The sequence below is a fragment of the Garra rufa genome, chromosome 2 (genome assembly GCF_049309525.1).
Source record: "Garra rufa chromosome 2, GarRuf1.0, whole genome shotgun sequence".
Taxonomy (NCBI): domain Eukaryota; kingdom Metazoa; phylum Chordata; class Actinopteri; order Cypriniformes; family Cyprinidae; genus Garra; species Garra rufa.
Genome location: NC_133362.1, coordinates 22375063 through 22445625, shown reverse-complemented (window position 1 = coordinate 22445625; position 70563 = coordinate 22375063). Strand labels below are relative to the sequence as shown.

Below are 70563 nucleotides of genomic sequence, written 5' to 3'. Positions count from 1 at the left end.
CATTTCATATACAGTTGTAATCAAACATACACCTTGCATGTTTTTAAAAATGTTAATTATTTTACCAAACTAAGAGGAATCATACAAAGTGCATGTTATTTTTATTTGGTACTGACCTAAATAATATGTTTACATAAAAGACATTTACACATAGTCCACAAGAGAAAATAATTGTTGAGTTTATAAAAATGACCTTGTCCAAAAGTTTACATACACTTAATTCTTAATACTGTGTTGTTATCTAAATGATCCACAGCTGTGTTTTTTTTTTTTTAGTGATAGTTGTTCATGAGTTCCTAGTTTGTCCTGAATAGTTAAACTGGCTGCTGTTCTTCAGAAAAATCTTTCAGGTTCCACAAATTCTTTGTTTTTTTTTTTAGCATTTTGTGTGTATTTGAACCCTTTCCAACAACGACTCTGATTTTAAGATCCATCTTTTCACACTGAGGACAACTGAGGGACTCATATGCAACTATTACAGAAGGTTCAAACGCTCACTGGTGCTTTAGAAAGAAAAACCCTGTATTAGGAGCCAGGGGTGTACATTTTTCTTATTTTGCCTAAAAATCATATTTATTTCATTTAATACTGCCTTTCTGAAGCTACAGAAGATACTTACATGTTGCCCAGAAGACAAAATAAGTTAAATTTACCCTGATCGTCAAATTCAAAAAGTTTTCACCCCCGGCTCTTAATGCATTGTGTTTCCTTCTGAAGCATCAGTTAGTGTTTGAATCTTCTGTAATAGTTTCATATGCATTACTCAGGGCAGGACAAACAAGGGACACATGAACAACTATCACTAAAAAAAAAAAACACAGACAGCTGTGGATCATTCAAGTGACAACACAGTATTAAAAATCAAGTGTATGTAAACTTTTGAACAGGGTCATTTTTATAATGACTATTATTAACAACTATTATTTTCTCTTGTTAACTATATGTAAACGTCTTTTATTTGAAGTATCTTATTCACGTAAGTACTAAATAAAAAACATGCTTTTTGTATAATATTTGGTTAAATAATTAATAATTTATTTTGGTCTCATACTTCACATTTTGCAGATTCTGCAAGGTGTATGTTCTGCAAGGTAAATCTTTTGACTTAAAGGTTGTATCAGCGATTTCTAGCCTAAAACATAAAGTGTCAATTTCAGCTGACCTTTCTTCACGATCCGCTCGCTGCCTGCCCCATAAATTGTCTGTGAAAAAACCGCGTCTCTCTGGTCAGCCTAGGGTCCGAGATATGCCAAAAAAAAACAATCGGCACTACCAACCTTTCCACACATAAACAAACAGTGTTCCAACCAATCAGCGTCAGGGGTTTGGTGTTGTGGACTTTCGCTCCGCCTCCCTCACATCCCAGCACCAGTAGGAAAGTCCACAACACCAAACCCCTGACGCTGATTGGTTGGAACACTGTTTGTTTATCTGTGGAATAGTTGATAGCGCCAATTGTTTTTTTGGCATATCTCGGACCCTAGGCTGACCAGAGAGACGCGGTTTTTTCACAGACAATTTATGGGGCAGGCAGCGAGCGGATCGTGAAGAAAGGTCAGCTGAAATTGACACTTTATGTTTTAGGCTAGAAATCGCTGATACAACCTTTAAATTGTATTAGTGATCCAGTGCAGCAAACAACTCGGTACCAACCTAAAATATTTAGAATTAGAACCAGGATTAAGCAGGATTTTTGTGTAATCTTAAATAATCAAGAAATTATAATTATAAAAAATAAGAAATGTTAAGTTTCACAAATTTCGAAGACTGATCAAAGCTTGCTCTGAATGTTTTGTAGTCTCCATATCTTCTTGACATCGTCCTCTGCACCGTCTAAGACCTTAAACACAGCAGCATCTCCAGTTTGAGTAAAACGTCTCAGCAGAGGCTCTAGAACAGTCACTGGGATGCTGAAGTTCAGGTGGGGATACGTCACTTTTGCTGCAAAGTCTCTTGTGTTACTGGACACAATGCCTAAAATTAGAACATATAAGATAAAAAAAAAAAAGTCATATTAGAAAGAATCTGCCTATGAAAACCTGATTTAGTCAAGACATGCTTTGATGCTAAATTGTAATAGAGAAAAATATGTTTAATTGGTCGCATGGTGCCCCCTTCTGGTTAGAGAAGGTATTGTACATTTCAATCTCCAGTGAATACTGGATTTTTACTTAACTGGTCGTTGTACTGATAAACAAAACAACAGTTTTTTTCTATTAATTCCTAACTATTTAAAATTAAATGTATGAATGATATTACCTAACAATTCCCCAGTGGCCGAACGAACCACTGCGCCACCACTGGCTCCAGACTGCACTGCACATGTAGTCTGCAGCATCACAGGCCGTGACTGATGGGTAATAACTCTGGATAAGATTCCTGAGGTCAACGAGGGGCCACAGCTGCTCCCTAAAGCTCCATAACCCACAACAAGCACATCCTCACCTAAACAAACACACAACATGAAAATAACAGGTGCTGTACAGCAAAACATTACAGAGTAATGCTTTTTAAAATCTGAAATGGATTTTATTTATAATACATTTAAATGCATTATACTTACAGAATGACGACTATATATATATCCTGTATATCTTGCCATAATTTTGACTTGCTTTGGTAAAAAGTTGAAATTATGATAGTCATAGGACTTAAAGTTGAAATTTTAACATAATAACTACTTAATAATAAGTAAGTAATAATATTAAGTTGAAATGACTTAAGTCATAATTTGACAATTCTGACTTATTGACGTAATTGGTGTCGTAATTTTTACTTTTTTCTGTATATGTTGTCATTTATATCATAATTATGACTTGCCGTAATCTTGATTTACATGCTTTGGCAAATCATAATTATGGCAAAAGTTGAAATTGATAGTAAGTTATAGGACATACATTGAAATTATGAAATACTAAGTCATAATTCTAAGTTGAAATGACTTAAGTCATAATTTGACAATACATTACTTATTGTTGTTGTTATTGTTGTCATAATTTTTACTTTTTAATGTATATTTTGTCACATATCATAATTATGACTTGCCATAATTTTGAATTGCATGCTTTGGTAAATCATAATTATGACAAAAACTTGAAATTATGATAGTCATAGGACATAAAGTTGAAATTGTGAAATACTAAGTCACAATTTTACGATGAAATGACGAGTCATAATTTGACAATTGTGACTTATTGTCGTAATTGTTGTCATATTTTTTTACTTTTTATGTATATTTTGACATGCTTCTGTAAATCATAATTATGACAAAAACTTATCCCATACTTTCAACTTTATAAACTATGACTATCATAAGTCATATTTGATCATTCTGAAATATTGTCATAACTGTCATCATCATTTTTACTTTTTATGTATATTTTGTCACTTACGCTTAATAATTATAACTTCCAATAATTTTGACTTACATGTCATAATATTTATGACTTCTTAGAATTTTGACTTTTCATACCATAATTATGATCTTTTTTATCTCACAATTTCAACTTTTTGTTCATTTTAATGTTTTATCTCAGAATTATGACATGTTTACCAAAACAAGATTTGTCTTATGTGGCAGAAATAAGCGTTCATAGTTATATTTTGTATGTAAAAGACTGGGGTTCAATATAAAATATAGTGTCAAATATCACATTTGTTGTTTATTATTGTTGTTGTATGTAAAAGACTGGGGTTCAATATAAAAATATAAATGTAGTGTCAAATATCACATTGATACAAAACCACCTGATATTTGGATATGACGTTATCACATATAAACTGGTACACACTGGAAAGAACAAGCATTTTTCTTATGTTGATGGACATCCACAAAATAATCAAACTGAAATCTCAAAAGAAAAGTGGCTGAATATGAATTTCAATAAAACAGGTTTGCATTACCTGGGTGAAAGTAGGTGGTAAACTTTGTTTTTACTGAGTCTGCAAGGGGTTCCTGAAGCTCCACCACAGCGATATCATAGGGAGATGATGGTGCTGATGAATACAGCACCTTACCACTTACTGCATCAGATCTGAAATGGAAAGTTTAGATATTATTATTAATCCAATGGTGATTAAAAAATATAACAATAACATATAACAAAACTCAATAAACAAATCTTATAATAATGAATATGAATAAATTCAATACCTTCCTCCAAAGTTGACTCTGACTGTAAGCACAGAATTTTCATTAACCACATGCCTGCAAGTCAGAACTAGATTCTGGTTTAGCAGCACACCTGAACCCCACAGCTGGCCAGTCTCAATCAGCACAACTCCAGGGTAAAATTCAGAGCCTGGCTTTCGGTTTGCAGTTAATGGAGCTTGAAGAGAGCTGGTGATTAACTGTGATGACTTTTCTATCAGCGACTCCTGGATGGCACCAGCCTGTAGCATGTTTTTCAGAATCAGGTGAACCGAGCACACAAGTGTCAGCCCAATCCATTCATCTGACTTCCGGCAAAGTGGTGAAACGATCAAACCCACAAGGTAAGATCTGCCTCCTTTGCTAACAAACACACCGCCTCCTTCAGTGCCAGGCAAGCAGCGGGCATCAGTCAGGATCAGGGCATTCTCATCTCCTGCCAGATTACTAATTATACCTTTACTAATTGTGTTCATGAAGAGGTCTGGACAGAGACCACCGAAGGGAGACCCGCATGCAATGACATGACATCCTTTTTTGAGACTGCCACTCTTCACCCATGGAATAGTTTCCTTACAGGTGCATGTGGATGAAGTGGGCACTTTTAAAAGTGCAAACCAACTTAAAAACTTGGAGACTTCCAGAACTTCAGTATCCAAAGTGCCACTATCAAAGCCCCAGTTATCAGCCCCCTTGAAGATTTTGTGAAAAGCATCTTGAAACTCCACACAATTGATCATCATTAATAGTTCAGCCTCTTGACGGCTCGTATTGTGTCTGTCCGTTACACACGACTGGTTGACGCAAACGTGAATGTAATCTACATTCACTTTTATCTTTTTAGTGAAACTTTCAGAATGCAGTATTTTCGTGTCTTTCTTCATGGACTGTCTATCACTGATAAAGCCTGAGAACAAAATGCCACTACAGATTACTATCCCAGACTGGTAATTCAGAAACACTCCACTACAGCTCATTTCTTTATTCTGAGATCCAGATGTGGGACTGAGTGGCTTCTCGGATACTGTGACAACACAGCATGTTTCTTCCACATTCTTCATTTTCAAACGTTAGATATCTAACAGTATTACGTAAATGGACGCAGGTTTTTACGCTAATAGTAGGCGAGTTCTTGCATTTTGCAATGAGTTCAAGATACAAATGTCAAACGCACCGCTGGAGGTCAAATTATAAATAATAACAAATGCTAACAGTTTGTCACTAACAACTAGTTAGGCTTGCAACGAATACGTCTAATCGGCTAGATAAAAATAATGTCTATATTAACCGACTTGATATTGTTGCAATGCATTCGTTCTCCACCTGCAGTGCTTCCTGGTGTAATTTCATTGGCGTAAAAGCAATCACGTGGTCGGTGAAGCGTTCTCCTATTGGTTAATCCAAAACTGTTGACATGTTGGAGGTTCCGACTCTCTCGAACAATTCACTTCATAGAACCGGTTCATTGATTCTTTTACGTAGTCGTTGATATAGGCATATAAATATGTCCGAAAATGACGTTTTTCGCGTCAAGCCATTTGTGAACCAGTCATTCTGTCAGATTATACATTTATTATAAGACATTACCCGGTTTTTACAGACTCATTGAACAGAACCAACTCCACAGAAAGTTTTGGACGTCGTGCAATGTGCTTGTTCATTCTAATGGTCACTAAGCCTACGTCACAAAGGTAAGCATTTGGTATTGTCAAACAATCTTTTTTTTTTATTCAGTAGGGTGTCACAATTATTTTCTTGCATTAAATGTTTATTCAAATGGCTTTCTACGATTTATATACACTACCAGTCAGACGTTTCTGAACAGTAAGATTGTTTCTGCTCACCAAGCCTGCATTTATTTGATCCAGTACAGCAAAACAGTAAAACCTTACCAAGATATTTTTTGCTATTAAAAAATAACTTTTCTATTTGAATATATTTTAAATGTGATTACTCCAGTCACATCCTTCAGAAATCATTTATTATTATGTATTTTTATTTATTTTAACATTCTAACATTATTAATGTCTTTATTATCACTTTTGATTAATTTAAAAGTCGAGAACGTTTCTCATAATAACGAGAAACCTTCTCGTAATAAAGAAAAATTTATTGTAATAACCAGAAACTTAAGTCGAGACCCTGCTGGTGATTAGATTAAAAAAAATAACTAATAGTTATCACCTTACTTGCCCAGTTGATTGATTACATTGATAATTGCAAACATTTTTTTGTATTACAAGTTTTCGAAAATGTTAGGTTTAAATAGGCAAATGAGGTATTACTTAATTAAATATGCACTAATTTGCATACATTTCTAGTACAAAAATCTAAACACTGGATGAAGTCAGTTTCAAAATTCTTGTTTAATTTTTGAACATAATAGAGTCAAACGTTTTTACAGAGAGGATTTTGGGTATCTCATTTTGTCACTTAGAAATTATATATGTACAGATCCCTCTGTAAAAACCTTCAAGATATAGACAGGAATAAAAAGGTAAAGTTTGGTGTGTGTAAGGGCTACTGAAGTGGAGATTTATGGCTCAGTGTAGGAGAAAAAACTCATTATGAAAAAACGGCCTTTAAAAATATGTATTGTAATTGCAATCTATTGACACAAATAAATAAAGTGCTATAAAAGAAACACTTAACAGTGTCTTAGATATTTTCTTTGCACTAGTCTAAAAAAAAACTATGAAAAACCAAAAAGCCCTAAATCTAAATGAAAAAAACAGCATTTTTGCCTGCAGTGTCTCCCCTTAAGCATAATATTAAGAAGTTTTCTCGAAATAATGACTTACTTTCTCGTAATGAGAAACTTTGTCGTAATAATGAGAAACTTTCTTATAATAACTAGAGACTTTTTCGTAATAAAGAGAAACTTTCTCGTGATAATGAGAAACTTTCTCAAAATAATGACTTAGTTTCTCGTAATAATGAGAAACTTTATTGGTTACTACAACACTTTACTATAATAAAACCATGAATCATTTTCGTAAGGGGTATGGTGTATAATGTTACAAAAGCTTTTTATTTAAGATAAATGGTGATCTTTTGATCTTTCTATTCAACAAAGAATCCTGATCAAATGTACTCAACTGTTTTAAATGTTGATGATAATAATAAAAAATACATTTCTTGAAAAACAAAACAGCATATTAGAATTATTTCTGAAAGATGTTATACTAAAGACTGGAGTAATGATGCAGAAAATGTAGCTTTAATAACAGGACTAAATTACATTTTATAATATATTCAAATAGAAAGCAGTTATTTTAAATAGTAAAATATTTCACACTATTACTGCTTTTGCTGTATTTTGGATCAAATAAATGCAGACTTGGTAATACTTAAAAAAATCTTTCTGTTCAAAAACCTTTGACTGGTAGTACTAATATCTGTATGATTTATTTGAAATCAAAGTACACAGACAATTCAAAATATTTTTTATTTTTGTTGCTTCAATGCATGAATGCAAAGTGCTACAAGTGGCATGTACATAATTAGCCATTTCTAAAGATAAGCAAACATAAGCCTATTTACAAGTAAGTAAAAGTGACCTTGTAATATGACACATTTTTCTATTGCACAGGCATATTTTCTATGAATTTTAAAGCCTATGTACTTTCATGCCATATCTGCAAATAAGTCACAGATGACAGTCAAAAAGTACTCATTGCACAGCCAGGTAGTTTAGTGTTGAAACAGGCTAATGTAGACACATCACTGGCACTGAGTGCTACATAAGCACAGTCTTAAATGTATCAAAATACTACATACAAATCAAACATTTGTACTTCTAGAAATATTTCATTTTAAATCTCAGGTCATTTTGATAAGCAAGCATGTATACATTGGCAATCCACACCAAATCACTTAAGAAGTTTTTCTTTGAACAGGTGGGAAATACAGAACCATGAAAACCCACCAACATTAAGGCACTGAGGCAATGTAACATAAAAACAAAAACACTGATTCTGTACCATCTGATGATTTCACATCAGAATTTCACAGCACAAGTGATGCTCACCTGATTAAAGTCCTTGATTCAAATGTTCAGTGGTATGTTTACCTTCCATGCGGTATAATATTGACACTGGATTGAAAAAAGTCTTTTGTAACTTGATGCCATCTCTTAAAATAACCCAGCTTAGTCAACTGTTAAAGCAAACTATCTTTCTATCCCTGCTTTTAGAAAAGAAAACATAAAGGTAAACATGACTTGCATAAGTAATTGCTACTGTAGCATGAATGAATGAACCACATTGGATTTTTTAGGCTCAGATAATATATATAACACCCATTATTACTAGTTTCATTTTAAGATAAATAATCAATTAATAAATAAGGATAAACAGGTTTTGGATGAATAAACACACTAAATATGTTAATCAATATATTGAGAAAGCCATCGAAAACCTTCACCATATCCTTGTCTCTTCAACACACTGCACATAAAGACTTCCATTGGCCTGAGGTTGAGTTCTTTCAGTGATACATTACCCTGTGTGAGACAAAAGACACTGTATTACATATATACTGTATAACACAAAATGATTCCTTGTAAAATGTTTCCTCAGTAACCTACCTTTCCTGTGGTGTGTCCATAAAGGCCAAACATTCCTCTCAGCGCGTCTTCACTAATTGCTTCTGGACGGTCGATTTTATTCCCCAAAATAAGGATTGGCACATTGGAGATGGTTTCATCAGTTAAGAGGGCCTATGATTACAAAGCAAGGTGCCCTCATTATTATTCAAATCCCACAGTTTTTTTTTTTGTTTGTTTGTTTTGATTGGTGGGAATGGGAAGAATTTAAATTAGTGCACTAAAGTCAGTGTGGTGATATTCCTCTGCACTCTCAAACAAAGGTACAAAACATTCATTGAGCGGTACCCTTTTAAAAGATACTAATATGTACACTTTAAATACTGATATGTATTTTTTAAAGTACTAATATGTAACATTTTGAGTTAAATAAGGTACAAGGATGTACTTTTTTTTTAGCTTTTGTACCTCTTAAGGCACCTCCCCAGTGAAAACTGTGTCCCTTTTTTCTGAGAGTTTGGGTGTGTTCATAGTTAAACATTCATTGATAAATATCTTGTAATAAACAAAACCCTTGATTATACAGTTAAGTCAAAAGTTTACATACACCTTGCAGAATCATACAAAATGCATGTTGTTTAGTACTGACCTGAATAAGACATTTCACATAAAATACGTTTATGTATTCCACAAGAGAAAATCAATTTATAAATTTATAAAAAATTACCCTGTTCAAAAGTTTACATACACTTGATTTTTAATACTCTGTTGTTACCTGAATGATCCACAGCTGTGTTTTTTTGTTTAGTCATAGTTGTTCATGAGTGCCTTGTTTGTCCTAAACAGTTAAACTGCCTGCTGTTCTTCAGAGAAGTCCTTTATGTCCCACAAACTCTTTGTTTTTTCAGGATTTTTGTGTATTTGAACCCTTTCCAAAAATGACTGTATGATTTTGAGATCCATCTTTTCACACTGAGAACAACTGAGAGACTACAGTTAGTTACTACAGAAGGTTCAAATGCTCACTGATGCTTCAGAAGAAAACATAATGCATTAAGAGCCAGGGGGTAAAAACTTTTGAATGGAATGAGGATGTGTAAATTTTTCTTATTTTGCCTAAATATTATATTTTTTCATTTAATACTGGCCTTCAGAAGCTACAGAAGATACTTACATGTTTCCCAGAAGACAAAATAAGTTAAATTTACCTTGATTTTCAAATTCAAAAAGTTTATTTACTTAATGCGTCCCTCAACTGTCCTTAGTGTGAAAAGATGCATCTCAAAATCATATAGTCATTGTTAGAAAGGGTTCAAATACACAAAAATGCTGAAAAACCAATCAATTTGTGGGACCTGAAGACCTTTTATGAAGAACAGCAGGCAGTTTAACTGTTCTGCAAATATCTTATAGGTAGGTCAGTACTAAATAAAAAACCTCATGCATTATGTATGATCCTTCTTATTTTGGTAAAATAGTTGTAACAGGCTTCCCACACATTGGTTAGCTTCAATTTCAAGGACCTTTCAAGGACTTTCCAGGTCCAATACCCTCCAATTCAAGGACTTAATGTGGGGACATATTTCAAGTGAGAGCAAGGTTACATATTCTATTTGTCGTAAATGCACTTAACCAACATAAATCAAGCAAGCTAGTATGCATAGGCCACAAAGTGATAGCGAAATTACACATTAGAGGACCGGAGGGAATAATGTGGAATTTTTTCCAGAAAATTTCTTGCACAAAATAAATTCAAGCACTTTCAAGGACCTGTATATATGTATGGTAATTTCTAGGGCCTTGAATTGTTTTTGCCATATTCACAGACTTCAGAACCCTACTGTAAACTTTTAACTTCGACTGTATATATATACATATTTTTTTTTTAAAAGAGGTAGACTTACATCCAACTCAATTTTGGCTTCTTCTAGGCGTTCATGATCAGCACAGTCAACAAGATACACTATCCCATTTATTGCCGGAAGATAATTCCTCCAAACCCTTCTTGCTGAGAATTGAGAATAGACAAAATCAATCTGCATTGTGTTGAAGATTGTTCTAGAATTTGTTTCTAAACTATTCTGTTTATATGTTTTTTAATTCTGAAATTTAAAACACAAATGTATTAACCATTTACTAATGAATGCTATATTTACCTTGAGCATGTCCACCCAAGTCAAATGTTGTGAAAGTCATTCCAGCAATAGTCAGTTCTTCAGATGCTAGTAGACAGACAAGATACAGCACATTGTGTACAATGGTTGCTCCAAAAAAAACAGAACAAGTTTTGCTTGTGTATTTTCCTTTGAATATGTACACACCTCATGTTAACACAATAAAATATGTGGCACTTTACTTACTAGGGTGAAGGGTTGGAACATGTTGTCCAAGTCGATCGTCTTTCAGCATATGTAATAATGTTGTTTTTCCGGCATTGTCTAATCCAAGAAAAACTAATTTCCCAGACTTTTTATATAGTCCTAAAATGGAAGCACAATTTTGTTACATAATGATTTGAGTTTATTAGTATTTCAGTATCTGTCTAATACTTTACCTAATAATTGTAACACACTGTTGAATCCTCTGTACAGCCAATCAAATATGAAAGACATTTTTGTAGCCTGTTCTCTGAAATAAAATAGCAGAATGAGAGAATTGTTCCAAAGCAGTACAAGATCCAAGACTCTGCTAACTCCAGAATAAGCTCTTTACCTAAATCTACTGTAAGCAGGTGAAAACAGCTGATACTACGTTACTAAATGACCCAAGTAAACGTTTTGTCCCCAAAAGTGCATTTAAGAAAAGAAAAACAAAACCCCCTCGTAGCTATTAACCACTATTCCGCACACAACATGAGCAAGAAACTATTTCTAGTTGTGAGACCTTGTCACTTGACGCCATGGATATAGCACACAGACATAGCTGTCACTCAAATGACAGCAACTCGCGTTCAAATTCAAGTGCATTTTTATACATTAAATAAGAATAAATACATGACCAGCCAAATATTATTGTTCATTAACTGTACCTTAAAGGTAACTATCGCAGTTTACACAGCCCAAATGTTTAGCGCGCGTTTTCCAGAAACGCGTACATACAGTGGACTCGCTTTGAAACACACTGAGAACAACAGCCAGATATGCTGAAGTTGAATGAGCATGGTAGAGTATTGTAAAGGTACAAACGCTTACTACGACGTTGTAGATAAAACCCTAAAACCTGGCTTTTGGTATTAAAATGTTTCTATTAAACATTGTATCCAATGTCTATTTATAGTCGCGTCATCTGTAATGTTGCGTCATTGTAAATAACACTGAACACAATACGTTGTTAAAGAGAAATATTCGTGTCAATACCTGAAAGGGTCTGCTTCTGTTGTAGACCAGTCAGTCCGGTCTGTGTTCTGCTGCTAAAAAAAACAGCCCGAATTTGACGTTTAACCGGAACTGCGTAGCTGCATAGGGTGGTCTCAGATCGATTGTAGGTTAATGTGTTGGCATCTGCTTGCTAAATGTTGACTGACAGCTAATACTTGATTCGAAAGTTTGGGATCGCTACTATATTTTCAAGTCTTTTAATCTCAACAAGGCTGCATGTGTTAAAACCACAGTAAAACAGCAACATTGTGAAAAATATTGCCATTTAAAATAACTGTTTTCTATATTTTAAAAGGTAATTTATTACAATGGAAAGCTTACATTTCAGCAGCCATTACTTAAGTCTTCAGTGTTATATGATCCTTTAGAAATCATAATTTACTGATCTGGTGCTCAAGAAACATTTCTGCTGCGTAATAATTTTAATTCTTTGATAAACAAATTAAAAAAAAACAACTATTTATTTAAAATATAAATCTTTTGTTACATTACAAATGTCTTTTCTTGTCACTTTTGATCAACGTAATGTTTGTCAAATTAAAGTATTTCATAAGAAAAATCAAACTGACCCAAGAATTTTGAATGGTAGTGTTAATGTAAGAAAACATGGTGCAAATTATACATTTTTTGAAAAAATTGTCATAATTTTTGTTTCACACTTGTATGACATTGTTTGGTGAAATAGAGATTTAAGGGACAGTTCACCCAAAAATGAAAATTATGTCATTAATTACTCACCCTCATGTCATTCCAAACCCATAAGACCTTTGTTCATCTTCACAACACAAATTAAGATATTTTTGATGAAATCCGAGAGCTTTCTGAACCTCCATAGACAGCAAGGTTCCTACCAAGTTAAAGGTCCAGAAAGGTACAGTACCAAGTACATTGACAAAATAGTCCATGTGACATCAGTGGTTCAACCGTAATTTAATAAAGCTAAAATAACTTAATTCAGTTTTTTTCCTCCGCATCACCCTAGCGCTATTTTGGAGTACCATGACGCATACGCATTCTTTGATCTGCATGTAAACATGGACAATTGTGTAGATGTTCTTGGTACCTGTCTGGACCTTGAATGTGGTAGGACTTTTGCTGTCTATGTAGGGTCAGAAAGCTCTCTGATTTCATCAAAAATATCTTAATTTGTGTTCTGCAGATGAACGAAGGTCTTACGGGTCAACACAAGGGTGAGTAATAATGACAGAATTTTAATTCTTGGGTGAACTATCCCTTTAAGGTAGAATGGCATCTCCAGTCACTATTCACTTTCAGTGTATGGGGAAAAAAAACATGCAATGAAAGTAAATGAGTTGGAGGAAATTGAGAGAATATATCATTTATGTAAAGACAATCTAATACAGAAACAAAAGGTATTAACAAAACAGTAGCAGTGTCTTATGAGAAAAGCTTTATTAAAGCGTTTGTTCATAATCTTACAGTACCCGAGTTTGACCAGACTATTAGCTATATTTAGTACACAGAATATTTCATTATCAAATACAGCCCAACTTAGCAAGACATTGGTTAGCTCGCCTAAATGTTAATGTGAGATTCAGTCCCCAGATGTGTTAAGTGCCCATGTTTTCATAAAATAATATTATTCTAGACAGATCATGACATACATATTCGAAACATGATCAGACTGGTCCGGTGTTATATTCTTCAGTTCTTCGCATAGTAGAACCATTTGTCAACTGGGAAAAAAAAAAAAACACACACACAAAAAAAGTAATTATCATGTTACATCTTAAAAGACTCAACAAAAAGAAATAATATATATAAAATACATTGACATATTTCTTAGATCTGATGTTTTACTGTAAAATACAAAAAAAGAAATCACACCTGAGCCTGGAACTGGACTAGCCTCTCCACATGGGCATGACTGAAAAATGAAAAGAACAATTAGTTTCAGTTTCCACACTAGTGAAGTCTAGTGCTAGACATTTGTTTATGGGTTATTCTACAGAATCGGTACAAACTGCTGTCCTACAACCAAAAACACATTTATAAAGATGTTTACTACGATCCTTCTATTATCTATTGAAAGCCACAAAATTAAAAATAATAACATTTAAAATATCAGTAAGCTTAACTAAAATTATAATTTATTGGGTACTTTTAATTGGGAGGTGGCTGTCCCGAACCCTAACCCCTAAATTTCAACTTATGAAAAAAATATTGAAAAAATGTTTGTATTTTATTAAATTTTTTGTTTTATAAATAAAAATAAAATATATTTTTGATTTTTTTTAAGAGTGAAGTTAAAAAATATATATATTTTATATTTTCTTTGTAAATCATGAACCTTTTTGTAAAAAAAAAAAAAGTGTCCCACATTCATGTCAAACAGTGTATGTTTTAGTTCATTGGCTGAGACTGATTTTAACTACACTCCTACCTTTATGACCAGAAAATATTCCCATGTCTCTCTTTCTCATAGCTACATGGTGTGAGTAGATTGGCCCCATCATTTTATCTGTGTAACTTTAAGGAATGTCAATACAGAACACCCTTTTTAAGCACACTTTTTTGGGAGTTATTCTAGAATAATTAGTTTTTATACGTGTACAACTGTTCAGAACCATGCTAGCTAACCATGTGCTAATTAGCATCTTTGAGCTAAAATCAAATACATCTAAAATTGTCACTACCAAAACATGTAATCATGGTTTCAGTAGTGACAAAAGGGAACGCATAATTCTTTATTTGGGGGAAACAAACAAAAGTACAGTAATGAACATTTTTGTATATTAGTATGTTTTAGTATTTGAGTTAAAATTATGTAATGTGATATGGTCACTACGAAAACATTACTGTCAATACCGAAAATGTCCTGTCAAGAGCAAAACATGGGATGTCTTGTCAAAAATAAAGTATACTGAATTATCAACTAAGATGCTATGATAGTGTTTGGTTCAATATATCTTCAAACTAATGAATCCTTAAGTTTGAAATCAGTATGATCAACTTTATGCCTTTTACAAAGAAGAATTGGATACAAAATACAACAAATCTTATAAATCACACTTGAAATATTGTTAAAATTGTAATTATTATTGATATACATTATATATTTACAAGGAAGATCAAAGCAAAATGTTAAAGGGATGGTTCGGAGTAGAATTGCATCATTGCTATGCACTCCGAAGCCCATGTAAATACCCCATCCGAAGTTTTTTTACCTTAGTTAAACATTTATGGAGATATTAGAGTTTTTCGAAATTGCTTGTTACAGGAGTGATTGGTACATGTGATGTATCTCGTAAATTGCACCACTAAACGTGCAAGTAATCTTACCAAACTTGTGCAGTAGAGTAAATAGGTTATGTACTCACAAAACGCTGCATCGGAACATTTGTAAGTTTTAGCCGATCCCTACTAGTCTCAAAAACTACAAATGGCGACACGTCGACGTCACTTCCCTGGTTTGAAAAAAGCACGTAAAAGTCCTCCAACAAGTTGACATGCACACAGATGTAGTAGGAGGACTTTTACATGCTTTTTTCAAACCAGGGAAGTGACGTCGACTTGTAGTTTCTGAGACTAGTAGTTCTCGGGTAAAACGTGTTTTTAAAACACTCATGGTGGACTTACAAATGTTCTGATGCAGCGTTTTGTGAGTACATAACCTATTTACACTACTGTACAAGTTTGGTAAGATTACTTGCACGTTTAGTGGTGCAATTTACGAGATACATTACATGTACCATTCACTCCTGTAACAAGCAATTCGAAAAACTCTAATATCTCCATAAATGTTCGACTAAGGTAAAAAAAACTCCGGATGGGGTATTTAGATGGGCTTCGGAGTGCATAGCAATGAAGTCAATTCTACTCCGAACCATCCCTTTAATGGGTCAATATAACCCTTCTTATTAAATTATTTATTACTGTGTTTTGGTAGCGACAAATTTGGGGAGAGGAAAAATATTCCAAAACTTTCTAAAAAATACCATGACAATTAACTGCACAATTACTAGAAATGTGTACATACAATTTGCATATATACAAAATTTGACATTTCTAACTCTGACTTTGAACCAATTCTGTAGAATGGCCCATATACTATTGATAAAACTTAAGTTCTTACTCCATTAACAACTGCCGTGGCTTCATCTGCCGAACAGCAGAATGGACTGTCTCCCTCTGAGACGCATGTGTTCTTACTGCACAGTAAAAGAGAAAAAAGCAACATGACTTATGTTAAAATGGGGGAAAAAAAGACCATTATTTTTTATTAAATATTTATCTGATATATATTGATGTGTTCCAGCATTAAACCATGACTGCAACTCTACAGGTTATCTGTAGTGTTTGTAAATGAAAGTGCAAACAGGCAGAGCTGAAATAAATTACTATGCAAACTGAGTAAACAAATGCAGACCGCTGAAGAAACATTCCCTTACCAGTTTAGTTCTCCAGCTTTGGTTTGTTGTGAGATGAGTGCCTTCCAGAAGCCATGGGTGGCTTTGATTGTCTCAATGGCAAAGTCCTAGAATAAATGTATTATATTTAATATGACGAATATGACCAATCACAAATTAAAGCTTGTTTACAACACATTTCTGAACGGTATACCTTGTCTTTGAACTCTCCGTTGAATGCAAACTGGTTTTCTGGTTTGCCATCAGGTACCTTGTACCTCCTGAACCAGTCAACTGTGGCCTCAAGGTAGCCAGGCTTGAGTCGCCTCACGTCACTAATGTCTATTTCACATCAGGAAAATGACACCAATCACATAAATGCGTCTCTCTTCTAAGTCAAGTAGAAAGCAGCGACGGTTACTTACCGTTCAAGTCTTTTGCTTCAGGGTCATCAACGTTGATTGCAATGACTTTCCAGTCAGTTTCACCTTCATCAATCATTGCTAATACACCCAGGACTTTTACTTTGATAACATCTCCACGACAGCACACCTGTGGAGATTAAGCATTGTGGTGTTTATCTAATCCAACTATAACTGCACATATAACAGCTTGCTTTATAAACTTGGCTTTATTCCTAGAATATTTCAAAATACAAACACTGATATCTACCTTGCTTCCAATTTCACAGACATCGATCGGGTCATTGTCACCACAACATCCTGTGTCATTGTCCTTGTGCCCGGGGTCTTCCCAAGTCTGTCAGAAAAGATTTATAAAAAGTTGTTGTAAAATCTAGAGGTAAAAGACACAATGACACATAGTTTGATTTTCAGTCAGTGGAAAGCAATTAGATTCAATGTAATTCTCCTGAAATGAAGGAAAATCTGTACAATCATATTTACATTATATTAACAAGTCATACTAAATAATACTCACAAAATTACTTTAATAATTAATTTAAAGAGGACATCAGATGCCTGTTTTCCACAAGCTGGTATGATTCTTTAGGGTCTTCATGAAATGTCTGTAACATACTTTGGTTAAAATTCCTCAATAGTTGTGTAAAACAACACCTTTTTACCTTGTTAAAAACTGCTCTGTTCTCAGCAACCCATTTCGGTGCCTGTCTCTTTAATTGATAATGAGCTACTGCTTACTCCACCCCTCTCTTATGTTTTTTTTTGTGTGTGTATTCTGTGGCGCATTACCATCAAAAACATAACTAATCTACTGCGTCCTCAGTAGAGAAAATGAAGACTCTTATGTTCACTTTTACATTCAACTACAAAACTCCTGCATTGCTTACGAGACATTTTTGTCTGGCTGAGGGCGGGAATAAGCTAATACGGGACATTCTCTCAGGGGCTGTAGGCGGGGCTTGATCATTATGATGTCATACTGCTCAGAAAATCAAAACAGCTTGATATATATTTATTTATTTACTGATATATATTTATTTATTTAATTATATACACTACCAGACAAATGTTTTTGAACAGTATGATTTTTTATGTTTTTAAAAGATGTCTCTTCTGCTCACCAAGCATTATTTGATTATTTGATATATAATTATTTGATCCAAAATACAGCAAAAGCAGTAATACTGTGAAATATTTTTACTATTTAAAATAAGTGCTTTCTATTTGAATATATTTTAAAATGTAATTTATTCCTGTGATCAAAGCTAAATTTTCAGCATCATTACTCTTCAGTGTCACATTATCCTTTAGAAATCATTCTAATATGCTGATTTGCGGTTCAAGAAACATTTTTTATTATTATTATTTGCAATATTTAACACAGTTGGGTAAATTTTTTTTAGGATTCTTTGAAGAATAGAAAGATCAAAAGATCAGCATTTGAAATAAAAAGTTTTTGTAACATTATACACTGACTATACCATTCAAAAGCTTGGAGTCTGTGTATGTATGTGTGTATATACACTACCAGTCAAAAGTTTGATATATATATATATATATATATATATAAAGTGATAGTAAAGACACAAAATTTCAGATAAATGCTGTTCTTCTGAACTTTCTATTTATCAAAGAAACATGAAAAAATTCTACTATGTTTTCTAAAACGTATGTTTTTGAGCAAATCAGAATATTAGAACGATTTCTGAAGGATCATGTTGTAATGATGGAGTAATGATGCTAAAAATTCAGCTTTGAAATCACAGGAATAAATTACATTTTAAATATTAAAAATATTTCAAAATTGTACATTTTTTATGTACTTTAAATCAAATAAATGCAGGCTTGGTGAGCAGAAGAGACTTCTTTTAAAAAACATAAAAAATCTTACTGTCCAAACACTTTTGACTGGTGGTGTAATTGCAAACTTGGCGAGTAGAGGATATTAAACCTAATTAAAAACCTTTGAACAATAGTGCATTATAAGTAGAGCTGCATGATAAATCGAAATGAAATCGCAAACGTGCTTAATCGGAAACTGCGATTGTCATGCGTATCTTTTAGTGAAGCATGGTGACCTGTGATTTCCATTTCTATGTGATTTGTGATCAGCAGTAAATCTTCATCCGAAGGCCAGAGGGCGCTCTCTCTCGGAAACGCCAAAAACACCTGAAGGAGAAACCTAAAAAAACACCTATGGCTGCAGCTGAATAAAGCTACATAAAGATTTAACTGCTTTCATTGATTCAACGTGACTAATAAACACACGACTATGACAATATATTGTTACTAAAGTTTGTATTATCATAATTTTCATTATAATAAAGTATATTTATACTGTAATGCCTTTATCACTGCTTCGAACACTATGAACTATGTTCTGTGCGTTATTATGTGTAAAAAGCCACATCATTTCACAGAAGAATTAATTTCAAACACTCAACTGATGTTATAAGGTAAGTTTGGAGTAAAAATATTATTTAAGGTGGTATTTTCGCGTGCTTTGAGATGTAGCACCATTTTTTACACAGCGCCATAGTTCACTGAGAAGCTACGCAAACAGCTCTCATCGCAAACGATTTCTTTTCGATTGCATAATTGTGCGATTAAATCTATTTAGATTATGAACGCGATTAGGGGTACCTTCTAAGTGAACTACGGCTCTGTGTACTACATGCTGCACCATCTCAAAACAGGTGCTGGAGATTTCCGGCTAATCACAGAACTGGCTTTATTGACAAAATGTGCCAATCGCCTTCGATTAATCGTGCAGCCCTAATAAGTGTTTTAACAAACAAAATGTTTAAACATTTAACTATGATTGCAGAAACTGAAGCCGTTTCTACTTTCAGTTTCTTTTATTCTATGTTTAATGTGCTGATTTAGAAGGCTTACTTGAGGGATTGCTCCATAATTCCAAATATAGCCTTTGTGTGGGAAAACATTGGCCACATAGCGCAAGTTGCCCTTCTTCACGTCTTGCTTAATGGGGTTCAGTGGGTCTTTTGTAGCAATCTGAAAAGTAAAGCATAATGTTGACTTATAAAATGACAGAATAGTCATGCAGACACAAACTGGTTATGGAGTCATTATTTAGTTTGAATGTCAATACACAACCCACCACAAAATGTAGGTTAAAAGTCTTTTACTGTCAACATCACTTAGTCGACTGCAACTGTACTGTAACCATTCAAGTTTTAGGTGTGTAAATATATGACCTTGAAAATAAATAGCATGTTACAAAGTCCTCTCTTCTACTGTTTTATTTTGTTATACCGGAAGTGGTGTAGTTTTGTACTGTTGGTCATACCGTACCTCCATTTTTGCATTTGTCCATCGTGGTACTTCAACAACCATGTGGAAAATGTTCTACAGAGAAAATGAAAAAATATTTTTTATAAGAGAGGTCTAAATATGACATTCCTATAACAATTTAACCTTCATATTACTAAATATTACTATTACTAAATATACTAAATATATCACCATTACTTCATATTACTAAAATATAATGTAAACCTATGAGAATGATTAATCAGTGGTTTACACAGGTAAGATATCAGAGCAGTCCAAAGTATTGAACGATTTAAGATGACACTATTTAGAGGGTAAAGATCACACTCCTCTACAGACCAAGTCCTTTCACCCGATAAAGAGCTGATATACACTGTGCTGTGCTGGATTGTGAAATGGCATTCACTGACAAGGGGGTCCCATAAGGGAGGGGGATCTACACTAAGACTAGAAGACATATTAAATTAACATACTGTACCTGAGCTTCATCTGCATGCATTGGTATGTCATGGAATGGTGAAATGTACTTTCCATCTGAGTTCTCTGTTTAAAAAAACATAACATTACATAACATATTTCTGTACTAATAAATATTCAAATAAGTAAGTCAGCTGTTCCTGATGTTATCTGATCAGTGTTATCTGACTACTTTTTTTTCAGAGCAAGTAAAAACAAATATGCTTGTGTGATAATTTAATAAACCATTTCTATATAAGAGTATACCAGACTTTCAGAAATATGTTCTGGTCAACCTCAGGCACTTAAACTTTAGTAAATGCTATATTTGAAAGCATTTATGGGCAAAAATATATAGTCAAAATATCAATTGAAATAACCCAAAACATAACAGAATTTATCACACCACTATTCATGTTTAATGAAAGCATCTGGCATGCACAACTTTTCAAAGGGTGTTCCACAGAAATTTGATGTTTTAGTGAATTTCTGCTCAAGTTAATGATAATTGTGCATAACTTGTCAATCATGTCAGAAGAGAGCTGGTGACGTCATACTGCTGCTAAGGCTGAGATGTCTAATGCACAGCTGGCAACTAAAATAAACAAAGCACACCCAATTTTGTGGAAATTGTTCCAGTATGTCCGCTTTTCTAACTTTATTCATCTGAAATTATTTTAGACAATGCAGACAGTATAACAGAAAAAAAAAGATATCCTATGCTAATTTGTGAAAGCAACTGGGTGAAGCAATAAGCAAACTTGGCTTTTAACGTTACCCGTCCCTTATTTATATATTTTAATAAGCTTAAGTTAAAACAGCGATGCAAAACATAACCTCGTTTGCGATGTTGCATTGTTTGGTATTAAAAGACGTTATTCTTTTTTGGGACTTTCGGTTTTTACTGTGCAACCGGTATAGCAGGATTAACGTTACTCACGTCTAACCAAAAATTAACTTTGGACAAATCCATTATTAATCAGAACCTAATATACATTTTATGAGCCGGACATCAACTTACTTCGTAAAATCGTTAAACTTATAGATTTGATTAGATTTTCGGTCATAAATGACGCGGGGAAAAGCGACACGTGGGACTTGCGGCCCAGCCCCTTTTATCTTAATACAATGAACTGGCTTAAACGTATAAACTTATCATCACCAATCCCTGAAGAAAAGAATTCATACTTACTCAAATAAACCCTGTAACTTAAAGTGTTAGGGTTTCCTCTTTCTTCAATGGAGAAACTCATATTGTACGCTCTGTGTGTTGATTCCGGTAGGCTGTGTGTAAAGGACAGCTACGACGTGCTTGAGGAAAACCGCGCATGCGCAGAGAGTGAATTGCGCAAAAGCCCGATGTGTATGTGCATATAATTTCTGAATCGGCAGATCAACAGTGCAAGAAGATGTTGTAAAAAGAAATGTGAAATGCGGCAATCTGTTCAAAGACAGACCTAAAAAGCATAAGCTGCATTGCTGCTCTTGGCTGGTTTAAGCTTTACAGCCTGGTCCAGTACCTTTATTTTCTAAGCAGTTCGCCTGGTTTAGCTGGTCAGTACAATGTTTCCCCAATTCCCCCAATTTTCACAATATTGCAGTTTTTTATTGTATTTTAATCAAATAAATGCTGTCTTGGTCAGCATAAGAAGCTTCTTAAAAAAACATTTGAAACTCTTATTATTCCTATACCAGTCAAAAGTTTTTGAACAATAAGATTTTAAAGTCTCTTTTGCTCACCAAGCCTGACTTTATTTGTACAAAGTACAGAAAAAATAGTTAAATTTTGAAATATTTTTACTATTTAAAATGTGTTTTCTATACATTGAAAATGTAAATTATTCCTGTGGTTTCAAAGCTGGATTTTTACTTCAGTCTTCATTATCACATGATCCTTCAGAAATCATTCTAATATGCTGATTTGCTGCTCAAAAAATGTATTATTATTATTATAATGTTGAAAACAGATGAGTAGAATTTTTCAGGTTTCTCTGATGAATAGAAAGTTCAGAAGAACAGCATTTATCAGAAATAAAAATAAATAAATAATAATCTTTTATAACATTATAAATGTCTTTATCATCACTTTTAGTCAATTTAAAGCATCCTTGCTAAATAAAAGTATTAATTTCTATTAATATATATACTGACTCCAATCGGTATAGTGTATAATGTTACAAAAGTTTTTTATTTCAGATAAACGCTGATCTTTGGATCTTTCAATTCATCAAAGAATCATGAAAAAATGACTCAACTCTTTTAAATATTGATAATAATAATAATAATAATAATAATAATAATAAAATGTTTCTTGAGCAGAAAATCAGCATATTATAATGATTTCTGAGGATCATTTGACACTAATGAAGACTATGTGTAATGATGCTAAAAATGTAGATTTGATCACAGGAATAAATTACATTTTAAAATATATTCAAACAGGAAGCAGTTATTTTAAATAGTAAAAATATTTCACAACATTACTGCTTTTGCTGTACTTTAGATCAAATAAATGCAGGCTTGGTGAGCAGAAGAGACTGCTTTAATTTTTTAAAAATCTTACTGTTCAAAAACTTTTGAATGGTAGTATGTTAATTCGCTATATATTTTTACACTCTCGTTATTTTATTTTCTAATAAATATATGTAATTCTAGTATATAATTCTAAAATATACATCATTTCTAACATCTTTTCTCCCTGAATGTTTAAAATAAAAGTAATGACGTTTATTCGGGGTGGGCGTTCGTGCGACGTGATTTTCCTTTGACGTCATATCCTACCAGCGCTCTTCGCTTCCTGCCTGGCGGAGGGAGGGGACGGTGCTGACGGCTGGGAGGACGAGCTGAACGTGAAGAAAGCCTTGGGAAAGCGATAAGAAACGAGGGGAAAGGGCCCGAGGTTTTTTACCTTCCATCGGGAAAACTTATCGCTCGACTCTGATTAGCACCCGAAGCAAGTGCAATGTCGTCCAGTCGTCAGTTTAGTGAGAGCAGGGCCATCCCGACCAGGACGGTGCTGATCAACGACTCAACGCAGCTACCTCACGACTATTGCACCACTCCTGGAGGCACTTTATTCTCCACCACCCCGGGAGGTAATAACCAGCTTGAGACGTGCACTGTGCGCCCAGGCTTATATCTGCAGCCGTTTGCTTGTTTGCACGGAAGCCGTCTAGTGTTAGAGGGTGGCCTGTGTTGGCCAGGAAGCCGTAACCACATAAAAGGCTGTGTCTCAAAACCCAGCGTTCTTCCTGCGTAGACAGTATTTTTAAAGGTTGTAGAAACGTTTAATTAGTTTGCATGCAGTAAGTCTGAGGATGCACAAAACGTCGAGACGTTTTAATCGACGATGACCAAAACATGCTGCCTAGGAAGGCAGCTTCCTAGGCTTTTGAGACACAGCCATGTAGTTCAAAACAAAAACAGCGCCGCCTGTGCGTTTCTCTGATCAACGTGATTGGTCCGCAGTACCTGATGGACAGAATAAGACAGAACAAAGGAATGCATTACATTAAACATATGCACATGTAGCAGTATATACACCCTGTCAATTGCTGTCAGTCAATACTATTGTTGTGCTTTTGGTTTACATTGGGGAATTATATATTTAGGGCCCGAGCACTACAGTGCGAGGACCCTATTGGAATTGCTCCGTTTATTATTATTCTTCTTCTTCTTCTTCTTCTCCAAAATGAAAAGTCTTTTTGAGGGCCTAAACATGCCCGAAAACTCACGAAACTTTGCACACGCATCAGACCTGGCGAAAATTTACATCTGATATGGTTTTCAAAAGTGGGTGTGGCAAAATGGCTCGATAGCGCCACCTGTAAAATTTCAACGGAGTGCCCCTCGAGCTACGTTTCACGTACATGTACGAAACTCGGTACACATATGTAACACACCAATACCTACAAAAAAGTCTCCTGGTGCAACATCCGAAACCCAACAGGAAGTCCGTTATATTGAATTTCCTGTACGATTTTTGTGCAGTTTTTGCCATTTTCAGGCCTCATACTTTAACGAACTCCTCCTACAGTTTTTATCCGATCATCTTCAAATTTGCTGAGTGTCATCATAAGGCCTTTGCGATGTTAAATTGCGAAGCTTTAGAGTTTTCGTCGAAGGGCGTGTCCGTGGCGGTCGGACAAACTTTGATGTTTCGCCATGAAAAAGGAAGTTGCTATAACTCAGGCATACGATGTCCGATCTGCCTCAAACTTCACATGTTTGATGACAGTCCGGTCCTGAACACACGTCAGTGCCCATATTCAGTTATAGTCATAGCGCCACCTGCTGACAACAGGAAATGACATGTTTAACACTGTTACGGACTCCTAGAAACATATTGAAAAGCGTTAACAAGTCTTAAATAGGCTAGCTACATGCTACAAACATGCTAAAACATGCTAGCAACACTTAGCTAAGAGCTAAAGCATGCTATTAATACAAATACAAAAGGAAATTGCTGTAACTCATGTATATAATGTTGAATCTGACCCAAACTTAATATTCAACATGCTACAAAAATAATAAAGCATGCTAGCAACACTTAGCTAATATGCTAAAGCATGCTAATAATACAATGAAACAGGAAGTTACTCTAACTCAGGCATACAATGTCCAATCAGCCCCAAACTTAACATGTTTGATAAGAATCCTGGCCTAAACACACGCCCATGCCCGTATTCAGTTATAGTCATAGCGCTACCAGCTGGTAACAGGAAGCCACATGTTTAATACTGTTGTGGATGCCTAGCAACATTTTTAAAAAATTCAACAACTGTTAAACAGGGTAGCAACATGCTAGAAACATGCTATAACATGTTAGCAACATTTAGCTAAGTGCTAAAGCATACTCTTAATGCAATGAAACAGGAAGTTACTGTAACTCAGGCATGCAATGTCCAATCAGCCCCAAACTTCACATGTTTGATAACAGTCCTGGCCTGAAGATATCTACATGCCAATATTCAGTTATAGTTATAGCGCCACCTACTGTCAACAGGAAGTGACATGTTTAACACTGTGACACACTATTAGCAACACACTAAAAAAGCCATTGAGTGCTAAACTAGTTTAAAACGTACTCAAACATGCTAGCAACACTTACTTAGTGCTAAAGCATGTTGTTAAAGACATAAAACAGGAAGTTACTGTAACTCAGACATGCAATGTCCAATCAGCCCCAAACTTCACATGTTTGATAACAGTCCTGTCCTGAAGATATCTACAAGCCAATATTCAGTTATAGTCATAGCGCCACCTACTGACAACAGGAAGTGACGTTTAATGGTGTTACGGACTCCTAGCAACATAATAAAAAGTGTCAGCAAGTTTTAAATAGGCTAGCATCATGCTAGAATCATGTTAAAACATGCTAGCAACACTTAGCTGAGAGCTAAAGCATGATATTAATACAAAGAAAAATAAGTGTAACTCATGCATACAATGTCCAATCTGACCCAAGCTTAATATGTTTGATAAGAGTCCTGGTCTGAACACAAGCCCATGCCCATATTCAGTTATAGTCATAGTGCCACCTGCTGGCAACAGGAAGTCACATGTTTAATACTGTTGTGGATGCCCAGCAACATTTTAAAAATATCAACAAGTGTTAAATAGGGTAGCAACATGCTAGAAACATGTTAGCAACATTTAGCTAAGTGCTAAAGCATACTCTTAATGCAATGAAACAGGAAGTTACTGTAACTCAGGCGTGCAATGTCCAATCAGCCCCAAACTTAATATGTTTGATAAGAGTCTTGGCCTGAATACATTTACATGCCAATATTTAGTTATAGTCATAGCGCCACCAGCTGGCAACAGCAAATTAATTGTTTTACACTAACTTAAGCATGCAATGTACAATTTGCACCAAACTTGACATGTTTGCCAATAGTCCTGGCCTGAAGACATCTAAAAGCCAATATTTTGTAATAGCGCCACCTGTTGGCAGCAGGATATGTCATGACTTACACTCAAGCATGCCATGTTCAAGCTTCACCAAACTTCATATGTTTGATAAAAGCACTGGCCTGAACACATCTGCATGCCAATATTCAGTTATAGGCATAGCGCCACCAGCTGGCAGAAGGAAGATTGGCACATATCAATGACTTTGACATATTCCTCCTACATTTTCTGTGTTAATAGCATAGTGCCCACCATTCGCCACCGATCGGCGGTGAGCCCGAGTGCGAGGGCCCTACCATCGCTGCTTGCAGCTTTAATTGTTTGTTGTGTCACATTAATCATCTTTGTGATTTCAAATGCATTTCATAGTAATTCCTATTTTCACTTTTCTAAGACATATGATTATCACTAAAGGAAAAGTTCACACAGTTGTCATCATTTACTCATCCTCATGTTGATTTCAATCCTTTATGACTAACATAACAGGAAATGTGTCAGATTGCTTCAGGATTATGAAATCTTATGCAGGTTGGTGGTTATGTAATAAAACCGGCTTATAACAGTGAGTTTATGTCAATGCAGGAACTCGAATAATCTATGATCGCAAGTTCCTGTTAGACCGGCGCAACTCACCCATCGCCCAGACCCCACCAGCACACTTGCCGGTTATCCCAGGAGTGACAAGCAAGAACGTCCTGAATGAGAACAAGAGGAATGAGGCTAAAAACATCAACAACCATGATGCCAAGCCAGGGCAAGGTTAGTCTTCAAAACTGACCAAACTGGAACTGTTTCTACTGGAACCTCCCTGCTTTGTGCTCGATCATCTTATGTACACAAACAGAAATGGGTCTGGTTGGAGGGTTAGACTAGTGTTAGCTCACACCATTTTTGTTTGTGTGTTGCAGGTGAAGATGCTCAGTTCGAGATGGACATCTAAAGAAGAGGAACCAACGTGAAGAACGATTAATTACCTGGTACCTGTGTGCCAGTGGCTTGGCTTGTAGAAACCAATGTTGTGAGCCCTCTCCTTTAGCTCTCTCTAGCTGCTGGGTGCTGTATAATCATGGGGATAAATGACTAAAAGTTTGCCCAGTGGGGCTGCTGGAGCCCTGAAAGTTAACCTGGGAGCCTGTTGAGCTCTTTTCGTTTAGGTTTCAGGGCTGCCATCAGCTGTACTTGCTTAAGTCACAGAGCAAGGGAAAAATTCTGTATTGTAAGTGCCCGGATATATTACCAATTTACAGTAACAGACTCATAAACAAATCAGCCATCAGAGATTCACTGCTGATAGTTCAGAGTACACTGTTCCAGTCGATACCCTTAATGCAGTCTACTTGGTTAACATGTAAACTGATTTACACTCAAGTTAAGAAATGCAGTTATCTGTATGTACATGTCCTCCCAAATATAATTTTTTTTCCATCCAAAACAATTACTGATCTCCCCCCCTAGTTTTATTTAAAAGGGACAACAGGATTTTCATAATCTTTTGATTAAAAAAAAAAAGGATTCCGTATTTATTCCAAGTCTTTTATATGAGTTAAAATGTTTTTATAGGTATTTGTTTAGCTCTAAAAAATAATTTGATAAAATTGTCCAAAACCAGACCACAGACCTTAATTACTCAGTTGACTTTAAGATTAAGATGCCAAACAGATCTAGTTTTATTTAGAACTACCGCCCAAACAAGCATTTTCTTTTAAATTTTAGAAGAAATTAAGTTGAACCACAATTTTGAAAGACCAAACTGTTACTTTAGGTCAGAGAGAATGTTTCCGTTCAGATTTGTCCTGATTTCTACCTACCTTTGCATGGCGAGACACTTGAAATGTCAACATCAGCTCTGAATCCACATCGTCTGGTTAAGGTAGATAATACCAAGTACTGATCAAGGGTTTAATATGCTTTATAAAACGATGACAAAAAGAGAGCTGGTCTCAGGAAGCACTTGCGTTACGTACCTAACAAGTACACATCTTACGGCTCCTTTCATGGGAGAAAAATAGCACGGTGAATATTTAACATTAATATCAGCTGTGACATCTACTGTCACTTTCCGATTACTACAATCCTTTCGAACCTTGATAATCAAATCAAAGGTAGGAAAGCACTGAAGTGTTGTTTTGGTCATTTTACTATTGTCTGTCTCACAGCTGCAGAATGTGAACGATTCGTTGAAAGATGGATAGTTTTGTAGTGACCAGACATTCATATTTTGATTCAGATCAAACATCTTGAAAACTTGAATTGAATCTTTCCAATGCTCTTCTATGCATGTTCTTTTGGTCTGCTTCTTAGTCTTTAGTTCAAACGTCGGATCATTTAAATGTTGAGGGGTTTTTTTTGTTGTTTTTTTTGAGGATGCCAAATCTTGTGGAAGATGAGAAGGTTTGATTTAATATTGAAAGAGAATTAAGCAAAGAGATTATCCAAACAAAGTGACTTAAAGAGGATAAGATTTATTCTCATGACTGTGCTCCGGTCATTCTCTGAAGCGCAGAATTTTTTTTCTCTCTCTCTCACAGTGATCTCTTGTGCTTAGCCTCTGTATCCATGCCTTACTTTACTAAGCTGAGCAGCTGTGTCAAATACAGTTCCCTTTCATACCTTAAATACAGGATCAGTTCCTTTCCGTTTGATTTCTTTCCGACTTTCAAGTTGGGGATAAGATCAAGATACTGCTATGTTTTACTAGAAAACATTATATTTTTGGAAACATGTTTGTTATTATTTACTTTCTTACAGAGATGGAAAGATTTGCAGATACAGCAGTGTAATATTTGTAATAGTAATGGATTGGTTAAAAAATAAAACGGTTGCATTTGACTTTCTATAAAGTATTCAATTCTGGTGATATCCTTGACAATTAGATGCACATTTTCATTTCCGGTTTTGAATAGACTTTAGACTTTTGTGAAAGTCATATTCAAGTAATAATGATTTACAGTAAAGGGAACTTAATATACTGTCCTTCTGTAATAGATTTTGTCATATCCCTGCTTGTTTCAACTCTGAATTATGGACGTTTAGATTTTTCTTTTCTTTCCAAAAAAGGATCACTGCTTACTATTTCTTCATACTTTCCCCCAGGTCTCAGAAACTTTCAGAAATGCATTTAGCTGTCTGTTTGATGGGATTTAGGATGAAAGTTTTATCTAATGTGGCAGAAATTGGAAACTGTATTTTCTTTCTTTCTTTGAGACCCTGTTCGATTTAATTTTAATGAAATGCCAATGCCAGTGGACACTGTTACAGCAAGATCAATAAAAGTTCCTTGATATCAACTTGTCTGTTTGTCTTCTCTGCCAAATGCTTCTGTATTATGCTTAAAGGGAACCCCGGGTATTAAGACTTGTATGGCTTAATATAACGTAAATGTCTCTTACTTAAATACGTAGCAGAAAACCAATGAAAGACTTGTGTTACTGGACTGGGGGGATGCCATTATTTTAATGACATGAAATGGTTGCACTCGGTGAGCTACTTATTGCTATTTTTATCGCGACACAACTAGGAAAATAAAATACATTGTGCAGCTTTTGGTTGTAATTTTAGTTAACAAAAGAAGCGATGTAAGTCTTCACTGATTTTCCTAGCAATGGTAAGAGCAGCAAAGAATGGCAAGATGCCTGTGGACGAATAAAACTTCCTGAAGACCCACAACTTTGTTTTCTTTACTTTAACCCTCATGTCTTTGAGGTTTTTAGTAGATCACGGCTATTGAAAGAGCTTAGGCCCCTATAGTCGAAAAAAACAGCTAAAACCAGCCTGGTTTTAGCTGGTCATAGCTGGAAGGCAGGCTGGTTTTAGAGGGGTTTTGGCCACTTTTCCAGCCTGGTCAGGCTGGTCTTAGCTGGTCAGGCTGGGAAACCACCAGCTAAGACCAGCCAACCAGCCTAGGCTGGTATTAGATGTTTTTTTCAGCAGATTTTTAAAAAAGAGATAATTTAGGTTATATTAAGCCGTACATGGCATAATACCCAAGATTCCCTTTAAAGAGAAAATAAATTCTGTCATAATTTCTCACCCTCATGTCGTTCCAATCCCGTAAGACCTTCGTTGATCTTCAGAACACAAATTAAGATATTCTTGATGAAATCCGAGTGCTTTCTGACTCTGCATAGACAGCAATGAAAATACTATGGTTAAGGACCAGAAAGGTAGTAAGACATCGTTAAAATAGTCCATGTGACATTAGTGCTTAAACCGTTATTTTATGAAGCCACAAGATTAGTTTTTGTGCGCAAAGAAAACTAAAATAACGACTTTATTCAACGTTCGATGCACTAGAGTACTACGACTCAGCCTGTAGAACCCGGATGCACTGCAAGCTGAGTGAACCCACAGCGGAGTCTGACATGGATGGAAGAGAAGACATTGATGAATAAAATGGTTATTTTTGTTTTCTTTGAGCACAAAAAGTATTCTTGTAGCTTTCATAATATTAGGGTTGAACTACAATGTCCTTACTACCTTTCTGGTAGTGCAGAGAGTTAGAAAAGCTCTCGGATTTCATCAAAAAATATCCTAATTTGTGTTCCGAAAAAGAACGAAGGGCTTACGGGTTTGGAACGACATGAGGGTGACTAATTAATGACAGCATTTTCATTTTTTTGGGTTAACTATCCCTTGGAATGTCATGTAAAGTGTTGAAATACCAGGGTTTGCCGCAAGATGGAGTAGTAGGGTAAGTGTACAGCTCTTAGTTTGCTTTTCTGGAAGTTAATTCTGGCTCTAGTTTTGTAAATGCTAAACTGTGTTATACTAAAGCGGGAGTTCTCAATGTTTTTTTCTCTTGTCTCTAGCTGGAAGCCCTTGTTACAGTACATGAATGCCTCGTGAAGAGAGCTTGGTTGCTTGGAAACTCAAGGCAATACAATGTGTCCACTTAACACCAGCAGCTCAAGCAGAGGCTGTTTTCAATGCAATGAAAGACATTCGACACAGTGGCAGTGGTGAAAATGAACAACTTGGCCGCCGAGCAACAATATGGAACAACTTGAGGTTGAAACGTTGCGATTAACTATCACCATTACAAGAAAATCAAGTCTTGCTAACTCAGAATATTATTACTGTTTAAATGTACCAGTGTCAGCCTATTCATACTCAGTCCCTCACATCCCAGGCTTTTCAACATTTTGGGCATCTCTGCAGCTCCGTTGCTGGGAGATGGAGCTGTTACTGACTGGTGAAAAGATGAGAATCCACCCACCGACATCCTCCTCTCCCATAACATTTATTGCCAGTGAAAGAGGCAGTTGAAGGAAGTGACCATTCTCTCCTCCCCCTGTGTTATCCAATTGCACTGTATGGCGAGACTCGCTCTGCTGGATTCACACCTGACTGCATGTCTTTGGACCTGTGCGGGGCTTTAATTGACAGGATTCAAGATGTGTGTGACATGGACTTGGTCTTCTTCTGCGTTTAATTGTCTCTCTCAGGTCCTGACAGGTGTCTGAGAGAGCGGGTATCCAGGTGAGCAGGTGAGGTAACTTTTATGATATTTACTTTCCATATTACCTTGTCTTGGTTTCAGGGTAGAAATATTTGCTTTATTAGGTGTACAATTATGTCTTTTTGTCTTGAGCTTTGCTTGGCATAGCTAAGTTTGATTCACTCAGTCAGCTTCCTGTGAAATGCTGGTGGGCAAGTGTACTTACTAAGTGTACTACATGAGAGCTGATTTAAATGAACTCTCAGAACATTGGGAAACAAAATAGATAGAGAATGGGATGTTGTTTTTATACAACAGTTTAGTAAAGTTCAAGTACGTAAGTTAACGTTTTAGACACTATATTGCCAGGTAGTTTGTTTCTATTTACTCCGAAACGAACAACAAAGTTCCAAACTAAACCAAGATTCATTTTGACACATCTGAAAAAATCAGTGTTTTGAACTAATCTGTTGAGTGAATGATTCCATGCAGGAGTCACACGACACCTGGTGTATCAATGTAAATATGCAGAAAGAGTCACTGAATAATACAATTGAGGTCTAAAGTTTACATACATCTTACAGAATCTGCTAAATGTTAATTATTTTACAAAATGCATGTATTTCTCACATAAAAGACGTTTACATATAGTCCACAAGAGAAAACAGTTGAATTTATAAAAATGACCCCGTTCAAAACTTTACATACGCTTGATTCTTAATACTATGTTGTTACCTAAATTATCCACAGCTGTGTTTTGTTTAGTGCTAAGTGTTTATGAGTCCCTTGTTTGTCCTGAACCTTTAAACTGCAGTTCTTCAGAAAAATCCAAACAGCATGGTTTTTCAGCAATTTTGTGTTATTGAACCCATTCCAGCAATGACTGTATGGTTTTGAGATCCATCTTTTCACGCTAAGGGCAACTGAGGGACTCATATGCAACTATTACAGAAGGTTCTAACGCTCACTGATGCTTCAGAAGGAAACACTGCATTAAAGCAACACTAAGTAACTTTTCCCTCAACGCTCCCTCTACAGGTTGGAAGCGGAATTGTCAACACTAAAGAGTTGTTTTTACCTTAAAATAATGTTTCCGAACTCGTGTCAGTGGTTCATCAACTCATAACAGGGTGAAACGGCACTTTCGTATTCGCTTTGCGACCCTCTATCGGCCATAACAGCACTATGTAAGTTTGGGTCGTCGGGTCGCGGTTTTGTAGTTCAAATGAGACTACAAATGCGACTTGCTTTACGGCAGGCTTCACAAAAGGTTTTCATACTTTTATAAAGTCATACAACATACTCTACCTTGTCACTGGACATCGTTATTTCCAAAGCCGGTCCTGGATAGCCTCCAAACAAATAACGTGCATGTGACGCGACGGTAGGCTAAATTATTTACGACAGCGGTAATGGACAATTCCGCTTCCAACCTGTCGAGGGAGCGTTGAGGGAAAAGTTACTTAGTGTTGCTTTAAGAGCCAGGGGTGTAAACTTTTGAACAGAATGAAGATGTGTACATTTTTCTTATTTTGCCTAAATATCTCTTTTTTTATTTAGTACTGCCATTTAGAAGCAATAGGAAATACTTACATGTTTCCCAGAAGACAAAATAAGTTGAATTTACCCTGATCTTCAAATTCAAAAAGTTTGAATACTTAATACATTGTGTTTCCTTCTGGAGCATCAGTGAGCGTTTGAACCTTCTGTAATAGTTGCATATGAGTCCCTCAGTTGTCCTCAGTGTGAAAAGATGGATCTTAAAATCATACAGTCATTGTTGAAAAGGGTTCAAATACACAAAAATGCTGAAAAACCAAAGAATTTGTGGGACATCAAGGATTTTTCTGAAGAACAGCAGGCAGTTTAACTGTTCAGGACAAACAAGGGACTCATGAACAACTGTCACTACACAAAAAACACAGCTGTGGAAAGTTATTAATAAACAAATTAACATCTCACGCTGTGGCACGAAGAATTGAAAACAGAAATTGGTAGTGAATTGACTAATTTACAGTAAGTTAACATTTACTTAGGATAATAAAAAAGTTTGTGTTATTAGCAAAGATATTAGTTGTTTAGAGAAAATACTGGGTTTGCAGTGTGTATTTGTTACACAGCCTCAGTTTTTTTTAGATTCTGAATGTGATGTTGATTGAAAGCTTAATACACATGAACAAAACACTGCAGTCGTTTTTAAACTCCTCATTTCTCAGCCTGAACAAGGATGTGCCAGTCACTAGTCACTCCCACTCACTGCATATCTGTGCACTGATCTGTGCAGCGTTGTATGAATGCATCCCGGGGCCTTTCCCATCCATATTTAGAGATTTTTGTTGTTGTTGTTTTTTGTTCTGTGACCGTGATACTCGGACACAACTGGAATTTAAATCAAGCCCCTGAAAAGGGAAGCATTGCTCTTGGTGCCAGCAACTCAGTATCCCAAACTTTCAATAGACCAGCCAGTTATATAAACATAAGGCAGGAATGTCCTAATGACATTCACAGAGCTATCATATATTAGCCAGTGATATCTCTCTGGCACAAACTTGATCTTATGAAGGAGGAGGGGGCAAAAAAATGTATTTAATTAACTGCATTATCGCTACAGCACATGGAGGAGATTCGTTTGGCTTCATGATTCTGACTTCAAACGCTTTCAGATTTCAGTAGATGCAAAGGCATCAGAAATCTTTCATCTTGCACTTTCTCTCACTTTTGGCTTTCTGTAATGTCTCCGTCATGGCCTTTGCATGGGCTGTCCCTGTGAATGTCTGGAGCCGCCCACACTGTCGTCTGGTTGCCAGATGTACTGTATTTCTTCGTGGCCCCCAGAAAGGTTGGAACTGTTATCCTGTCACTGTGAGAAGAGAACCAGAGAGGCACTGAGCAAGAAAGAGAAGAAAAGAGATTAGCAAAACTTCGCTGGTGGCTGGAGTTAAAACTAAAGGCTTTTATGTTAAGATTCTGCTAGCAACAGGAAACTGAGTTTGTGTTGACGGGATTTACACTTAAAGAGAGACCTGAACCCTTGCTGAAGCTAAGATGCAAAAACCAAAGGATGTGAACACACGCGGCACAGCTGCGAGACCGTAAGCTGTTCATTTATCAATGAAATAACATGACAGAGATGATACGCACATGCAAATTTTATAGTCTGACTTACTTTTCGGTCTGTAGAACACATTCAGATCTTCAATAGTGTGTTTTATTAGGGGTTTTTGCTGTGCATTGCATGTGTTGGGGTTCCAGTAAAATTGAATCTTTGCGGTCTTGCAGCACAAACTGCGTCTAGCTCTTTAAAAAGTGCAAATGTTTGAAATAACCCCATGTAAAATGACTAACATCTCTGCCTGTTTACTTTCTATTAGTCACAGTATAAATCCTCATTCCAGTTCTGTGCAGATTATGGGTACGAGTGCCAGTGCAACTTCCCAGGCTGCTCCGTTTGCACCTACACACCGGGCTGATCACCAAGGGAACAGCATGGCTGAGCGCAGACGCTCACTACAGTCGGTGAACATTCGCAACAGCAAGGCCAAGTCCATCATCACAAACAAAGTGGCCCCTGTTGTCATCACGTAAGTGACAAGTGCAACATGTTGCTTTTTAAAACTGGCCGTAAGGACCCTCGTATGCACAAAATGTCACACCTGTGTGTTACAATTTGAACGTAAACAATTGTAGATGTACCATTAAAACAGCATCACTTTGACTTAAAGGGATAGTACACCCAAAATTTAAATTCTATCATCATTTGCTCCAAAATCCAAACCATATTATTTTAAACACAAAAGATGATATTTTAACCAAACAATTGATGACTGAGCCATTGACCACCCTTTAGTTACATTCTTCAAAATATCTTCTTTTGTGCTCAACAAAAGAAAAAAACAGAATAAAGAGTGAGCAAATTATGACAGAGTTTTAATTTTTGGGTGAACTGTCCCTTTAAAGGAATGTACAAACATGTATTATCAGTTCTGGATTTTTACTGACATTTTGATAGACGTTATGAGTGTTGTTTCGATACAGAAATAACTGCAGGGAAGAGTTTCAGATTCATGACAAGATCCAATCCGCCAACTACTCAAAGGGAAGGATATCTGACCTGTTGCCAGAGCACTACCTAGTGCTGGTATGTTTCACTTTTTGAGATTTAAACTAAATATTTAGAGCTTAATACTTAAAAAAAGTGTCATACCATTGGAAAATGTCGTAATGAGCAGGAAATGGAGATAAGTGATGGATTTGTCTTGTCATTTACGATGGAATAAGTTTTATAACTTGCTTTTACATTGTCCAGGGGGAGTTTTTTATGGTGCAGGATGTATACAATAGAGCTGATGTCTTAAATACTACAAAAAGCCACGGGGCCCCCAACTTCCGCAAGGTCAAGGGAAACTACCCCCTTTTTGGAATGGGCCAACCTAGCCTGAGTGGTTTCAAACAGGTCCTCCAGAGATTGCAGATTGACGGGTATGAGGTCAGTAAGTGCTTGTTGTCTTTGTTGAGTAGGATGAAAGTCAGTGAGGCATCTTTTTGTGAATACAGTTCACTTTACGGTTTTTAATATTTTTCCTGTAAGAACCATTAGATACAGTTAGGGTCAAAAGGTTACGTACACCTTGCAGAATCTGCAAAATGTTAATTATTTGACCAAAATAGGAGGGATCATATAAAATGCAATTTGTTTTTTTATTTAGTACTGACCTGAATAAGATATTTCACATAAAAGATGTTTACATATAATCCACAAAAGAAGATAATAGTTAAATTTATAAAAAGACCCAGTTTAAAAATGTTTACATACACTTGGTCATTAATACTTTGTTGTTACCTGGATGATCCACAGGTGTGTTTTGTTTTTTTTTGTTTTTTTTTTGTTTAGTGATAGTTATTCATGAGTTACAGTGGGTTTAAAAGATCACTGATGCTTCAGAAGGAAACACAATGCATTAAGAGATGAAAACTTTTTGAATTTGAAGATCAGGGTTAATTTTACTTATTTTGTCTTCAGGGAAACATGTAAGTATCTTCTGTAGCTTCTGAAGGGCAGTACTTAATGAAAAAATGTGTTTTTAGGCAAAATAAGAAAAATGTACACATCTTCATTCTGTTCAAAAGTTTACACCCCTGGCTCTTAATGCGTAATTTTTCCTTCTAAAGCATCAGTGAGCATTTGATCCTTCTGTAATAGTTTCATATTTGTCCCTCAGTTGTCCTCAGTGTGAAAAGATGGAAGTCATTGTTGAAAATGGTTCAAAAACACAAAAATGCTGAAAAACCAAATAATTTGTGGGACCTAAAAGATTTTTCTGAAGAACAGCGGGCAGTTTAACTGTTCAGGACAAACAAGGGACTCATGAACAACCATCACTAAACCAAAAAAAAAAAAACAGTTGTGGATCATTCAGGTAACAACACAGTATTAAGAATCAAGCGTATGTTAACATTTGAATGGGGTCATTTTTATAAATTCAACTATTATTTTCTCTTGTGGACTATATGTAAACATCTTTTATGTGAAATATCTTATTCAGGTCTGTACTAAATAAAAAATAACATGCATTTTGTATGATCCCTTTTATTTTGGTAAAATAATTAACAGTTTGCAGATTCTATTAGGTGTATGGAAACTTTTGACCTCAACTGTATGTTAGTTATTACATCATTATATAGCACAAAATTAACCTCCACTTGTAAAAATATAGGTTCCAAAAAGGAACCTTTTGCAGCAATGCCATAGAATAACAGTTTTGAAGAAGTGTTTTTTCTAACATTTTAGTAATCTACAGAACCTTTTGTGCAATGGAATGATTGGAGGTTTTTCATTAAACCATTAAAGCCATTAAAGATTATTTTTAAGAGTGTAGCATGTGAAGTAACTAATTTGAAACAGTCAAATGTCTGTATCATTGTGCATAATAGTGATTTTGGTCTCTAACTCAGAGGTCTTGACTACCTTGGCTACCATATTTCCTGCAGACAGATCTTCAACTGATATCAGGTTAACTGCTGTTTATCCCACAAAATATGTGAACAGGAGGTGATATTCATCTGTGTGAGGGAGGAACCAGTGGTCTTCTTCCGCTCAGATGGAGACTTTATTCCGTACACTCCCAGAGGAAGAGAGAACCTCCATGAGAACCTGCATGACCTCGACAGAGAGCTCAGCGCAGAACAAATAGAGCTTTCCATCCGGAAAGAGGTCTGTTATAGACCAGAACTAGTTGTATAAGGAGAATCGCTTGCCATCCTTTTATGGTGAAATGTTGAGAGAGGTCATAGTGTCTGCTCAGTGTCAGGTTTTAATTCTCTCATATTTTCTCCAGTTGTGTGACTTCGCCAAGCTGAGTGAAAATATGTTCTTTGTCTATAATGACATTGAGCATTTTAAAGATGAACCTAAGCAGATTCACATTCTGTCAGAGGAGGACATTCACATCACTGAAGAGGTCTACAAAAGACCACTTTTCAGTCAACCATTGCACAGGTAATTGCTCATATTTTATGACAGAATAAAATCTATACTCTTCAGAAGTTATGATGTTTCTTATGCTTACCAAGGTTGCTTTTTTTTTCTTCCAAAAATACATAAATAATTATACAATTACAATTTGAAATAACTGTTTTAATATTTTTAAAATGTTTATTCCAGTGATGGCAAAACTGAATTTTCAGCAGCCATTACTCCTGTCTTTAGTGATGGTTTGCTGCTCAAAAAAACTTCTTATTATAAATGTTGCACACAGCTGTTACAGTAAACCATTACATTTAATTTTTATGCATCCTTGCTGAATCTGGAAAGTAATTTTTTGACCCCAAACATAAAAGACAGTTTCAGTATCAAAAATAAATGATGGCGGCGTGGGAAAAACTTTCCAAGACACTTTCGTGATCTTTGTTTAAAAATAGCAGAAATCTGTTGTAAATAAAACCCTGGCAAAAAGTAGTGCCAAAAAACATGCATATATGCATATATATTAAAATTAATAATACTTTTTAGATTCTTTTTGTTTTGTGTATTGTTTAATGACACATTTTTATGAATTTAGATATTACAGATTACCGCTCCCTATGGAAGGGGCACCACTGGAGGAGACATTTGATGCTTTTGTTAATATACTCAGGGTAAGATCTCTATGAATATTATATATGTTTTTTTTTCTCCTTCTACTTGCTAAGTTTAAAATAACTCTATGTGAGCTCTGGTTTATTTATATCTGATGATTTGTGTCAGTGAACACAATAATTCATCCCAAGAACCCAGAACTTTAAACCCAGCGCCAGCCAGCAAACCATATTTATGTTTTACAGTTACCAGTAACATCAATCTTTGAAAACTGTATTAACACAGTCGAAAGTTATAAATGTTAACTTAAGACCATGAAAAATAAATTCAGGTATCTGCTCATGATCAGGAAACGGCAAGACATTTTTTTTTATTCCAGTTTCTTTATCTTTTCCATCTTGATTTAATTTTCCCTTTATCAGAGTTTGACAGCCAAAAATGAATGTGTGTTCTTGTTTGAGGTTACAGAAATTTATACAGACATGTACATTCCACAATCATTATGTTATTTACTTGGACAATGTGCTGTTACAAATTCACCCACCTTTGTGTTCACCAGGAGACCCCGAACCTCTTTTTGATGCGGGACAGCTCCAAGCCTCTGCCTGCACTGCTCTTCAGCTGCCAGGTGGGGGTAGGACGCACTAATCTTGGGTTAATCCTGGGAGCCTTAGTCTTCCATCACCTGCAGGGGGCATCAAAGAGCCCCAGGTACCTATAGTTCACTGTCAGTACAATTTCAATTACTGTTTACCCTCTCAAAGAAAAGCATTACTTAATTAAACTCTCTACTGTGGTAATATTGTGTTTTAATATTAGTAATATTGTGTCCTTTTTCTAAGCTCTACGTACTATTTTTCTCTTTCACAGGCATGAAATACAGAAGAGTGAACACAAATTGGATTTCCAAGTGATTCAGTTGCTAATCAGTAGCCTACCTAAAGGTCAACAAGTCCTTGATGAGGTTAGCGTATTAATGATGTTTGTAAAACTCTTGGTTCACGAAGTACAATTGCTTTAAAGGGTGTTTTCATTTGCAAAAGTGATAGTAAACAGAAACTGAGCCTTTTATGTTTTCCAAAGCATATAAAACATTAGGATTTAGTGATTAAATGGTTTAACTGGGTCGGAAATTAACAAGGGCTTTTGGCAAAAATGCCACCAACATTAACATAAATGCCCCATAAATTTAAGACAAAGGGGCAAAATTGCCCCTGCACAATTAAACAGTGTATTACGGCTGTCATGATTAAAATGAAATGTGAAAATGGATGAAATATGTCAATTACATTTAGGAATGTAATTAGATTTGCTCACACTGCATCAGGTTGCTTTTACGCACTGTTTTGTGCAGTGTTGAGCTTTATAACCAATGAAACACATTTCTGTTGAATTTAGGAATCAATCAGAGGCTTAGATTAGTCACCACTAAAGAGCTGTTGATGAGTGTGCACACTCACGAATCCCCTTATCATAAACAACACAGTGCAGATACAATGAAAATGAAAGATTAATTTCGTAGCTACAGTCATTATAACTGGACTTTCTGCATAAGTTATGATAGACTTGGCTAACGTCATGTTTTTCTATGAAGCCAGAATGTGACGTGCCCAAAATGAAACATTTTATATTGTTATCTATATCGATATAAATAATCATTATTACACTACACAGAGCAATAATCTACAATAATGACTTTTTGTCATAACATTGCAGCTCTATGAGTTCCTGATTGTATATGTATAATTTAAATACAATTTTTAACAGTCATTAAAGACAACATATGTTTTTTGTAATAATGAGGTGAATATAAAAAATTAAAATTTGTGTCAGAATTAAATAAAAAATTAATTCCAGAGGGCAAGCATTGCCCCTTAATGGAACAATTCATTTCTGACCCTTTACATAACTCATTTTAAGTGTATATTTATGTATATATACCATAGGTTGATGATGCTGTTGCCATGTGCTCTGAGATGCATAACATAAAAGATGCTGTGTATGAAAACAAACTAAAGCTAGAAGGTATTGCTGAAGATTACCAGATTCAAGTAAGTCTCAATTAAAACATTTTGTCCATGTTGTCAAACTGATATAAAATGGTTGCTTTTTATTTAATTTTAAATACAAATGAGCTTTTTGTTAAATGAAGGTCACATATTTGTGTCATTCACATGTTTGTGTTTGCAGGGAAGCAGCACAAAAGGCTATTTCCTGCAAAGAACACTCCAAAGTCTTGAACGCTATGTGTACTTACTATTATTCAATGCGTATCTTCACGAACAGGTATTGTTAAACCAAATGCTACCATATTTTTAAATTTAAAAGTAGTTATTTCTGTCAGTATATGCCATTGTTATAAATATATATCTATTATCTACTTTTTGTCTCCTTCTTTGTAGTATCCACAGGCATTTCCGCAGAGCTTCAGTCAGTGGCTGTGTATGAATGCTTGGATCTACAGACTGCTTGCCAGCATGGATAGCTCTGAACTTTCAACACCAGCCAGCCTTATAACAGATGGGATTCGAGTTCTGGTAAGGGCAATCAATTTTTGATTCCCAGAACATTCTCAGAACATTATTTTATAATTATATAAAGAAAAAATACACTACCAGTCAAAAGTTTTTGGACAGTAAGATTATGTTTTTTTAAAGAAGTCTCTTCTGCTCACCAAGCCTGCATTTATATGATCCAGAGTACAGCAAAATAGTACACTTAAAAAAATATATTTTTACTATTTAAAATAACTGGTTTCTAATTCAATAAATTTAAAAATATAATAATTTCTGAGATTTCAAAGCTGATTTTTTAGCATCATTTGTCAAGGACATAATCCTTCAGGAATCATTCTAATATTCTGATTTGCTGCTCAAAAGCATGTATTCTGCTTCTGCTGCAGAAGAAAAGCATTTATCTGAAATAGAAATCTTTTGTAACATTATAAATGTCTTTATCATCATTTTTGATCAATTTAAAGCATCCTTGCTAAATAAAAGTATAAATTTCTATAACCAGAGACTTAAAAAAATATAAAAAATATTACTGTTCAAAAACTTTTGACTGGTAGTGTATATAAAGAAGTTCTTTCCCTAAAACATAGCCAAAGGAAAACCATACACTAACTTTAGTGGAGCACTAACTTCAGTTTGCTGTGATGATGTGGAGATTACATATTATAACAGATTAAAATTACATAGTTATACTTAAGTATGTTCATATGCACCAGGTTCTAGTTTTTTGCTTTATCCTTGAATAGTAATTTTCTTGCTTACCGGTAAGTATATCTGATATGCCAGTCTTCATAAAAACAAATACTAACAGCATAGACTAAATCTCATTAACTTGAGATTTTCTGTCCTGGCTCTTATCAGAAACAAACTGTGACCTCCTCCTTCTGCAGCTCAGCAGACTCTCCCTAAAACATAGGCATCGCATTATATCTTTTTTTGAAAGGTGTCCAGTGAGTTCTTAGTGACAGATCTGCTCAGTACAGCCAAGGAGATGAAAGTCGCCAATTTCAGACGTGTTTCCAAAATGGCTCTATATGGGATGGCCCAGCCAAACTCTGAGGTAAATCCTTTCTAAAGCTTCAGCAGCCCAGGCTCCTAAATTGTGGCTGTGTAAAGTCTAATAATAAATAATCAAAGCTTGTTTGTTCCAATTTCAGGCTCTGGCTGTCGTGATGTCCTACCTGACAGACCACAGGCGAGGGCACTCTACAATTCTCTGGCTGAATCTGCAGGAGGAACTTGTGCTGGAGGCAAATGGACAAATGTTCACCCCACGAGAGCCAGGCTGTCTGGAACAGCCTATTCCAATCTGTGTTCAACATCCACAGCAGCTCCAGGTGCAATTCTGTTCAGGGCAGATCTATAGTAGTATGTATTAAATAAAATTGGAGGGTAGTGTTTCAGTGGCTTTATATAACTGGGTTGGACAAAGTTATTGTAGGGACAGCATGCACACTGTGTGCAATGTAATACAATGCAGTACATAGAACAGTTCAATACAGTGTGCAGTATAAGCTTTCAAATATTGCACTAGAGTGTAAATACAGTTGAAGTCAAAAGACTACATACACCTTGCAGAATCTGCAAAATGCAAAATAAGAGGGATCATACAAAATGCATGTTTTTTTTATTTAGTACTGACCTAAATACGATAGTTCAGATAAAGATGTTTACATGTAGTCAAAAAAGAAAATAATAGTTGAATTTATAAAAATACCCTGTTTAAAAGTTTACATACGCTTGATTCTTAATACTGTGTTGTTACCTGAATGATCAACAGCTGTGTTTTTTGTTTAGTGATAGTTATTTATGAGTCTCTTTTTTGTCCTGAACAGTTAAACTGCCTGCTGTTCTTCAGAAAAATCATTCAGGTCCCACAAATTATTTGATTTTTCAGCATTTTTGTGTATTTGAACCCTTTCCAACAATGACTGTATGATTTTGAGATCCATCTTTTCATACGGAGGACAACTGAGGGATTCGCAAAGGTGCAAACGCTTACTGATGCTTCAGAAGGAAACATGATGCATTAAGAGCCGACCGTTTTAAATGAGAAGATCATGGTAAATTTTACTTATTTTGTCTTTTGGGAAATATGTAATTATCTTCAATAGCTTCTGAAGGGCAGTAATAAATGAAAAAATATGATATTTAGGCAAAATAAGAAAAATGTAGGCATCTTCAAAAGTTTTCACCCCTGGCTCTTAATGCATAGTATTTTCTTCTAAAGCATCAGTGAGCGTTTGAACCTTCTCTAATAGTTACATATGAGTCCCTCAGTTGTCCTCAGTGTGAAAGTATGGATCTCAAAATCGTACAGTCATTGTTGGAAAGGGTTAAAATACAAAAATGCTGAAAAACCAAAGAATTTTTGGGACATCAAGGATTTTTCTGAAGAACAGCGGGTAGTTTAACTGTTCAGGACAAAAAAGGGACTCATTAACTATCACTAAACAAAAAACACAGCTGTGGATCATTCAGGTAACAACACAGTATTAAGAATCAAGTGTATGTAAACTTTGAATGGAGTAATTTTTATAAAATTAAACTATTATTTTCTCTTGTGAACTATATGTAAATATCTTTTATGTGAAATATCTTATTCAGGTCAGTACTAAATTAAAAATAGCATGTATTTTATATGATCCCTCTTATTTTGGTAAAATAATTATCATTTTGCAGATGCTGCAAGGTGTATGTAAACTTTTGACTTGAACTGTACATTGTGACATAGTGACCGTCTTATTTTAGGCCATTCTTCATTTATTGCATGAGTAATAAGTCAAGTTTTGTTAAATGTTTTCAATTTTACATGCACATGTAGCATTTGATTTCATCATAAATTAAGATGAAAATGAGATGAAAATGTTTCATTTTTCACCCACGAGAACTTCTGCTGTGATCTAAGAACCTAGGGAGCTTTAGCAATATGGCTGTCTCCACAGGAAATGGAGCTGACACTGAAGCAGGACGTCCTGAGGTGTGAAAAGTGGCTGGAGGTGATTACAGACCAGGATAAACAGATGAGGAAGTTTAAGAGTTGCCACACCATAGAGGAGCTCTTTGTCCATCAAAAGAGCATTCATCCAGGTCTCAGCTACCAGCGGATTCCCCTCTCTGACTACTGCGCACCTAAAGAAGAGGTGAGTCAGTACACTATAACAATAGTATAGATTTGACACTGTTGACAATGTTGTTGCTCTCCCTCAGGTTTTTGACCACTTGTTGGAGGCCATGAAGAGCAGTCTGGCTGAAGACTCCAACTGTGCTTTCATCTTCAACTGTCACAATGGCAAAGGCCGAACTACTGCAGCCATGGTCATCGCCACTCTCACCCTGTGGCACATTAATGTAAGTCATTTCCAGCTATCAGCTATTTTAGTGGAGGGAGGAAGTGAGAATTAAAGTATTGATTAGAAGAGGAAAAATGTTTAAACTGAGCTCAGATCAGTTTCATAAACCTTACCCTGTTTTCTTCAGGGGTTTCCTGAGTGTGAAGAAGATGAGATTGTAAGTGTTCCAGACGCCAAGTACACCAAAGGGGAGTTTGAGGTAAACTGAGGTTATGATTTTTTGAATGACTGCCAGTGTCAACCTTGAAGGATTAGTTCACTTCCAGGACAAAAAGTTTACTCACCCCCATGTCATCTAAGATGTTCATGTCTTTCTGTCTTTAGTAAAAAAAAAAATTAAGGTCTTTAAAACATTCCAGGGTTTCTCTCCATATAGTGGACTTCAATAGGGATCAACAGGTTGAAGGTCCAAATTGCAGTTTCAATGCAGCTTCTACACGATTCCAGACGAGAAATAAAGGTCTTATCTAGTGAAACAATCGCTCATTTTCTAAAAAAAAAAAAAAAAAAAAAAAATTATATACTTTATAACCACAAATGCTCGTCTTGCAATATCTCTCCGATGCGCTTGGTCAAGCATGCAATTCTTGGAATGTTTTCCTCAAAAACTTTAATACCTTTTCGATGAAAGAAAGAAATGACGTGAACATCTTGGATGACATATGAGTGAGTAAATTTATCAGGAAATTTTTATTCTGGAACTGAACTAACCCTTTAAAACAAACATTTTGTTAATTTTTTGCATATAAATTCTATGAATAATAAACCTACCTATGCAAAATAAATTAATGTATTTATTGCATTTCATAGAAAATAGTTTCTATTATAGAAATAAATTAAAAAACATTGTGTGTGCGTTTAGGTGGTAATGCAGGTGGTAAGGTTGTTACCTGATGGCCATCGTGTGAAGAGAGAAGTGGACGTCGCTCTGGATGTTGTTAGTGAGACGATGACACCCATGCATTACCATTTACGGGAAATCATCATATCCACTTACAGACAGGTGAAATGTGATATTTTTTACATATATTATATATATGTAGTGCGTTTTATGTTGTTCGTAAGACTATTTTGATGTGTTGTGCATGCATAAACTTCACTAGGAAAAGTCGAGTGTAAAAAAGGTAGTTAATAGGAAAGTTAGTCAATGCTTTTAGGAGCCAGGTTGAATAATAGATTGCTTCCAAAGCAATTGTTTTTGTACCTAACATAGCCTTGAGAAGTCTATAGAGGTACAATTTTCTCATTTGTACTGATGCGCCCAAAGGGACCAAGAGATTATTAATGCCCATTGCAGTGCATCAGCCTAGAGCACTCTGAATGTGTTTAATTTGAGACTGGAAAACATGCTTTTATTCTAAAGTGAAGACCTTGAAAAACAGCAGCGTAAATGAGAAGAGAGCTTTCAGAGAGACTGCTTTGAAAAGCCCTGCAAATATTTGTTAAGGTCCAAGACTTAGTTTTATCTTTTAAAATATGTTCTGAGGTACTGGTGCAACTCATTTGGATCCAAAATATAGATGATGACAGTTATGTAATAGTTGTTACAGTAGCTCATACATCTGGTAAAACACGTTTTCTGTGATATACGGACATGTAATTCAAGTTCTTATTCCTTATTAAAGAAGTTGTTCACTTCCAGAATGAAAATTTCTTGATTTCCTGACCCCCATGTCATCCGAGATGTTCATGTCTTTCTTTCTTCAGTCGAAAAGATATAAGGGTTTTTGAGGAAAACATTCCAGGATTTTTCTCCATATAGTGAACTTCAATGGTGGCCAACAGGTTGAAGGTCCAAAATGCAGCTTCAAAAGGCTCTACACGATCCCAGCTGAGGAATAAGGGCCTTATCTAGCGAAACGATCAGTCATTTTCTAAGAAAAATAAACATGTATATACTTTTGAACCACAAATGCTCATCTTGCTGGACCTCACGCATTACGTATTACACACCTGTGATGTAGGCCAGCGGTTCCCAATTCCAGTCCTCGCGACCCACCGCTCTGCACATTTTGTGTGTTTCACGCATCGCTTCCGACGTTTGTTCTATTCCAACGTTACTGACCTTCGAAGTGGACATCACAGGATATTCCGCCATTATTCATTAGTTTGAAGCGAGCGTATGTGTTCCATTTGAAGGTCATTAAAGCGTGCGAGACGTAAATTTAAAATGCATTTATTTACAGATGCACTTATGTCACACTTCTCTAGTAAGTTTCATCTGTGTGTGAAGACGCTACATGCGGTGGCGTAGCGCAAATATATGAATGAATGTTTCGAAGTATAGTAAACAGATTTCCCCCGCTTAGGGAGCAGGGAGCAATGAACACTTTGCAGGGACCATGTCAATCGGATCGCAGTTCCTGCACGGACCTCACTTCTAATGAGCTGGTTATCTGAATCAGGTGTGTTAACTAAGAGAGACATGCAAAATGTGCAGAGCGGTGGGGTGCGAGGACTGGAATTGGGAACCGCTGATGTAGGCGGAAGTACCGACCCAGTGTTTAGAAAGCAAAAATGCAAAGACAGCCATATGCCCTTGCAAAAAAAACGATGTGATTTTTCAAGTTGAATGGAAAATTATGTAGTTTTTTGCCTTACTCTAGCTTTTTTAACTAAAGTACACAGAACTTTTCCAACATGATTATGTAATGCGTGAAGACACGCATGCGTACCACAGAGGTAGTGAAAGATGAGCATTTGTGGTTAAAAAGTTTGTTTGTTTTTATAGAAAATGACAGATTATTTCACTAGATAAGATCCTTATTCCTCAGCTTGGATCATTTAGAGCTCTTTGAAGATGCATTGAAACTGCAATTTGGACCTTCAACCCGTTGGCCACCATTGAAGTCCATTATATGGAGAAAACTCCTGGAATGTTTTCCTCAAAAAACAATTACGTAAGTGACTGAAGAAAGAAAGACATAAACATGGGGATGACATGGGGTGAGTAAATTATTAGGAAATTATCATTCTGGAAGTGAACTTCTCCTTTAAGTATGTTTGAATTTGCAGCAGTTGATCTATGTTTGTGTCCTCTAACTCTAATAAAACTTTTCATTTGAGCATGTGGCATTTTGAGAGCCTGTGAAATTAAATTCATGAATGTTTTTAATTAATCATTCATTTGCAATGAAACTTGCATTAAATCAGAGGTGTTTTCACCAGCGGTCACAGACTTTTGGACCTCATGTTAGAATACTGAAGTTATTATATAGACATGAAAAAGGTGAAGTGAACACTTTACCAGCTGTGAATAGTATTTGGCTATTCGCAACTGGTCTCAGACACTTGCGATAATTTAAATCAACAAGTCAAATTTTGTGCCTTGATGATTATATGCAGGTGACGCAAATACCCGATACTGTTCTCTACTCTTCTCCTGTCCTTTTCTGTCATCTTCCCTGTCTCTGTTGATAAGAGGTAAAAAAGGAGGGCCAAAAGCGAACAGACATTGAAGATAACTGAAAAAAAAAATGAATGAACAGCTGATTATGGCGTTTCTTCTTCCTCAGATTAGGATGGCTAAATCGGAGGCTGACGCTCATTGGTTGCGGTTAAGAAGCCTGCAGTACCTTGAGCGTTACATTTATCTTATCCTGTTCAACTGCTACCTCCATCTGGAGAAGAAAGACTCCTGGAGGCGATCCTTCAGCCAGTGGATGTACCAGGTGAAGCTGACTCACTTGCTTATTTTAGGGGAAAAAACATGTCACAGGCAAGCTGTTTATGATTACATAATACTATATTTTAATTGATTAACTAAAATTAATATAAAATATATATATAAAATAACATTTCAAAATAAAATGTAAATGTTTTTTATTCCAAAAAAAAAATCAATTCAAATTGAGAAATCAGAGCTAGTTACAATACCAGTCAAAAGTTTTTTTTGAACAGTAAGATTTTTAATGTCTTTTAATTTAAAAATTATTGTTTTCTATTTGAATATATTTTAAAATGTAATTTATTCCTGTGATTTCAAAGCTGAATTTTTGACATCATTACTCCAGTCACATGGTCCTTCAGAAATCTTTCTAATATTCTAATTTGCTGCTCAAAAAACATAAATTATTATTATTACGTTGAAAACAGCTGAGTAGAATTTTTCAGGTTTCTTTGATGAATAGAAGGTTCAGAAGAACAGCATTTGTCTGAAATATAAATATTTTGTAACATTATAAATGTCTTTATCACTTTTGATTAATTTAAAGCATCCTTGCTAAATAAAAGTATTAATGTCTATAATTTAAAAAAAAAAAAAACTGATTACTGACTCCAAGCTTTTGAATAGTATAGTGTATAATGTTACAAATGCTTTTTATTTTAGATAAATGCTGATCTTTGTATCTGTCTATTTATCAAAGAATCCTGAAAAAATTGACTTAACTGTTTTAAATATTGATAATAATAATAATAATAATTGTAGCTTGAACAGTAAATCAGCATATTAGAATGATTTCTGAAGGATCATGTGACACTGAAGACTGGAGTAATGATGCTCAAAATTTAGCTTTGATCACAGGAATAAATTACATTTTAAAATATATTCAAATAGAAAACAGTTATTTTAAAAGTAAAAATATTTCACAATATTACCGCTTTTGCTGTATTTCGGTTCAAATAAATGCAGACTTGGTGAGCAGAAGAGAATTCTTTAAAAATCATTTTAAAACCTTTGTTGTTGCAAAAAGTGCCTTAATCCCCATGTTTGTTAAAGACATCAAGATAAAGTGTGCTTTTTTAAAGATATCTTTTTAAAAAGCATTGTAAGTTCACTTTCAGTCCGAAGGAAGACACAGGAAGACATAACCTGCCACTCATACTCAACAGACAAGCCTGTCTACAGTTAAAATGTCTCTGTACCCTTGAGAAGCTGATGGGAGGACACCCATGGTGCAGCAGACCAGTGCCTTGTGGCAAGATAAATGGCTGAACACTCCTCAGGCGCTCTGTGCTGCAGCTAAACATAGTTCTGAGTTCCATGAAACATTCATGGGAAAATGTCAGTCTGTCAATATAAAGTTGTAAATGTATTCTGTCTCATTCAGAGGTTTCCTGTGTCAAACCTTAGTTTATAGCCACAGCTTTTATCCTCGGATTGACAGGGTGGAAGAGAATTGGAAGACTGTAAGTCACCTAGTGTTCTCTTATTTTTACTGTTGAAAACTATGGCTATAAAAAAACATGATTAATCTCTTGGTTTCCACCTTTAGAAAGCAGAATGAAAATTTAAATAAAAATAATATCAAGTTATGTAAATATAATTGCATTTAGCATACAGTGGTGGCCAAAATGATTAGAACACTAGTATTTTCACCAGCTAAAAAATGGTTTTAAGTCAGTCTTTTGCTGTAGTGTGTCAGTATGAAATATCAGTTTACATTTCCAAACATTCATTTTGCCATTAATTGTAATAATCCAGTGTGATTTTTGTTTGCACAAGTAGTCTGATAACAGCCAGTGCGCCACACAGAGATCTGATCTCATCATTATTCAGTCTGTCTGGAATGACATGAACAAACAACAAACTGAGACAGACTAAATCCAGAAGAACTGTGGCAACGTCTCCAAGATGCTTCAAGAGACATGCCTGCAAATCTACCTGAAAAAACTATGCACATGTGCAACCTAGGGCAAAACTGCTTTAAACGCAAAGGATGGTCACACCAAATGTTGATTTTATTTAGTTAATAGAAGTTAATTGATAAAGAAAATCTATTTTTATTTTTGACAGCATCCTTATTTTACAGCTTTTTTCCACAAGTGCCTAAAACGTTTAACAGTACTGTGGCTTTGCAGGTAGGTTTCTTGAAGCATTTTGGAGACACTGCCACAATTCTTCTGGATTTAGTCTGTCTCAGGTTGTTCCTTGTTGACTCCTTGTGCAAACAAAAATCTCACTGGGTTATTACAATGAATGGCAAAATGTTTGGAAATGTAAACTGATATTTCCTACTGACACAGTACAGCAAAAGATAAAAAATTACTTATTTAAAACCATTTTTTAGCTGGTGAAAATACTAGTGTTCTAATAATTTTGGCCACCACTGTAAATGAAATTTCAAATGTCTCTTGTGCTCACCAAAGCGTCATTTATTTGACTGAAAACACACAAACTTAACTTACATTTTATTTAAATATTCTACAATTTAAAATAAATTCCTGTGATGGCAAAGATGAATATTCAGCATAGTTCTCAGTGTTACATGATCAGAAATCATTCTAATATGCTGATCTGGTGCTCCAGAAACAATTTTAGTATAATTATTGTTAAAAACACTTAAGCTGCTTAATATTTTTGTATAAACCTTGTTTTGAGGGGATTCATTGAATAGGAAGTTCAAAAGAACATCATCTATTTGAAATAGAAATGTTTTGTACCTTAAATGTCTGTTCTGTCCGTGCTGAATTGAAAATATTGATTTCTTTCTTTTTTTTTTTTCTTTCAAAAAAAAAAAACAACAACTTATGAATGGTGGTGGGTTTATTTGATTAAAATTAATAAGTTAAAATTATAGTTTGAAGACCCCTGCTCTAACAGATATAGTTGACCTTGAATTGTTAAAAAAGTTATTGATGGTTATTACTTCATCTGACCACTAAACAGTCTGTCCTCAGATTTACAAAGAAAAAAAATCCAAGTTGTTCTTAAGGTATTCAGCTGGTAAAAGCATTTAGTAGGTTGTTATGAAAGCTGAGCTTTGTGGATTTTTTAAAAATTGCCAAGTACATTAAAAACTCACCAGTTTATTATTCTCTCAAGGTGACAGAAAGCATTTTATCGTCATCCTGCCATTTTGTAAAGAGATAGTTCACTAATCACTAACTAGTCATTAATATTCACCCTCATGTCATTCCAAACCTGTAAGACCTTGGTTCATCTTCAGAACACAAAATAAGATAGTTTTGATGAAATCTGAGAACTTTCTCACTCTGCATAGACAGCAATGCAGCTATCAAGTTCAAGGCCTAGAAAGGTAGTAATGACATTGTTAAAATAGTTCACGTGACATCAGTGGTTCAACTGTAATGTTATGCAGCTACGAGAATACTTTTGGTGCACAAAGAAAACAAAAATAACGACTTTATACAACAGTTTAATCAAAAATATCTTAATTTGTGTTCTGAAGATGAACAAAGGTCTCACGGGTTTGGAACAACATGAGGGTGAGTAATTAATGACCGCATTTTAATTTTTTGGGTGCACAATCATTTTAAGGACAAGTTAACAGCTGTGCCACTTATAAGTGTACAGCTTGCAGTAAACCCCACTTTACACACAGAAAATGCAAATATGAAGTAATGGAGTATCAATTATTGTTCAAGTATTTGAAATGCATTCACGAGTTGTACTGGTTTGCAGGTGGCAGCTAAAGCTGGTGTGTATGTCATCCTCAACCATCTGGGCTTTTCTGAGTTTGAGAACGCTGACGACTCTCCGATGGCCAGGCTCCGTTTCCGCTGGCTCCCACACAGCGCCCAGACTATTCCCATGCGAGGGCAACTTATTTAGAAAGGCACAGTATGTCGAACTGACTAAATACTGACTCACATTTCATAAATAAGTTTTTTTATTACAATTTCTGTCAGACTCATTAAGTGATTTAATGCATCCTGTTATCTTATTTACATTATTGACTCTTATCTTTGGCTTGGCCTTGTAAAATATAAGAAAACAAACACGTAATAAACCACACATAATTGCTAATAAAAGTTTTAATGCCGACCTTTAAAAGGTACATTTGAGCACTGTTATTAAAATGTCACCTCGTTTGTATATAAAACGTCTAATTCATTAAGTAATGTGACAGTGTTGCTGGATGATCATTTGCATTCATGTACATGTAAATGGTTATTATTAAATTACTCTTTTTTTATAGAACAATTTGCTTCATTAAGTCATTACATAAAATGGTTTAGTTGTGTTATTTGTTTATTAGAGCCGATTAAGGATCATTTATTAATTTCATTCAGTTATTTGAACTAATAGGAAAAAAAATAGCACAGCTCAAATGTTTTGAATAGCCTGAAGTTTTAGACTGAACAAACGGATGTCACTGACGTCATTTCTACCCTTCTTGTCCTTCAGACTTGAATTGTATATAAAAAACTTTTGTTCCTAGTCTAGACTCAAGTCTTAAAATGTCACATTTAAGGCGGATACACTTTTTGATTTCTGACAGGTTCTGTTTTGCAGTAATCACTGTTTAACTGTACATTATCTGGATGAGATTAACCAATCAGATTCAAGTATGCAAAAAAATACAAATAACTGTAGTTCATTAATGAAATACCCAATTAGAATGCAAGGTAATGTTTAAAACTTAATGAAAACAAGTGACATTAATTTTGATTATCTTTATTCTCATTTATGGATTTTTCCCTCATGGTGTAGAGAGAAACAACTCATACAGTCTTAAAGGCACAGAATGTGTATTTTTTTCTTTCCCCCTGTTTCCAGGCTCATGTCTCTAATCTGTCTGTGTGCAGAGGACTGTGGGCAAGGTAAAATGAACCCTGCTTGGCATTTCAGAGCCATGTGCTTTGGAGAAACTGTATCTCATACATACTATAACCTGCCATCTGTAGTGTCCTTCCAGCATTCTCTTGTTATTCGTAACTCTGTATCATATCATGATTATAAACAGCCCTGTAGCTTGTGTCAGGAGACCAGTGCTTCACTGTGGAGACTGAAAACTTTGTCGGTTTCATTTTTGGATTTTCTTATCTTCCCCAGACTCAGCGTCTTCCAATCCTCAGTTTTTAGAATGTCTTTTTATTTAGGCAGTTATATTAAGTTATTTTGAGATTTTTTTTGCTGATATTCCATAAATTTGAGGGCACAAACACTTACTTGCCATCTCAGCTAAATCACACATCAGGCTTCTGCGCTTTTATATTTAGTCATGAGGCAGTGACAGCTGTTGTGAAATGTATCCAGATATATCCTACGTATATGATCAAATATATGTGACCCTGGACCACAAAACCAGTCATAAGGTTAAATTTTACAAAACTGAGATGTATACATCATATGAATACTCAATAAATAAGCTTTCTATTGATGTATGGTTTGTTATGATAGGACAATATTTGGCCGAGATACATCTATTTGAAAATCAGGAATCTGAGGGTGCAAAAAAATCAAAATACTGAGAAAATCACCTTTAAATTTGTCCAAATTAGGTTCTTAACAATGCATATTACTAATCAAAAATTACATTTTGATATATTTACAGTAGGAATTTTACAAAGAATCAACATGGAACATGATCTTTACTTAATTTCCTAATGATTTTTGGCATAAAAGAAAAATCAAAAATTTTGACCCATGCAATGTATTTTTGGCTATTGCTACAAATATACCCCAGCGACTTAAGATTGGTTTTGTGGTCCAGGGTCACATATGTTCAACATCGCTGTTCCAAATCTACTCTGACACTGATAAGGCATAGTGCGAATGTGTCTGTATATCATTACACAGTAGGGTCAGAAATTAACTTTTCCATTAAGGGACAATATTTGCCCCATGGAATTTTTTTATAATAACTGAAGCTATGAAATTAACCTTTTTTTTATCGTATCTGCACTGTGTTGTTTATGATGAGACATCATGAGAGAGAGAATTTGCAAGTGTGCACAATCAACACAGCTCCTTTCTTAGCGCTGACTAATCTAAGCGCCTCTGATTGGCCAATGCATTCCTAAATTCAACAGAAACACGTTTGATTGGTTATAATGCTCAGTGTTGCACAAAACAGCACATAAAGGCAATCTAATACAGTTTGAGCACATTTAAATGTAATTCTGTGTTTTGACACATTTCATTTTAATCGCGGTTGTCCTAATACTTTGTTTAGTAGTGCAGGGGCATTTTTTTGCCCCTTTGTGTTGAATTTATGGGGCATTTTTATTCATTCTGGTTGCATTTTTTGGCTATTTCTGACCCTGTTCTACATATGGGGGGGGGGGGGGGGGACAGATTTTTATTGACAATACTTGTCATAATAGTCATCAAACTTTAACAACTGATGTTGTTGTTGCTGGGCTTCATAGTTGTTAAAGGAATGGAATAGTTCAATAAAAAAAAAATCTTCACATGTACTTACATGAGTTTTTTATTCATCAGAACACATTTGTGATCCTAGACCACAAAAATCAGTCCTAAGGGTCAATTTTTTGAAACTAAGATTTATACATCATCTGAAAGCTAAATAAACAAGCTTTAGGATAGGACGATATTTGGCTGAGATACAACTATTTGAAAATCGGGAATCTGAGGGTGCAAAAAATATTGAGAAAATCGTCTTTAAAGTTGTCCAAAATAAAGTTCTAAACAATGCATATTTCTATCAAAAATTAAGTTTGGATATATGGATTATGGATTTATGGTAGGAAATTTCCAAAAGAACATAATGGAACATGGTCTTTACCTAATATCCTTATGATTTTTGGCATAAGAGAAAAATAGATCATTTTGACCCATACAATGTATTTTTGGCTATTGCTACTAATATATCCGTGCCATGTAAGACTGATTTGTGGTCCAGGGTCACATTTGAAGAAATTTAGCATTACATGACTTGCTCAGCAGTGGATCCTCTGCAGTGAATGGGTGCCGTCAGAATGGGAGTTCAAACAGCTGATAAAAACATCACAATAATCCACAGTTCAGTAAATCAGTTAACATATTGTGAAGTAAAAAAGCTGTGTTTTATTTGTTTTTTAAAAAACAAATCCATCATAAGGCATTTTAACTTTAAAAGCATCATCTGGCCAAAGCAGCCTCTGGCCATAATACCAGTCCATGAACCATAATAACGCTCAATGCAATGAAAATGTCCATCCCTTGTTGTCCTCACAAAATCCACCAACACATTTGTTTAGAACTGTTTTGGACTGTTTGGACTTCTGAAAAAAATGCTGAGTAAATATCCATTTCCATTAATGTATGGTTTGTTAGGATAGGACAATATTTGGCCGAGATACAAATATTGGAAAATCTGGAATCTGAGGGTGCAAAAAAAAATCTATACATTGAGAAAATCGCCTTTAAAGTTGTCCAAATGAAGTTGTTAGCAATGCATATTACTAATCAAAAGGTTTTTATATACTTATGGTAGGAAATTTACAAAGTATTTTCATAGAACATGATCTTTACTTAATATCCTAATGATTTTTGACAAAATAATAACCTATACAATGTATTTTTGGCTATTACTACAAATATACCTGTGCTACTTAAGAGGTTTTATGGTCAAGGGTCACATATTACTAGAGGAAGCAATGGTTTAAAGTTAATGATGTCTTCATGATGCATATGTTTATTACAAACATGCAGATTTTTGCTTTGCAAGACATTAATTGTTGGACTGAAGTTGTGTCAAATACAAACTCATCTACGTATTGGATGGCATTAAATTAAATAAATGTTCATGTTTTTGGATGAACTAGTCCTTGAAACTAGTCTGTGACCGTAGAAGTGCTCAGCTATTTTCATTGCATGAAGGAACAACTGGAGCTAAGGTTGTATTTGGGTTTAATAGACTGTATAATGAGGACATGACTGTCAGGGACGTTGATCAGAATGATGCTGAATTTTTTTTTTCCAGCACTGCCATATAGTCAAGATGATGAAGAGGTAAAGTCTTCATCCTATGCATATTAATACGAATGTTTTAAAATAATACAGCATCTGTCATTTAAAAAAATGCTATATCAATGCAAATATTTCATTTAGTCAAGTTGTGTTGAAATGTAAATGTCAATAACATTTTAAAAAATACAAGAAATAATTGCAGTCTATAGAAATGTCTTAGCTTTGCCTGAGACATGTCTAATCCAGTTCTTCCAGAAGACTGAAACTAATGAGAGAGCATTTCAATAATTTCTTTACATCTTCACTCCTCTGTAGTCAAATAATTCTTTCCAGATTTTGAGAGGCTGATTATAAGCATACGGTAATGATCCTCATCTATGTTAAACAATGAGAAGCACTTTCATATCCAAGCCCGCAAGAGCACTTTGATCACAAATGTATTCTAATCCCCCGAAGGCTCATCAGAATATTATAGCATAATTAATACAAATGATCTGCAACCTCTAATTAAACAAATCTGGGAAATGAATGTATAAACAGAACATATAAAAAAGAAAGTGATTTAATGATCTGCTCTTGTAGCTCACGAGACATCCACTGAGGTTCAGTCATACGCATCTCATGATCTCATGCTCCCTCAGACTGCAGAGCAGGACCTGAACACACTTCCACAGATGACTTCTCATTGGTGTTGCAGTTTTGTTATTGCCCTCAAACTGCTCTGTAGCATTTTACAACCAGAGGAGGCTTTTAGTTTTTTATCCATTTTAACCCAAAATCAATTGTTTTCTGTCACTTATCATGTCCTATATAATATCCATATCAAAAGAAATGTGACAGACATCTTACCATGTGTATTGTGGTCAACTACATGCAGCTAAGTTCAGCAGTGAGATCTTTTCATTCAGTGTTTGAAAAGACTACACAGTAAATGGCTTTTGATACAGTATTTATCAAGTGCCCTTTAGAAGATACCATCTTTTTTTCTGTAAAGCTCTTAGAGTTGCACTTACTACCTTGCCTAATAAAGACTCTGATATAATACAAAGAACCACTAATGATGCACAAGCTGCTTGTGGTGGTTGTCAAGGTTTCATTGTGCAAGTTTGACATGATTGACTGGTTCCATGGTAATAATCACCTCATCACCGAACCCGAGAAAAGCCACTCGACATATTTGTCTTCATTCAAGACCTCCAACTCCATAGGTTCACCAAAGGCTGATGAAACCTGAAGACATTTGCCTTGATACATTTAGAATGGATTTAGGTTCCCTCAGCTAAATGCTAAATACTATTTGTTCAGAAATGTAAATGTGTCCGTAAATGCACAATGACCCATTCATCCAGGCAATATTTAAATAAAGTCAGCAAACAGAAAAACAATAATCCTATAATAGCAATCGGATAAGTTATTCATGCTGCAATGAATGCTGGGAACTCATAAACCCTTAGCATTTGTGACCCTGGACCAAAAAAATGTCGGAATTGAGATTCTTATGTCATCTGAAAGCTGAGTAAATAAGCTTTCCATTTATATATTGTTTGTTAAAATAGGACAATGTGCGTCTGAGATACAACTATTTGAAAACCTGGAATCTGAGGGTACAAAAAAATCTAAATATTGAGAAAATCGCCTTAAAAGTAGTCCAAATGAAGTTCTTTGCAATGCATATTACTAATCAAGTTTTTATTTATTAATGGTATATTTTATATATTTATGGTAGAAAATGTACAAAATATCTTCATGGAACATGATCTTTACTTAATATGCTAATGATTTTTGGCATAAAAGAAAAATCGATAATTTTGACCCATACAATGTATTTTTGGCTATTGCTACAAATATACCTGTGCTACTCAAGACTGGTTTTGTGGTCCAGGGTCACATTTATGAAATATTTTTGGTTCAGATAACTGTTTGACTAGTTTGCACAACATTTGAGAATATTCTGTTGTCCTTACACAGGTTTTGGTCACTCAATTTCCAATTACTCAATTTCCAAAATAATAATTTCTGACACTAGTAGAGTGTTGGGTCAGGATATATGTAAAAATGTGAAGTGGAGCAAAACATACCCTGCTGAAAAAAAACAGCATATGCTGGTTAGGTATGTTTTGGTGCTGGGATACTGGTTTATGCTGGTCCGGTTTATGCTGGCCCTTTGCTGGTTTATGCTGGTCCTTGACCAGCAACATCACCAGCATAAACCAGCAAAGGACCAGCATAAACCAGCTAAAACCAGCATCCCAGCACCAAAACATACCTAACCAGCATATGCTGTTTTTTTCAGCAGGGTATGCATATACATGTAAGCAAAAACAATTTTTTCTGTGAGCTGCAGGATCAAACAGGCATTAATTCAAATTCATTATGGAGTAGCAGCATGTGCCAGCAGCTGTGTGTCCTCCACTCCTATCTTGAGCCAAATGTCTTGATACATTTGCTAAATTTATTCTTTCACAGTAATGATTTGGACAGGTTCTTGATGAGGATATCTTATCAATATTGATTGCAGTGCCAAACAGCCACAAGTTAAAGTCATGAAAATGTGAACTCTGTATGAAGTTGCATTTAGCTGGTTTATCAGTGCATACTGATGCTGCGTTCCAGGCAGGTTTTTGAGCTGGTAAATCACAACTTCATATCACGACTCACAACTTTGTAGCGTTCCAGGCAAGTCACCCCAAACTGCCTGAGCGCATTAATTATTATTACATTATTATTAATTTGTTTGCAACGTTATATTGTCCCAAAGTCTATTTTTTCACTGTGTAGCCTACCCAGGGATGGGCAGTATTTTAGATAAATGTATTTAAAATAAGTATTTGAAATACAAAATACTATTTTGTATTTTGTATTGTAAAGCCTTTGGGAAAAATCTAATGTAATTTGTATTTAAATACATTTAAGATGAGTATTTTGTATTTTCAAAATACATAAAATATTTTGTGCCAATCAACCTCTTTATCAGGGTGCTGATTTAGTTCAGACCATAGACTGTAAAAAGGTTCAGACACACCCCTCCCCCAACCTTAAAGGGGACAGTTCACCCAAAAATGAAAATTTGATGTTTATCTGCTTACCCCCAGGGCATCCAAGATGTGGGTGACTTTGTTTCCTCAGCAGAACACAAGCGAAGATTTTTAGCTAGAACTGGTGCAGTATGTCAGCCATATAATGGCAGTGGATGGGCACCAGACCTTTAAAAGTACAAAAAAAAACATGCACAGACAAATCCAAATTACACCCTGTGACTCGTGACGATACATTGATGTCCTAAGACATAACGAATGGTTTTTGTGAGAAAATGAACAGTATTTATATCATTTTTTACCTTTGATACGTAGCAATGTCCATCTGTCCTGAGCACGAGGTTATCATCCGGCTCGTTACATGTGTACGTGCTCTGGCAAACGCCTTAATGGGAAACCGGTGAAAAGTCCCGGATGACTTTGCGTAAGCAAACGTAATCTTTTATTTTTAAATCGGTTTGAAGAATCAGGATAAGCGCAAGTAATTACAATTTTGAATAGCCACTATACCCACAATCTCTGTGCACTGTGTAAACAGTGAGTGTTGTATACAAGCGACAGATCGCTTCCAGTGTTTGTGTATACTACGCCAGAGTGCGCACACAGGTAAGGAGTTGGATGCTGAGCTCGTGCTCAGGAGAGATGGACGTGGTGGTGTATCAGAGGTAAAAATTATATAAATACTGTTCAGTTTCTCGCAAAAAACAATCGTTTCGTGTCTTAGGACATCAATGTATCGTCACGAGTCACAGGGTGTAATTTGGATTTGTCTGTGCATGTTTTTTGTTACTTTTAAAGGTCTGGTGCCCATCCACTTCCATTATATGGCTGACAGACTGCACCAGTTTTAGTTAAAAATCTTCGTTTGTGTTCTGCTGAAGAAACAAAGTAACCTACATCTTGGATGCCCTGGGGGTAAGCAGATAAACATCAAATTTTAATTTTTGGGTGAACTATCCCTTTAACACTCATGCACGTGAGCTGCTTGCAGCAGAGTCAGCATTGGAGCAGCGACTTTTCTCAGTTTTCTGCATTAAGGTAAGGGTGTCATCATGATCAATTCCTTGTTGATTAAAGTTAAAGTGGTGCATCATTCAGTTAAAATGGTGCATCATTCAGATTTGCCTTCAGTAAACATGAAAGAATAAAAAAGCACCGACACGTGTAGGAGAAAAACAGTGTAAGCTGCCTGTTAGCCAATCAGTTTTGATAGTTTTTTTTTTTTTTTAATCTATCAACTTTGTGTTATTGAGTTCTTGTTACTGAGTTGAAGTCATGATGGTGATAAAACGTAATAAAAGATGTTTGGAGGAAAAAAAATAGTTTTGTTTTTCCTACAGGGCAGGGGAAGGGAAGATCATTTCTAATCAGTAGTACACATCTAAATGTTTTTGTTTTGCATTCAGAATATGTCCAGATATAATTAAGCCTAATTGAGATGCCTGCACTTGATGGCCAATTTCACATGTATTTTGTGTATTTTAAAAATACAAAATACTGTATTTGTATTTAAATAAATTTTTTACACAGTATTTTGTATTTGTATTTAAATACATTTTTCCACTCAGTATTTTGTATTTTTATTTTAAATACATTTCTATGTATTTATGCCCATCTCTGAGCCTACCACTTGCATAAACACCGCACCTGTAGGTGCTGACATAGTGGTTTCGCGGGCTATGTCAGGTCAGAACTGGAACTGGGAGTACATCGATCTAGTACGAGTTCACGAGTGGGAAGTCACGGGTTTGACTGCCGTTAGGGTGCACTTTCACGGGTAGAAGGTTGGAAAAACACCAGTAACGGGTTGCCTGGAACGCGGCATTAGTTTAAACAGTTGAACTGATTGGGCTGCACTAATTCTTACAAAATCAGATAAAACAGACTGCAAAAAAAGTTTGATAAAAACAAATAACAAAAATACAATAAACAGTACTACAAAATTCCTAAAATCTCTCACTGATTTCCTTTTTTCTTTTTTTTTTTCTTTTTTTTGAGATCATATTGGTCAAGTAATAGGTAAATTTATATAACATGTAGCCTATCTTTTGGGTTCTACTCTAAACGTAGTGAGTTGTCTTTATAAACAGCATGCTTGGGCGTCATAGTTGTCTCTAAAGAGTTAGGGAAGGCGGCACTATAGGCTATGTTTTGAGACACCGCGGATGATGTGTCATATGAAATACTCTACTCCGCATCAAGGGAGCTGCTGCTCTTGCTGCTGATTCAGTGTGAAGAGACGCGAAACGACAGCAGAGCAACACTGACTTCTCAGTCTGCGCTTTGTAAAACTTTGATTTCTTTCGTCCCGTTTTTAAAGACAAGCTTTATACATGGGGGATACGAATATTACTCCTGAAGTGCTGGAGCAACTACTACAATTTTACAATCTTACTCGTCAGGAGTTTATTGAGACGTATCAGATCCGGCCGTTGGTTTACATCCCTGAGTTACCGGCCGGCGCCAAAACTACATTTGTTATTGTGTACACGGTGATTTTTCTCCTGGCTCTCATTGGCAATAGTCTGGTTGTCTATATTGTCTTAAGAAAGCGAGGGATCCAGACTGCCACAAATATTTTCATCTGCTCTCTAGCCGTCAGCGACCTCCTGATATCTTTCTTCTGCATCCCATTCACTCTGCTGCAAAACATCTCATCTGAATGGTTCGGGGGTGAGTGTCACTTTTAAAGCATTGCTATTATAAAAGTACGTTTGTAAGAATATGCAATATGTTTTGTTTGAGGGTTTAATTCCAGTGAATCATACTGCATGCTAAGTATATATTCATTCAAGTGTCAAATTTATCGAAAGGATGTTTCTAGTTTGTAGCTTCCAGTAACCTAGTTTAAAAACACATGCCAAGTTTTTAGAAACAGAATGTTTGATTACATGTTGTTTCATCATTTATAAAAGTGAAGTAGGTAGGCTCTAGTTGTTCTTTCACCCTATCACTGTTAAAAACTTTGGGTTGTAATTAAAGTTTACCTATAAGCAAAAGACCGTCTTAGGAGGCTAACTCTTTAAACATTTACATGTTTATAGGTGTTTTGGTGTGCAAAACGGTTCCCTTTGTTCAGACCACTGCTGTTGTGACTGGGATTCTCACTATGACCTGCATCGCTGTGGAAAGGTACCAGGGGATTGTACACCCTCTGAAAATCAAAAGACAGTGCACTCCACAAAGAGCATACAGAATGCTGGGTGAGTAGTTTCTGAGAACCAATATCCTTCACAGTTTTTTAAATTCATTTTTGAAGTATTAGATCATGCATAATTTAAATTCCACATCTCTGCATGAAGCATCTCAATAATTGTTTTTTTTTTTCTCTGTTAGGGTTTGTCTGGATTGCAGCCATGATGGTTGGATCTCCAATGCTCTTTGTTCAACAATTAGAGGTGCTAATCAGATTTTTTGGCTGAAATATTCTATTTGAAGAACATTTTAAACATTTTTGATTAGTTAGTTAGCATGCGATCTGTGGTTTCTGTGGGTGTATTACCATTACAGAAGTATACTTGAGGATTTTCCCCAGGGTTGTTAGAAGCTGTCTGATGCCATCTGGTCCAAAGCTAAAAGTATTTATGTTATTTACATAATACTGGTCCATTCATGCAACAGCTATTTTGATAATGGGTTCCATATTCTGATTAGTTATTTCAAATCTCTCTGTTCTTTTCCTCTGTGTACAGGTGAAATATGATTTTCTATATGATCTCCATCATGTGTGCTGTCAGGAGCGCTGGAGCTCGAGTGCCCACAGGAAGCAGTATGCAACTTTCATTTTAGTGTTCCTCTTCCTCCTGCCTCTTGCAGCCATGCTGTTACTTTATACCAGAATTGGTATTGAGCTCTGGATTCGCAAACAAGTTGGAGACTCCTCAGTCCTCACTGCCATGAACCAAAGGGAGATCTGCAAAATATCCAGGTCATTTTTATTAACCTTTCTCAGCGAATGCTGCTTTTGACTGAATCTAATCTAAAAAAAAAATATTTTTTGTTTTATAATGTTTTCTTTGTAAAATACACTACTGGCCAAAGTTTGGAATGATTATAATACATTATGAAGCAGCACAACTATTCTTAACATTGCTTATAAAAAAAAGTTAGTTGAGCACTAAATTATTCTAATAATTTCTAAACGGTCATGTGAAACTTTAAAGGTATAGTTCACCCAAAAATGAAAAATTCCATCAATAATTACTCACCTTCATATTGTTCCAAACCCGTAAGACCTTTGACATGAGGGTACTTAATGACAGAATTTACATTTTTAGGTGAACAATCCCTTTAAAGGAGTAGTTCACTTCCGGAACATAATTTACAGATAATGTACTCACCCCCTTGTCATCCAAGATGTTCATGTCTTTCTTTTTTCAGTTGTTAAGATGTTTTTTGAGGAAAACATTTCAGGATTTCTCTCCATATAATGGACTTCTATAGTGCCGCCGAGTTTAAACTTCCAAAATGCAGCTTTGAAGGGCTCTAAACAATCCCATCCAAGAAAGAAGGGTCTTGTTTAGCAAAACGGTCAGTTATTTTCTAAAAAAAAATACAATTTATATACTTTCTAACCTCAAACTCTCTTGTCTAGCTCTGTGTGAACTCTGTGTAATCTGGTTCATTACGGTTAGGGTATGTTGAAAAACTCCCATCATTTTCTCCTTCAACTTCAAAACCGTCTTACATCGCTGTTTTACTGTTTAATGAAGGGCATTTGACCTTCTTTGCATGTTCACTTTGTAAACACTGGGTCAGTACTTCTGTAGCAATGTAAGATGATTTTGAATTTTACCATTTTGGGTATGTCCCAAAAGCATTTGAGTTATAGTATATAAGTAAAGTATAGAAATTGTACTTTTTTTTTTTTTGAAAATAACCGATCAGTTCACTAGATAGGACCCTTTTTCCTTGGCTGGGATCGTCTAGAGCCCTTTGAAGCTGCATTTAAAAATTTTGGAGGTTCAAACTCAGGGTCACCATAGAAGTCCATTATATGGAGAGAAATCCTGAAATGTTTTTCTCAAAAAACATATTTTTTTACGACTGAAAAAAGAAAGACATGAACATCTTGGATGACAAGGGGGTGAGTACATTAGCTGTACATTTTTGTTCTGGAAGTGAACTACTCAATTAAGATTGGAGTAATGGATGGTGAAAATTCTTTTTTTTATATATAAATACATAGGAAAAAGAAAATCAAAAACTTTTGACTGGTAGTGTATAAGGGACTGAATATCTAAAAACCACAAATTATTACTCATTATCATCTTCTTTATGCAACAGAAAGAAGCGAAGGGCCATCAAGATGATGGTCACCATTGTTGTGCTGTTTACTGTCTGCTGGGCACCTTTTCATATGGTTCATATGCTGTTTGAATACAGTAAGAAAAACAAAGTATCCAGAAATATATCTTAGCATATTATAGTCTCCAAATGTGTCTTCTTTCAAATTTCAGCTTCATTTTTTTGTTTCCAGGTTACCTGAACAAGACGTATGATGACATCACAGTCAGTATGATTATTGCTGTTGCACAGGCCATAGGTTTTTCAAATTCTTTCAACAACCCTATTATTTATGCTTTCATGAATGAGAACTTCCAGAAGAACTGCATGTCCACCTTTTCCTTCTGCATTAGGCAGTCCAGTCAACGTGTGGATGTGAAGGACAAATCGACAAAGGACAAAGTACTTTTTTATAAGTCTGCCAGACAAGAAGAAGACATCTTTGTCGTGCCCAGAATACATATAGTCCATCAAGTTCAGTCTGCAAGATCAAACATGTGAACATCTCTGTCATTTCTGGAGGAGAGAATCTGCTGAGAGCAATAGGAGGCATGCAAGATGTATTAGAGACTGATCTATATACATATACACTCTTTAAAAATAAAGATTTCAAAAGGGTGTTTTTGCAGTGAGGCCATAGAAAAAACATTTTTGGTTCCCCAAAGAACCTTTCAGTGAAAAGTTTCTAAAAGAACCATTCTGAAGAACATAAACCATTTTTGACTATAACAATTTTTTTTCTGCATTTGAAAGGTTCCATGGATGTTCAAGGTTCTTCATAGAACCGTTGATGCCAGTAAAGAACCTTTATTTTTAAGAAAGTACACTGCAGTTCAAAAGTTTGTGATAAGTAAGATTTTTAATGTTTTTTAAAGACGTTTATTCTGCTCATCACGGCTTCATTAATATTGTAAAATATTATTTCAGTATAAAATAACTGTTTTCTATGTGAATATATTTAAAATGTAATTTATTCCTGTGATGTAAAGCTGAATTTTTAGCATCATTACTCCAGTCTTCGGTGCCACAAGATCCTTTAGAAATCAATGAATTTAATAAATTAAAAGTTAAAAAGAACAAAATTTATTTAAAAAAATAAATATTTTGTTACAATACACTACCATTTGTGGTCAAGTTTGTGGTCAGTTTTTTTTAAAGAAACTAATACTTTTATTCACCAAGGATGTGTTAAATTGATGGAAAGTGTTAGCAAAAACTTATATTGTTAGTAAAAGATTTCTTTTTTGAATAAATGCTGTTCTTTTTCATTTTTTATTCATCAAATAATCATGAAAAAAGAATTGCAGGTTCTAAAAACATGTTAAGCAGCACAACTGTTTCACAAAGTAATAAAGTATTATTTTTTGTATATTTGAATGATTTCTGAAGGATCATGTGACACTGAAGACTTTGCATCACAGAAATAAATGATATTTTAAAATATATTGAAATGGAAAACTATTATTTTAAACTATTATAATATTTAACAATATTTCTGTCTTTTTGATAATGTAAATGCAGCCTTTAGAAGTAATTAAGAGAATTATTTTTATTACAACTGTTATTTTAATTTATTACAACTTAAACCGTTTTATAGTTTAATATATTTTATAATGTAATTTATCCTGTAATGGCAAAGTTGGATTTGCAGCATCCATTACTTCACATGGTCACATAAATCCTTCTAATACGCTAATATAGTGTTCAAGTAACATTGTTTTATTATTATTAATGTTGAAAAGTTGTTCTGCTTAATATTATTGTAGAAGCTGTCATACTTTTTTCCAGAATTCTTTCAAGTTCAGAAAAACAGCATTTATTTAAAATGGAATGCAATTATAAATGTCTTTACTGTTACTTTTGATTAATGTAATACATCCTTCCAAAATACATGTATTTATATATATATATTTGGAGAGAAGTTAATACATGTACTCAATTCAATTCAATTCAATTTCAATTCATATTGCTTTATTGGCATGACATACTTGGATACATATTGCCAAAGCATTCTATACATCAGAATAGAATCAAAACAAAAATACATATAATATACATCCATAAAAAAATAAAAAATACATTCATATATATATTTATATAAACATTAATGGTTCTACTAATACAGATGTGTTCACTCTTTACTTCTTATTTTATGACATTTGTAAATATGTTGTGCTACCAAAGAGGAAGTAGGTCCTTCACCAAGTAGTATTTTTAGTTTGTTATTTTCATGGAGTGACTGGAACTCAGGAATAATCTGCTGTATTTGACTGTACAGTGAGTCTCTTAGGGATGTGTATTTGTCACAGTGGAGGAGAAAGTGTTCCTCTGTCTCAACTGCTCCTGATCTACATTCGTTACAGATTCGCTCTTCTTTAGGTAACCATGTCTTTTTATGCCGTCCTCTTTCTATGGCTAGCTGGTGGTCACTCAGTCTGTATTTGGTCAGTAAATGTCTGTGTGTTATATTCCTGACTGAGACCAGATACTCAGCTAGACTGTACTCTCTGTTGAGTTTCACATAACATTGGAGACGACTTTGGTCTTTGGTCTGTTCTTTCCAATGTTGTATGTATGTCTCCTTTTCTTCATTTAGAATTTCTTTGATTCTTCCATGTTTCTCAAGTTTGGTGATATTGAGTGCCTTGTTAGTCAGATTGGACACCATTACACATTACTCTCTCTTTCTTTATTTTAATTCAAAAGTCTCCAAGACAATGACAGACCATTAAATAAATGTATTTAAAAATGTTATGTATTTGTTTTGCTACCCATAAGATTTCTGCATATGGCAAGGATATATAAATAATTTATTTTTAAAATAAACTCTACTCTCAGATACTGGTATCATTATTGTGTCTGCCTGTTTGTCAAATCACCAGTAAATATTCAATTGGCTAAAGGTGTGATATTGACATCGATTTAAATCCTGAAAAAAAAAAAATTATTATATTTATAAGTAAATCAACTGACATATTAAAACCGCAGTACTGTTAGATTAAACAAGTTTCAGTTTAAGATTAATCTAAACACCGGTAAATTTTATAGCTACGAGATCACTGAATAGTGTGCGACTGACTCCTAGCTGTAGAAAATCGGAATTTCATAACATTAATCTAATAAATTAAATTACTACTCGTTGTTTACGTAAATGTATACAATTATTAACATCTTAATTGACTGATATTGACTTAATTTAGATAACTGTAACACTTTCGTTCAAAGCAGCCAGTCATGACTTAGAATTAATAACCGTGAATTTATTGGTCTGTGGGTTATGTTTCCATAAACACTTTTTCTCTATTTCAAGTATTTTTTACGTCTTACCTCTTAAATAAAAATGTTTTAAACAGTTACTGTAAACAATTTTAAACACAATGTTTTATTTAGCATCGTTTTTCAGTCAGGCAGTACCTCAATATACTATACCACCGCTCAGGCATATTCTCGGGCACCTACAGGTCCTTCCTTCTTTTCCTCGTCCCTGAGCGAGCCGACGCCAAGATGGTGAGTCCACTGTGGACAAGTGATTATTAAAATCTGATTAAATCTTCTCCATCCAGCGATATTATATTGATATTGTTGCCGTAAAGCACACTACATATAAATAATAACCAACATATTGCATCATTTAGAAGATGCAATATGTACGAACCTTTCGATAGACTGTAGGATGATGGTGTCTCGTTTCATACCATCATGCTACTACTAGCAGTGGCTAGGAGAAGTAAACTGTAATAATATAGTCATGTACGAGTATCCGTAAGTAGAAGATCTATAACATTGGAAAACTGAAATTGTTCCCCGTATTTCGTACTCAGACCATTAAGTTGATGTAGCTAAAAAGTGCTAACCATGGTTTCATGCTCATGAAGAGCAAGTGTCTTATACTGAACAGCTTTCGGTGTGCAGCTATACGAGATTCTCACGTTTTCTGTTGAACAAACGCTAATAAATACAGTTAGAGTTTTCAGTATATGGCTGTCAAATAACTTTATGGTAAGAAATGTGACTGTTATGACAAGAAGAATGAATTCCGCTCTGAGCAGTGGCTTCATCCAAGTTTAACACTAGCCTTTTCAGGTGAACCTCAATATTTCAACTGCTTCAGTGTGTTTTCTTCTTTAAAAGCTTCTAACAAATGTCTCTTATTTGCAGAACGAGACAGTCACCGTCAGGACCAGAAAGTTTATGACAAACCGGCTGCTTCAGAGGAAGCAAATGGTAAGCGTGTGTCAAATTTTGGATGCTGGCTTAATTTACACTTTTAGCATTTGCTCATTCATGATTTTATTATTGTTTCAGGTTGTCGATGTCCTGCATCCAGGCAAAGCAACAGTCCCCAAGACAGAAATCAGGGAGAAGCTTGCAAAAATGTACAAAACCACCCCAGATGTGGTGTTCGTCTTCGGCTTCAAAACTCAATTTGGCGGTGGCAAGACAACAGGGTTCGGCATGATCTACGACTCGTTGGACTACGCCAAGAAAAATGAGCCCAAATACAGGCTGCAGAGGGTATGCTGGTCATGATGCTTGTAGGATTGCGTGATTGATAGAAATTAAAATCGAAAGGTTATGAATTCAGTATGCAGAGTTTTGAGAGTGACCAGAAACGCAAAAGTTTAATGCTTAAGAATGAAGAAATTAAAATGGCCATAGATGTTTGTATTGTATTTTTTACAGTTGTACTGTAAAATTCTTAATCACTTTAGTTGTACAATAGCAATATTTACTTTTTACTTACAGTAGTAAGTTTATAGTAATTTTTCTATAATCACAATTTTGTAGCGCTTTTTTTTTTTTGCAATCTCAGTTTTCATCAAAGGTCCTTTTTGTTGACCCTTGCTGTTTTAGAAAAGCAGTTATGTCAAAAAATGAACGTTGCCTTGTTCGAAACACTACCAGTCAAAGTTTTTGAACAGTAAGATTTTTGTTTTTAAAGAAATCTCTTCTGCTCACCAAGCTTGCATTTATTTGTTCCAAAATACAGCAAAAACTGTACAATTTTGAAATATTTGTACTATTTAAAATAACGTCTTTCTATTTAAATGGGTTTTAAAGTGTAATTTATGTGTGATTTCAAAGCTGATTTTTTAGCATCATTACTCCAGTCACATGATCATTCAGAAATCATTCTAATATATTGATTTGCTGCTCAAAAACATTAAAAACAGCTGAATATAACTTAAGTTTCTTTGAGAAAATTCAGAAGAACAGCATTTATCTGAAATGGAAATATTTATAATGTTATAAATGTCTTTATCATCACTTTTGATCAATTTAAAGCATCCTTGGTAAATAAGTGTTTTATATAATTTCTTTACTAAAAAAAAAAACAATTATACTGACTCCAGACATTTGAGTGGTAAGATAGATGGATAAATGCTGATCTTTGGATCCTTCTATTCAAAGAATCCTGAAAAAAATGTCCTCAACTGTTTAAAATATTGATGATAATGTTTCTTGAAAATGATTTCTGAAGGATCATATAACATTAAAGACTGGAGTAATGATGCTGAAAATGTAGCTTAGATCACAGTAATAAATCACATTTTAAAATGTATTCAAAAAAGTTATTTTTAATAACATTTATTAATTTTACTGTTTTTGCTGTACTTTGGATCAAATAAATGACATTAAAAAACATTAAATCTTACTGTTCAAAAACTTTTGGCTGGTAGTGCATGTGGAGTGATAGTTTTTGTGTTGCATGAGTAAATAACAGCTTTTATAA

General features: G+C 35.0%; 7 protein-coding genes across 10 annotated transcripts in view; 4 read left to right on the top strand and 3 right to left on the bottom strand.

The window, feature by feature from the left end:
- tysnd1 (trypsin like peroxisomal matrix peptidase 1) overlaps positions 1–5468 on the bottom strand; it is a 5826-nt gene extending 358 nt beyond the window's left edge. The window contains exons 1-4 of the mRNA XM_073833901.1: positions 4154–5468; positions 3904–4034; positions 2260–2445; positions 1–1974 (exon numbers count right to left, since the gene is read on the bottom strand). The exon at positions 1–1974 is cut by the window's left edge and continues 358 nt beyond it. Coding sequence (XP_073690002.1) covers positions 1772–1974; positions 2260–2445; positions 3904–4034; positions 4154–5211 — 1578 coding nt within the window. The 5' untranslated portion in view covers positions 5212–5468 and the 3' untranslated portion in view covers positions 1–1771. The remainder of the gene's footprint in view (positions 1975–2259; positions 2446–3903; positions 4035–4153) is intronic.
- A 2113-nt stretch (positions 5469–7581) lies between these two features.
- On the bottom strand, positions 7582–12135 carry sar1ab (secretion associated, Ras related GTPase 1Ab). Its single transcript, XM_073834995.1, has 7 exons — positions 12053–12135; positions 11251–11324; positions 11057–11176; positions 10853–10918; positions 10601–10704; positions 8739–8870; positions 7582–8654 (listed from the first exon to the last, which is right to left on the bottom strand). Exons 2-7 carry the CDS (start codon positions 11306–11308, stop codon positions 8538–8540), a joined length of 597 nt encoding a protein of 198 aa, XP_073691096.1. The 5' UTR covers positions 11309–11324; positions 12053–12135; the 3' UTR covers positions 7582–8537.
- Positions 12136–13464: 1329 nt separating this feature from the next.
- ppa1b (inorganic pyrophosphatase 1b) lies at positions 13465–21943 on the bottom strand. Its single transcript, XM_073834994.1, has 11 exons — positions 21808–21943; positions 20638–20702; positions 20181–20234; positions 19761–19880; positions 17116–17202; positions 16869–16995; positions 16658–16785; positions 16486–16571; positions 16170–16245; positions 13922–13961; positions 13465–13770 (listed from the first exon to the last, which is right to left on the bottom strand). Exons 1-11 carry the CDS (start codon positions 21866–21868, stop codon positions 13739–13741), a joined length of 876 nt encoding a protein of 291 aa, XP_073691095.1. The 5' UTR covers positions 21869–21943; the 3' UTR covers positions 13465–13738.
- Positions 21944–23422: 1479 nt separating this feature from the next.
- eif4ebp2 (eukaryotic translation initiation factor 4E binding protein 2) lies at positions 23423–29815 on the top strand. The gene is made up of 3 exons (XM_073834993.1): positions 23423–23710; positions 27111–27287; positions 27437–29815. Exons 1-3 carry the CDS (start codon positions 23578–23580, stop codon positions 27466–27468), a joined length of 342 nt encoding a protein of 113 aa, XP_073691094.1. The 5' UTR covers positions 23423–23577; the 3' UTR covers positions 27469–29815.
- Positions 29816–31760: 1945 nt separating this feature from the next.
- pald1b (phosphatase domain containing paladin 1b) lies at positions 31761–56301 on the top strand. Of its 3 annotated transcripts, XM_073834992.1 has the most exons (21): positions 34813–35057; positions 35361–35546; positions 36001–36103; positions 36272–36451; positions 38012–38176; positions 38301–38461; positions 39024–39099; positions 39600–39751; positions 39911–40004; positions 40987–41091; positions 41231–41326; positions 41443–41577; positions 42497–42613; positions 42711–42890; positions 44499–44696; positions 44764–44904; positions 45034–45105; positions 45769–45909; positions 48422–48577; positions 52273–52431; positions 53371–56301. In XM_073834992.1, the coding sequence occupies exons 1-20, from the start codon at positions 35011–35013 to the stop codon at positions 52420–52422; spliced, it is 2655 nt and encodes an 884-aa protein (XP_073691093.1). In that variant the 5' UTR covers positions 34813–35010; the 3' UTR covers positions 52423–52431; positions 53371–56301. The 3 variants fall into 3 exon arrangements, with proteins under 3 accessions (XP_073691090.1, XP_073691093.1, XP_073691092.1); XM_073834989.1 differs by lacking the exons at positions 34813–35057; positions 53371–56301 and adding an exon at positions 31761–32014 and having other exon boundaries at positions 52273–53321; XM_073834991.1 differs by lacking the exon at positions 53371–56301 and having other exon boundaries at positions 52273–53321.
- Positions 56302–61765: 5464 nt separating this feature from the next.
- Positions 61766–65511, top strand: qrfpra (pyroglutamylated RFamide peptide receptor a). The gene is made up of 6 exons (XM_073835287.1): positions 61766–62216; positions 62588–62746; positions 62880–62941; positions 63236–63471; positions 64830–64927; positions 65023–65511. The coding sequence occupies exons 1-6, from the start codon at positions 61877–61879 to the stop codon at positions 65328–65330; spliced, it is 1203 nt and encodes a 400-aa protein (XP_073691388.1). The 5' UTR covers positions 61766–61876; the 3' UTR covers positions 65331–65511.
- Positions 65512–68273: 2762 nt separating this feature from the next.
- Positions 68274–70563, top strand: part of rps24 (ribosomal protein S24) — a 3598-nt gene continuing 1308 nt past the window's right edge. For both annotated transcript variants that reach the window (XM_073834987.1, XM_073834986.1), the window contains exons 1-3: positions 68274–68336; positions 68988–69053; positions 69135–69344. In XM_073834987.1, coding sequence (XP_073691088.1) covers positions 68334–68336; positions 68988–69053; positions 69135–69344 — 279 coding nt within the window. In that variant the 5' untranslated portion in view covers positions 68274–68333. The remainder of the gene's footprint in view (positions 68337–68987; positions 69054–69134; positions 69345–70563) is intronic.

Bases quoted from the DNA above. Each gene is read 5' to 3' on its own strand.
- qrfpra (XM_073835287.1), top strand. From the start codon at position 61,877: ATGGGGGATACGAATATTACTCCTGAAGTGCTGGAGCAACTACTACAA. The intron at 62,217-62,587 runs GTGAGTGTCACT...ACATGTTTATAG, and splicing joins CTCATCTGAATGGTTCGGGG to GTGTTTTGGTGTGCAAAACG. The intron at 62,942-63,235 runs GTGCTAATCAGA...CTCTGTGTACAG, and splicing joins TCTTTGTTCAACAATTAGAG to GTGAAATATGATTTTCTATA.
- sar1ab (XM_073834995.1), bottom strand. From the start codon at position 11,308: ATGTCTTTCATATTTGATTGGCTGTACAGAGGATTCAACAGTGTGTTA. The intron at 11,177-11,250 runs GTAAAGTATTAG...CTTCCATTTTAG, and splicing joins CAGTGTGTTACAATTATTAG to GACTATATAAAAAGTCTGGG. The intron at 10,705-10,852 runs GTAAATATAGCA...CTCAATTCTCAG, and splicing joins CTTGGGTGGACATGCTCAAG to CAAGAAGGGTTTGGAGGAAT.
- eif4ebp2 (XM_073834993.1), top strand. From the start codon at position 23,578: ATGTCGTCCAGTCGTCAGTTTAGTGAGAGCAGGGCCATCCCGACCAGG. The intron at 23,711-27,110 runs GTAATAACCAGC...ATGTCAATGCAG, and splicing joins ATTCTCCACCACCCCGGGAG to GAACTCGAATAATCTATGAT. The intron at 27,288-27,436 runs GTTAGTCTTCAA...TGTGTGTTGCAG, and splicing joins TGATGCCAAGCCAGGGCAAG to GTGAAGATGCTCAGTTCGAG.
- ppa1b (XM_073834994.1), bottom strand. From the start codon at position 21,868: ATGAGTTTCTCCATTGAAGAAAGAGGAAACCCTAACACTTTAAGTTAC. The intron at 20,703-21,807 runs GTAAGTATGAAT...TTTTTTAAACAG, and splicing joins AAGTTACAGGGTTTATTTGA to AGAACTCAGATGGAAAGTAC. The intron at 20,235-20,637 runs GTACAGTATGTT...TTTTCTCTGTAG, and splicing joins TGCATGCAGATGAAGCTCAG to AACATTTTCCACATGGTTGT.
- pald1b (XM_073834992.1), top strand. From the start codon at position 35,011: ATGCAAAAACCAAAGGATGTGAACACACGCGGCACAGCTGCGAGACC. The intron at 39,100-39,599 runs GTAAGATCTCTA...TGTGTTCACCAG, and splicing joins CTTTTGTTAATATACTCAGG to GAGACCCCGAACCTCTTTTT. The intron at 44,905-45,033 runs GTAAGTCATTTC...TGTTTTCTTCAG, and splicing joins TCACCCTGTGGCACATTAAT to GGGTTTCCTGAGTGTGAAGA.